Consider the following 66,438-nt stretch of genomic DNA (forward strand, 5'->3'; position numbering starts at 1 on the left):
TGTGTCGTGGTGTTTGTGTTGAATTCTAGACTTCGTCATGTTAAGGTGGTGCTTTGTAGTCCTATCGGATTACTTGTTGATGTGGTGTGATGTGCAGTGGTTGTGAGGTGGTTCAATTCCTGATTTTACTCTAGTGGTTAAGTGGTCTTGTTGAGCTGAAGTTGGAGAAAGTCTGTGACCACAACTTTGCATGTTCTTTAATTTTCATGATTGTGTAATAAATTAATTAACTTCAAATAATACGTTTCAGAGTGTGCGTGGATTGCACGTTCGTTGTTCCTGTGTTTGATGGCTTGGACTTCTGGACGAATGGCTTCAGTGGAAAAGGACGTCAAAGTGGAAATCGACGTTTCCTTGTTTGATTTTAAGAATATCTTTTAACTGTTGAATTCCTATTGGGAAATAATTTGCCTAGTTCCTTTCCTGTTTGAGCATGCGTATTAATAAAGATTTCGATTCGAGTATTAACGTGAGTTTTCTTGCAGATTAATAAAGACCTGATTTCTTTTTAAAGATGACTGATCGTACGTTATTGCTACTATATTTTCCTTTAAAGAAACACGGACGAGTAGACATACACACGAGTGTGCATCCAAACACGACTGTATATACAGCGGTGTGCATTCACACACGAGTGTGCATGTGTTTCTACGAGTTTTAACGGTAATATACTTGCAGAACAATAAAGACCTGATATGTTAAAAATTACTGATCGTCCCTTATTGCTACAATGTTCATAGCGAACACGTGTGGAGGCGAGTTTCAGTTGAAGCATCTCCATCACACAAGTTTACCCTTACCTGGCAGCATCGTGGCAGTCCGCTGGTCACACTCACTACGTCACACTCACGAGCTGTAGGAGCGGGGCTCTGTCTGCTCAGTGGCGCTGTTTTCATTCATTTAGCACCACGAGCGGGGAGTCTCATCCCTGTAGTTCCCTGTTGTGGTGGCGCATTCCTACCACGTTTCCCCTAAATTATTTGGACGACACAATATAAAAACAATTAGTTTGTTCCAATACATAATCATACACGAGTACACATATACACTCCCATGTACACACACCCACACACGAGTGGACATACACAGAAGTACAGATCCATGTACATACAAACAGTAGTATACTTGTATAGCGGGGTTTTGTCATTATTTTCACAGGTTAAGCTGACGATATGAATCTTAGATGCCCCGCTGCGTGGTCAACACATCTATGCTTCTATATAAGGAACAAAACAGTGAGACTTCCCAAATCTGGCTGTCGACTGATGAAGCTAGTTTAAATTACAGGCGAAACGTCGTACTCAGATTGTAAATGTTGTGGCTTGGCTCTCCAACACACCGGTGTGCTGTGCTAGTGACAAATATGCATGTTCTGTTTACGTGACAACCCTTACTAGTTGGCTTTGTCGAGTGGTGGCGGGTTTCAACTACACATTTGTATATTTAAGCGATCTTTCAGATGAATATTTAAAGTCCACTCATTTTCTAGAAGCACCCCGCTCAACACGATTGTCCTTAAATATATTTATAAAACAAAGTCAGTACAGTATAAACTTGCACATCTTATTCTAAATCAATCTCGAGATCACCAATTTTTGATATTTCAGACTGTATGTCGCTTCATAATCCTCTAAACTTGCAGCAGTTTAGAGGACATTGGGGGTGAATATTAGCAAATTAACACGAAGCACGGAATTATGCATGGAGATGCACATCCTTATTCAAACGGAAGTGTACAATTATGCAGTGAGATGTACATACGTATTATGTTGCTAGATATGCGGATTGTTAATGCAAAATTTTACAATTGAATGCAAAGTCCGTGATAGGCCAAGTCGAGAACAAAGGATTTGGATGCTAGAGCGAAGTTATAAGGGGCTTAAAATCAGACCTCAGGGTCATTTCGAGACGAATTTTGCTGAGGATATACGCTCGACTCCCCGCTCTGCAGATAACCCTTCTTCCACGAGACCCAGCCTGGCGAGCACGATTGCTTGGCGACTGGTTGGCGACTTTGCTTCGGGAGAGTTCGTGGCGATCTCTTCAGACGGGTTCCAGGGACATCGATACGCCGTGCATCAAAAAGTAAGTGTCTTTGTTAGTGGATAAACTGGTAATCGCGTGTGTAGTCCGACTTACGAGACGTTACTGTGTTCCAGTTAGACGTTGGTAAAAATTAAGCTTCTTGGTGATTTGAGCCAGACATCCACGCAGCTTTGAGGGTGCATTTTACTCTCAACAACACCCGCGACTGTCACTGAAGAATCAGTCACATGGAGCAGATAACCTTTACACAACGCCACACACACACGGGTGAGAAGCCATTCAATTGCTCTGTGTGTGGGAAGGCATTTTCACGGAAATCGCGTCTTCACAGTCACCAGAAAGCACACGCGGGCGTAAAACCGTTCAAGTGCTCTCTTTGTGGGAAGGCATTCTCAATTAAACAAAATCTTCACACTCACCATAACACACACACACGGGCGAAAAGCCATTCAATTGTTCTGTGTGTGGGAAGGCATTTTCACGGAAATAAAATCTTCACAGTCACCAGAAAATACTGTTATTAATTTTGTCGTGGTGTTTTGTGATTTCCGCGTCTTGAGTGTTGAGGTTTATTCTAGACTTCGTCACGTTAAGGTGGTGCTTTGTAGTCCTATCGGATTACTTGTTGATGTGGTGTGATGTGCAGTGGTTGTGAGGTGGTTCAATTCCGGATTTTACTCTAGTGGTTAAGTGGTCTTGTTGAGCTGGAGTTGGAGAAAGTCTGTGACCACAACTTTGCTCAATATTTTAAACATGTTCTTTAATTTTAATGATTGTGTAATAAATTAATTACCTTCAAATAATAAGTTTCAGAGTGTGCGTGGATTGCACGTTCGTTGTTCCTGTGTTTGATGGCTTGGACTTTTGGACGAATGGCTTCAGTGGAAAAGGACGTCAAAGGGGAAATCGACGTTTCCTTGTTTGATTTTAAGAATATCTTTTAACTGTTGAATTCCTATTGGGAAATAATTTGCCAAGTTCCTTTCCTGTTTGAGCCTGCGTATTAATAAAGATTTCGATACGAGTATTAACGTGAGTTTTCTTGCAGATTAATAAAGACCTGATTTGTTTTTAAAGATGACTGATCTACGTTATTGCTACCATAGTTTTCCTTTAAAAAACACGGGCGAGTAGACATACACACACGAGTGTGCATCCAAACACGACTGTATAAACAGCGTTGTACATTCACACACGAGTGTGCATGTGTTTCTACGAGTTTTAACGTTAATATACTTGCAGAACAATAAAGACCTGCTATGTTAAAGATGACTGATCGTCCCTTATTGCTACAATGTTTATAGCGAACACGTGTGGAGGCGAGTTTCAGGTGAAGCATCTCCATCACACAAGTTTACCCTTACCTGGCAGCATCGTGGCAGTCCGCTGGTCACACTCACTACGTCACACTCACGAGCTGTAGGGGCGGGGCTCTGTCTGCTCAGTGGCGCTGTTTTCATTCATTTAGCACCACGAGCGGGGAGTCTCGTCCCTGTAGTTTTCTGTTGTGGTGGCGCATTCCTACCACGTTGCCCCTAAATTCTTTGTCTGACGTACAAAGGGATTGCGTTCTACTACACGAACAAATGTGCGAACAAATTATTGTACATACCTATACACACACGTTCACGCATGTGCATATCCACATCAACGAGTGTAAATAAACACACGACTGGACATACACAGAAGTACAGATCCATGTACATACAAACAGTAGTATTTTTTTTTTCACGAGCCCCCTGTTGTTTGGTATTACCCAGCCACGAGTAAAGTTCGGAAAAAAGAATCCGCTACCTCATCCGAGGTGCAGGACGGTAACGCTGCGGTGGATGTGAGCATTGTCCTGGAGGGAAGGCTCGTAGCCACCACAGAGGCCCACGAGGTCTCTGGACGGGTGCGAGGCGCTGGTAACCTCTCCAAATTCAATGCAATAATCATTTTAAAAAACATCCAAAATATTAAACACATACATACGAGTTTAACATGTTGGATTTCGGGACCAACATCATCCATAATAGAGGTAGTAATCCCACGCTCCCCCCCCCCCCCACATTGTTCAAGTGCGCAGCTGCGTGGTCAACACATCTATGCTTCTATTTAAGGAACAAAACAGTGAGACTTCCCAAATCTGGCTGTCGACTGATGAAGCTAGTTTTAATTACGGACGAAACGTCGTACTCAGATTGTAAATGTTGTGGCTTGGCTCTCCAACACACCGGTGTGCTGTACTAGTGAAATATTTGCATTTTCTGTTTACGTGACAATCCTTACTAGTTGGCTTTGTCGGGTGGTGGCGGGTTTCAACGACACGTTTATATATTTAAGCGATCTAACCCAAAAAAACATTAATATGGACATGATAATAAACCACGCTTACATGCTAACCCATTCAGATCATTATTCAAATTTCATGGCAGAAATTTGAATATAAAACACTCGTTTTCTAGAAGCACCCCGCTCAACACGATTGTCCTTAAATATATTTATAAAACAAAATCAGTACAGTATAAACTTGCACATCTTATTCCAAATCAAGCTCGAGATCACCAATTTTGATACTTCAGACTGTATGTCGCTTTATAATCCTCTAAACTTGCAGCAGTTTAGAGGACATTGGGGGGTGAATATTTGCAAATTAACACGAAGCACGGAATTATGCATGGAGATGCACATTCTTATTCAAACGGAAGTGTACAATTATCCGTGAGATGTACATACGTATTATGTTGCTGGATAAGCGGATTGTTAACGTAAAAATTAACAATTTAATGCAAAGTCCATAATAGGCCAAGTTGTGAACAAAGGATTTGGATGCTAGAGCGAAGATATAAAGGGCTTAAAATCAGACCTCAAGGTCATTTCGAGAGGGATTTTGCTGAGCATAGAAGCTCGACTCCTCGCTCTGCAGATAACCCTTCTTCCACGAGACCCAGCCTGGCGAGCACGATTGCTTGGCGACTGGTTGGGGACTTTGCTTCGGGAGAGTTCGTGGCGATCTCTTCAGACGGGTTACAGGGACATCGATACGCCGTGCATCAACAAGTAAGTGTCTTTGTTAGTGGATAAACTGGTAATCGCGTGTGTAGTCCGACTTACAATGTCGCGGTTAGACGTTAGTGAGAGTTGCTTTTTGGCGATTTGAGCCAGACATCCACGCAGCTTAGAGGGTGCCTTTAACTCTCAACAACACCCGCGACTGTTACTCTGCTCTGAAGAATCAGTCACATGGAGCAGAAAAACTCTCCACATCGGCACGCACACACTGGCAAGAAGCGGTTCAATTGCTCTCTTTGTGGGAAGGCATTTTCACTGAAAAAAAATCTTCACACTCACCAGAACACACACACGGGCGAAAAGCCGTTCAATTGTTCTGTGTGTGGGAAGGCATTTGCAGATTCGTCAAATCGTAACCGTCACCAGAAAACACACACGGGCGAGAAGCCGTTCAATTGCTCTGTGTGTGGGAAGGCATTTGCAGATTCATCAACTCTTCGCAATCACCAGAAAACACACACGGACGAGAAGCCGTTCAATTGCTCTGTGTGCGGGAAGGTATTTGCACAGAAATCAACTCTGCACACTCACCAGAAAACACACACGGGCGAGAAGCCGTTCAATTGCTCTGTGTGTGGGAAGGCATTTTCACGAAAATAAAATCTTCACAGTCACCAGAAAATACTGTTATTAATTGTGTCGTGGTGTTTGTGTTGAATTCTAGACTTCGTCATGTTAAGGTGGTGCTTTGTAGTCCTATCGGATTACTTGTTGATGTGGTGTGATGTGCAGTGGTTGTGAGGTGGTTCAATTCCTGATTTTACTCTAGTGGTTAAGTGGTCTTGTTGAGCTGAAGTTGGAGAAAGTCTGTGACCACAACTTTGCATGTTCTTTAATTTTCATGATTGTGTAATAAATTAATTAACTTCAAATAATACGTTTCAGAGTGTGCGTGGATTGCACGTTCGTTGTTCCTGTGTTTGATGGCTTGGACTTCTGGACGAATGGCTTCAGTGGAAAAGGACGTCAAAGTGGAAATCGACGTTTCCTTGTTTGATTTTAAGAATATCTTTTAACTGTTGAATTCCTATTGGGAAATAATTTGCCTAGTTCCTTTCCTGTTTGAGCATGCGTATTAATAAAGATTTCGATTCGAGTATTAACGTGAGTTTTCTTGCAGATTAATAAAGACCTGATTTCTTTTTAAAGATGACTGATCGTACGTTATTGCTACTATATTTTCCTTTAAAGAAACACGGACGAGTAGACATACACACGAGTGTGCATCCAAACACGACTGTATATACAGCGGTGTGCATTCACACACGAGTGTGCATGTGTTTCTACGAGTTTTAACGGTAATATACTTGCAGAACAATAAAGACCTGATATGTTAAAAATTACTGATCGTCCCTTATTGCTACAATGTTCATAGCGAACACGTGTGGAGGCGAGTTTCAGTTGAAGCATCTCCATCACACAAGTTTACCCTTACCTGGCAGCATCGTGGCAGTCCGCTGGTCACACTCACTACGTCACACTCACGAGCTGTAGGAGCGGGGCTCTGTCTGCTCAGTGGCGCTGTTTTCATTCATTTAGCACCACGAGCGGGGAGTCTCATCCCTGTAGTTCCCTGTTGTGGTGGCGCATTCCTACCACGTTTCCCCTAAATTATTTGGACGACACAATATAAAAACAATTAGTTTGTTCCAATACATAATCATACACGAGTACACATATACACTCCCATGTACACACACCCACACACGAGTGGACATACACAGAAGTACAGATCCATGTACATACAAACAGTAGTATACTTGTATAGCGGGGTTTTGTCATTATTTTCACAGGTTAAGCTGACGATATGAATCTTAGATGCCCCGCTGCGTGGTCAACACATCTATGCTTCTATATAAGGAACAAAACAGTGAGACTTCCCAAATCTGGCTGTCGACTGATGAAGCTAGTTTAAATTACAGGCGAAACGTCGTACTCAGATTGTAAATGTTGTGGCTTGGCTCTCCAACACACCGGTGTGCTGTGCTAGTGACAAATATGCATGTTCTGTTTACGTGACAACCCTTACTAGTTGGCTTTGTCGAGTGGTGGCGGGTTTCAACTACACATTTGTATATTTAAGCGATCTTTCAGATGAATATTTAAAGTCCACTCATTTTCTAGAAGCACCCCGCTCAACACGATTGTCCTTAAATATATTTATAAAACAAAGTCAGTACAGTATAAACTTGCACATCTTATTCTAAATCAATCTCGAGATCACCAATTTTTGATATTTCAGACTGTATGTCGCTTCATAATCCTCTAAACTTGCAGCAGTTTAGAGGACATTGGGGGTGAATATTAGCAAATTAACACGAAGCACGGAATTATGCATGGAGATGCACATCCTTATTCAAACGGAAGTGTACAATTATGCAGTGAGATGTACATACGTATTATGTTGCTAGATATGCGGATTGTTAATGCAAAATTTTACAATTGAATGCAAAGTCCGTGATAGGCCAAGTCGAGAACAAAGGATTTGGATGCTAGAGCGAAGTTATAAGGGGCTTAAAATCAGACCTCAGGGTCATTTCGAGACGAATTTTGCTGAGGATATACGCTCGACTCCCCGCTCTGCAGATAACCCTTCTTCCACGAGACCCAGCCTGGCGAGCACGATTGCTTGGCGACTGGTTGGCGACTTTGCTTCGGGAGAGTTCGTGGCGATCTCTTCAGACGGGTTCCAGGGACATCGATACGCCGTGCATCAAAAAGTAAGTGTCTTTGTTAGTGGATAAACTGGTAATCGCGTGTGTAGTCCGACTTACGAGACGTTACTGTGTTCCAGTTAGACGTTGGTAAAAATTAAGCTTCTTGGTGATTTGAGCCAGACATCCACGCAGCTTTGAGGGTGCATTTTACTCTCAACAACACCCGCGACTGTCACTGAAGAATCAGTCACATGGAGCAGATAACCTTTACACAACGCCACACACACACGGATGAGAAGCCATTCAATTGCTCTGTGTGTGGGAAGGCATTTTCACGGAAATCGCGTCTTCACAGTCACCAGAAAGCACACGCGGGCGTAAAACCGTTCAAGTGCTCTCTTTGTGGGAAGGCATTCTCAATTAAACAAAATCTTCACACTCACCATAACACACACACACGGGCGAAAAGCCATTCAATTGTTCTGTGTGTGGGAAGGCATTTTCACGGAAATAAAATCTTCACAGTCACCAGAAAATACTGTTATTAATTTTGTCGTGGTGTTTTGTGATTTCCGCGTCTTGAGTGTTGAGGTTTATTCTAGACTTCGTCACGTTAAGGTGGTGCTTTGTAGTCCTATCGGATTACTTGTTGATGTGGTGTGATGTGCAGTGGTTGTGAGGTGGTTCAATTCCGGATTTTACTCTAGTGGTTAAGTGGTCTTGTTGAGCTGGAGTTGGAGAAAGTCTGTGACCACAACTTTGCTCAATATTTTAAACATGTTCTTTAATTTTAATGATTGTGTAATAAATTAATTACCTTCAAATAATAAGTTTCAGAGTGTGCGTGGATTGCACGTTCGTTGTTCCTGTGTTTGATGGCTTGGACTTTTGGACGAATGGCTTCAGTGGAAAAGGACGTCAAAGGGGAAATCGACGTTTCCTTGTTTGATTTTAAGAATATCTTTTAACTGTTGAATTCCTATTGGGAAATAATTTGCCAAGTTCCTTTCCTGTTTGAGCCTGCGTATTAATAAAGATTTCGATACGAGTATTAACGTGAGTTTTCTTGCAGATTAATAAAGACCTGATTTGTTTTTAAAGATGACTGATCTACGTTATTGCTACCATAGTTTTCCTTTAAAAAACACGGGCGAGTAGACATACACACACGAGTGTGCATCCAAACACGACTGTATAAACAGCGTTGTACATTCACACACGAGTGTGCATGTGTTTCTACGAGTTTTAACGTTAATATACTTGCAGAACAATAAAGACCTGCTATGTTAAAGATGACTGATCGTCCCTTATTGCTACAATGTTTATAGCGAACACGTGTGGAGGCGAGTTTCAGGTGAAGCATCTCCATCACACAAGTTTACCCTTACCTGGCAGCATCGTGGCAGTCCGCTGGTCACACTCACTACGTCACACTCACGAGCTGTAGGGGCGGGGCTCTGTCTGCTCAGTGGCGCTGTTTTCATTCATTTAGCACCACGAGCGGGGAGTCTCGTCCCTGTAGTTTTCTGTTGTGGTGGCGCATTCCTACCACGTTGCCCCTAAATTCTTTGTCTGACGTACAAAGGGATTGCGTTCTACTACACGAACAAATGTGCGAACAAATTATTGTACATACCTATACACACACGTTCACGCATGTGCATATCCACATCAACGAGTGTAAATAAACACACGACTGGACATACACAGAAGTACAGATCCATGTACATACAAACAGTAGTATTTTTTTTTTCACGAGCCCCCTGTTGTTTGGTATTACCCAGCCACGAGTAAAGTTCGGAAAAAAGAATCCGCTACCTCATCCGAGGTGCCGGACGGTAACGCTGCGGTGGATGTGAGCATTGTCCTGGAGGGAAGGCTCGTAGCCACCACAGAGGCCCACGAGGTCTCTGGACGGGTGCGAGGCGCTGGTAACCTCTCCAAATTCAATGCAATAATCATTTTAAAAAACATCCAAAATATTAAACACATACATGCAAATTCCATAATAGGCCAAGTCGAGAACAAAGAATTTGGATGCTAGAGCAGAATTATAAAGGGCTTAAAATCAGACCTCAAGGGCATTTCGAGAGGGATTTTGATGAGGATAGAGGCTCGACTCCATGCTCTGCAGATAACCCTTCTTCCACGACACCCAGCCTGGCGAGCACGATTGCTTGGCGACTGGTTGGCGACTTCGCTTCGGGAGAGTTCGTGGCGATCTCTTCAGACGGGTTACAGGGACATCGATATGCGGTGCATCAACAAGTAAGTGTCTTTGTTAGTGGATAAACTGGTAAACGCGTGTGTAGTCCGACTTAGGAGACGTTACTGTGTCTCAGTTAGACGTTGGTAAGAGTTTGCTTCTTGGCGATTTAAGCCAGACATCCACGCACCTTAGAGGTCGCCTTTAACTCTCAACAACACCCGCGACTGTTACTCTGCTCTGAAGAATCAGTCACATGGAGCGGAAAAACTCTCCACAGCGGCACGCACACACGGGCGAGAAGCGGTTCAATTGCTCTCTTTGTGGGAAGGCATTTGCAGATTCATCAAATCGTAACCGTCACCAGAAAACACACACGGGCGAAAAGCCATTCAATTGCTCTGTTTGTGAGAAGTCATTTTCACAGAAATCAAATCTTCACACTCACCAAAAAACACACTCGGGTGAGAAGCCATTCGATTGCTCTGTGTGTGGGAAGGCATTTTCACTGAAACAAAATCTTCACACTCACCAGAAAACACACTCAGGTGAGAAGCCATTCAGTTGCTCTGTGTGTGGGAAGGCATTTTCACAGAAATCAACTCTTCACAGTCACCAAAAAACACACACGGGTGAGAAGCCATTCCATTGCGCTGTGTGTGGGAAGTCATTTTCACAGAAATCAAATCTTCACACTCACCAGAAAACACACACGGGTGAGAATCCATTCAATTGTTCTGTGTGTGGGAAGGCATTTTCACAGAAATCAACTCTTAACAATCACCAGAAAACACACACGGACGAGAAGCTATTCAATTGTTCTCCGTTGGAGAGGACACGGTCATCACCCCGAAACAAGCATGAGAAGATCAGCAATGATAGGCAAGTGAAATCAAAAGGTGAAAAACAAAATGCTGCAATGAGTCCCGAAAAAAATGCATCTTTTGAACCTATGCAGGTGGATCCAGAGAGATGCGTGGATGTAGTGGATGTAATGAGTCCTGACGACAATTCCTACTTCGACCCCATGCAGTTGGATCCTGCGAGATGGCTGGATGTACTGAGCCCTGACGCCAATTATTTTTTCGACCCCATGCGGGTTGATAATGGCTGCTGGAGTGGCTGGATAATCAAAGTATTGAGTACTTCTGTTAAAGTCCTGGAATGTGCACGTTTGTGTCTCTGTTAGATCAATGTATTAGGTGCAATTGATTATATCAGTGATTTCCAGCACTACTCCAAGCTAGTGTAATTATTTTAACAAAACCGATTGATTGCTCTGTGTGTTGGAAGCATTTTCACGGTCATCAACACTTCACAGGCATCATCAAACAAAGAGTAAAAATGTTGTCATGAGTCCTAAACGAAATTCCTCTTTAGACCCCATGCAGTTGCATCCTGAGAGATGGATTGATGTAGTGGAGTGGCTGGAGAGTCATATTCGTGTCTCTTATATATTTTTTTCGGTGATTTCTAGGACTTCAAGCTAGAGTGCTGTTGTGAATGCTCTATAATGTGTTCAGATGAATGTCTTCCTTTTAAGTTCCAGAAGAGTTCACTGATTTCAGAATGACAACAATTTTATACTTCGATAGATACATAGCCTCGTCTCGTCGTTGGATCATCGGGGCTGTTAAATGTGTGCTGTTTATTGTAGAAGGTGGCATGTGTTGTCATCTTCTTACAACAATTTTAAACTATAGACGAATGGCTTCAAGCGAAAAGGACGTCAAAGGGGAAATCGACGTTTACGTGTTTGATTTTAAGAATATATTTTAACTGTTTGAGCATGCGTATTAATAAAGATTTCTATACGAGTTTTAACGTGAAATTTTTGCAGAATAATAAAGACCTGATTTGTTTTTAACGATGACTGATCGTACGTAATTGCTATCATATCTTTCCTTTCAAAAAAACAGGGACGAGAACACATACACACACGAGTGTGCATCCAAACACGACTGTATATACAGCGGTGTGCATTCACACACGAGTGTGCATGTGTTTCTACGAGTTTTAACGTTAATATACTTGCAGAACAATAAAGACCTGCTATGTTAAAGATTACTGATCGTCCCTTATTGCTACAATGTTCATAGCGAACACGTGTGGAGGCGAGTTTCAGGTGAAGCATCTCCATCACACAAGTTGACCCTTACCTGGCAGCATCGTGGCAGTTCGCTGGTCACACTCACTACGTCACACTCACGAGCTGTAGGGGCCGGGCTCTGTCTGCTCAGTGGCGCTGTTTTCATTCATTTAGCACCACGAGCGAGGAGTCTCATTCCTATCACATTGCCCCTAAATTCATTGTACGACACATAAAAATAATGTGTTTGTTCGAATATGCACAATCATACACGAGTACACATATACACTCCCATGTACACAGACCCACACACGAGTGGACATATACAGCACTGTCGAAACATACACGAATGTGCATACACACTGCTTCATACATACACACACGGGTGCACATGCATACAAGTGCGCATACACACACGAGTGTACATACACAGTAGTTGACGTACAAAGGGATTGCGTTCTACTACACGAACAAATGTGCGAACAAATGATTGTACATACCTGTACACACACATTCACGCATGTTCATATCCACATTAACGAGTGTAAATAAACACACGAGTGGACATACACAGAAGTACAGATCCATGTACATACAAACAGTAGAATACTTAGATAGCGGGGTCTTGTGATTATTTTCACAGGTTAAGCTGACGATATAAATGCCCCACAACACTGACGTACGTTACGCTAATTACAGAAAAGCGTGCGATTCAAATTCCTTCTCTGGTTCCACTCCAGACGCTTGGAATTATTAACAATATTAGGAATTTTGTCCTCATATTTAATGAGTGTATTGAAGCCATGGGTTTAGTTTATTTGCATGAAGTCTTTTTCAAGTTCATACTTCAATTTGCTTGCCATTGCTAGGGCACACTGGTTCGGATTATTCTTCCCATTTACGAAATCTCGCTAGAATCATTTTCTTCATGAACTTATTTGCATTCAATTGCTATTCACGGTACTAAAGCTCCTCATATCTAGCAACATAATTAAGCTCATGTGGCCATTGTGCTTAAGCCTCAGTATTTATATGCTGAATCATCGTTCGCTTCCGTTTGAATAGGGATGGGCATCTCCTTGAATAATTATGTGCATGTTGTTACTTTGCACATTTACAATGGCCTGTAAACTGTGATACATTTATCGGCTTTATCTGTAAAAATAAGTATACAATGTTGCAATGCTGATGGAGATCATCATCATCATGGCTTGGCTTCGCGAACGAAGATCTAGGAAGGACATCCACGTCTTCTGCAGGCACGCTGGTGGCTGTCGAGGCCTATGCGGGACAAGCAGGTCCTGCCACAACGGCTGCAAGTATAGGTCTGATCTGGGATGGGTGCTGAGGGATCACAGTTCTTCCTCCTTCTCCTTTGGTCCTCCATACGGGTCCTGCGGGTATCTTCGAAGAAGGAGGTGGCCTGGTGGACTGTGTGCCGCCAGGAGTTGTGATCAGCTGCTTGTGTTGCCCACTGACGGTGATCGATGCAGCAAGCAGTGAGGGACTTCTTCAGGGAGTCTTTGTATCGCTTTCGTAGTGCCCCTATGTCGCGATGGCCAGAGGACAGTTCCCCATAACGCACCATCTTAGGTAAGCGGTGGTTCTCCATCCTGGCGATGTGCCCTGCCCAACGAAGCTGTATCTTGAGGACCATAGCCTCGATGCTGATGACCTCCGCTGACTCGAGGACTTCAGTGTTGGCGACGAAGTCACTCCAGTGAATATTGAAGATTGTGCGGAGGCAGCGCTGATGGAAACGCTTGAGGTGACGACGGTACGTGACGCCATACAGGAGAGTGGTCAGTACAACAGCTTTGTAGACGTTGACCTTCACGTCTCTTTTAAGGTTGCTGTTGACGAAATCACGCATCCCAAGTAGTTGAACTGGTGGACAGCTTTCAGTTCTGTTTGTTCAATGAAGATGCCTGGTCGATGGTGCTCCTCATGGGGTGCGAGCTGATGAAAAACTTCAGTCTTCCTCAGGCTGAATTCAAGACCGAAGATCTGAGCTGTTTTTGCGAAACAGGACGTAATTCGCTGCATAGCTGCCTCTGTGTGAGCAAGGAGGGCGGCATCGTCAGCAAACAGCAGCTCCCTGATCAATTGCTCCATGGTCTTTGTGTGGGCCTGCAAACGCCTGAGGTTGAACACGCTCCCGTCGAGACGAAAACGGATGTATACGCCATCAGCGTCGTCGAGGTCCTCTGTGGCCTGCTGGAGCATCATGCCGAACAAAATGGTGAACTGCGTGGGAGCAAGAACACAGCCCTGTTTCACGAGGTGATCTTTAGCTATTGCGGGTACCAGTCTATTCAGCAGTACTCTTGCGAGGATTTTGCCGGCGACGAACAGAAGTGTTATGCCACGATAATTGGAACAGTTTTATTTCTCCCCTTTGTTCTTCTACAGGGTGATGATGACTGCATCTTTGAGGTCTCATACATAAACGCAGAAGTAGATATACACACACACACACATGAGTGAACATACACACATGAGTGTGCATGCGAATGAAAAACTTGATTTTTAAAAGTTATCTAATAGTTTGTTAACTGTACAATGCTTATATCACACAGATGTACACACACGAGCCAAAGACAAGTGAACATACACAGCAATGCAAATGCACACAGCCTTACAAACTATACCATTTCAGAGGCGTAGCTAGGGGGGGGCAGGGGGGTACACGTGTCCCCGGGCGCCAAGGTAAAGGGGCGCCAAAATGAGGCTTACAACGTTACATTATAACTTATTGCGGCGGGCGCGGCAGCCTGAAACTACTGCACAAATCTACACCTCAACCTAAAACTTCAATGGGACAAGATCGTATCAGCGATCTTGCTCTTCTTAGCGTTGAAAGAGAAACATTGGAAAAAACAGATTTTGATTACGTGATTGACCAGTTTGCGACAGTGAAATCAAGAAAAATGTATCTTTTGTAGACTATGTCAACCAGTCTACGACAGTGACTGAGTGAGCCATGTAATATAATTTCTTAAAACGTGCTTCTTTAAATACAATGTTTCATTTAAATTTAAATTGTTATTCCTTATTCGATGTAATAGGAAAATGTGAATAAACGGGGGGGGGGGGGGGGGGGCGCCAATTTTATAGTTTGTCCCTGGGCGCAAAATATCCGAGCTACGCCTCTGTACCATTTAATTGATTATTAAAAGTTGATGACAGCAATTGTACTCTTGATTTGAAGTTTTCGTGACTGCAGGAATCCATACTCTTTGGTTCTTTCGGCAAAGTCACGTATATATAAAAAATAATAAAATAAAATAACATATCACGACGTTAAGATCGCAACACAAGCGGTCGTCCTCAGGCATAAAAAATAATCCAGCTGGATAATTTTAATAATATATCATAACGAAACTTCGTGATATATAATTTTTTGTTTTATTTTAGTCTTTTTCTATCTACGTGACTTTACCAAAAGAACCAAAGAGAATAGCAATTGTAATCATTTTCGTGGATTGAATAGAACGAATCACCTTGGTTGTTTTGATGCACCCATATCAACACGAGTGTGTTTAAATATACTGAAAAAACAAGGTCAGACGGTAGAAACTTCCACCTCTTAGACCAAATCACCATTTTAATACTGGCAGTAGTTTGCAGAACATTGCAGGTTGAATATTAAAAAATCTATCTTTATTTGAAGCTGTCGTGACTGCAGGAATCAATACTCTTTGGTTCATTCGGTAAAGTTACGTAGGTACAAAATGACACAAATCACGACGTTTCGGGCGCAACACAAGCGTCCATCATCAGGTGGGAAAGCGTGGTCTGCTGCTGAGGCAGACTGTTTTAAAAGGTTCGAAATGGGTGTAGCTCAAGGGTCATAAAGAAGTGGCCGAAGATAGTGATGTTAATGTGAGAAATTAGCAAGTAAATGTAAGTTAGGTGAGCGGCCTCCTGAACGAGGGATTAGCATGATGTTGATGTGATAGATTAGCATGATGTTGATGTGAGAGATTAGCATGATGTTGATGTGATAGATTAGCATGATGTTGATGTGATAGATTAGCATGATGTTGATGTGATAGATTAGCATGATGTTGATATGAGAGATTAGCATGATGTTGATATGAGAGATTAGCATGATGTTGATGTGATAGATTAGCATGATGTTGATGTGAGAGATTAGCATGATGTTGATGTGATAGATTAGCATGTTGGTGATGTGATAGATTAGCATGATGTTGATGTGATAGATTAGCATGATGTTGATGTGAGGGATTAGCATGATGTTGATGTGAGAGATTAGCATGATGTTGATATGAGAGATTAGCATGATGTTGATGTGATAGATTAGCATGATGTTGATGTGATAGATTAGCATGATGTTGATGTGAGGGATTAGCATGATGTTGATGTGAGAGATTAGCATGATGTTGATGTGAGGGATTAGCATGATGTTGATGTGATAGATTAGCATGATGTTGATGTGATAGATTAGCATGATGTTGATGTGAGGGATTAGCATGATGTTGATGTGAGAGATTAGCATGATGTTGATGTGATAGATTAGCATGATGTTGATGTGAGAGATTAGCATGATGTTGATGTGATAGATTAGCATGATGTTGATGTGATAGATTAGCATGATGTTGATGTGAGAGATTAGCATGATGTTGATGTGATAGATTAGCATGATGTTGATGTGAGAGATTAGCATGATGTTGATATGAGAGATTAGCATGATGTTGATATGAGAGATTAGCATGATGTTGATGTGATAGATTAGCATGATGTTGATGTGAGAGATTAGCATGATGTTGATGTGATAGATTAGCATGATGTTGATGTGAGAGATTAGCATGATGTTGATATGAGAGATTAGCATGATGTTGATGTGAGAGATTAGCATGATGTTGATGTGAGAGATTAGTATGATGTTGATGTGAGAGATTAGCATGATGTTGATGTGAGAGATTAGCATGATGTTGATGTGAGAGATTAGCATGATGTTGATATGAGAGATTAGCATGATGTTGATATGAGAGATTAGCATGATGTTGATGTGAGAGATTAGCATGATGTTGATGTGATAGATTAGCATGATGTTGATGTGAGAGATTAGCATGATGTTGATGTGATAGATTAGCATGATGTTGATGTGAGAGATTAGCATGATGTTGATGTGATAGATTAGCATGATGTTGATGTGATAGATTAGCATGATGTTGATGTGAGAGATTAGCATGATGTTGATGTGAGAGATTAGCATGATGTTGATGTGAGAGATTAGCATGATGTTGATGTGAGGGATTAGCATGATGTTGATGTGATAGATTAGCATGATGTTGATATGAGAGATTAGCATGATGTTGATGTGATAGATTAGCATGATGTTGATGTGAGGGATTAGCATGATGTTGATGTGATAGATTAGCATGATGTTGATGTGAGGGATTAGCATGATGTTGATGTGAGAGATTAGCATGATGTTGATGTGAGGGATTAGCATGATGTTGATGTGAGGGATTAGCATGATGTTGATGTGAGAGATTAGCATGATGTTGATGTGATAGATTAGCATGATGTTGATGTGAGGGATTAGCATGATGTTGATGTGAGGGATTAGCATGATGTTGATGTGAGGGATTAGCATGATGTTGATGTGAGGGATTAACATGATGTTGATGTGAGAGATTAGCATGATGTTGATGTGATAGATTAGCATGATGTTGATGTGAGAGATTAGCATGATGTTGATGTGATAGATTAGCATGATGTTGATGTGAGAGATTAGCATGATGTTGATATGAGAGATTAGCATGATGTTGATGTGAGAGATTAGCATGATGTTGATGTGAGAGATTAGTATGATGTTGATGTGAGAGATTAGCATGATGTTGATGTGAGAGATTAGCATGATGTTGATGTGAGAGATTAGCATGATGTTGATATGAGAGATTAGCATGATGTTGATATGAGAGATTAGCATGATGTTGATGTGAGAGATTAGCATGATGTTGATGTGATAGATTAGCATGATGTTGATGTGAGAGATTAGCATGATGTTGATGTGATAGATTAGCATGATGTTGATGTGAGAGATTAGCATGATGTTGATGTGATAGATTAGCATGATGTTGATGTGATAGATTAGCATGATGTTGATGTGAGAGATTAGCATGATGTTGATGTGAGAGATTAGCATGATGTTGATGTGAGAGATTAGCATGATGTTGATGTGATAGATTAGCATGATGTTGATATGAGAGATTAGCATGATGTTGATGTGATAGATTAGCATGATGTTGATGTGAGGGATTAGCATGATGTTGATGTGATAGATTAGCATGATGTTGATGTGAGGGATTAGCATGATGTTGATGTGAGAGATTAGCATGATGTTGATGTGAGGGATTAGCATGATGTTGATGTGAGGGATTAGCATGATGTTGATGTGAGAGATTAGCATGATGTTGATGTGATAGATTAGCATGATGTTGATGTGAGGGATTAGCATGATGTTGATGTGAGGGATTAGCATGATGTTGATGTGAGGGATTAGCATGATGTTGATGTGAGGGATTAACATGATGTTGATGTGAGAGATTAGCATGATGTTGATGTGAGGGATTAGCATGATGTTGATGTGAGGGATTAGCATGATGTTGATGTGAGAGATTAGCATGATGTTGATGTGATAGATTAGCATGATGTTGATGTGAGAGATTAGCATGATGTTGATGTGATAGATTAGCATGATTTTGATGTGAGAGATTAGCATGATGTTGATGTGAGGGATTAGCATGATGTTGATGTGAGAGATTAGCATGATGTTGATGTGATAGATTAGCATGATGTTGATGTGAGGGATTAGCATGATGTTGATGTGAGGGATTAGCACGTGAGCATGAGAGATCTAAGAGAGAGGCATAGAGAGACGCAGAGAGTCGAAATAACAGCTGACATAGGCAGGTTGGATGGAAACATCACAGTCAGTTAAGACTTTTCCTGGTTAATAACGTCCTTCCAACGATTGCTCAGTTTGTACCCATCCTCTCGGTTAATACCGCGTTTTTTAAATCTTTGGTTCTTTCGGTAAAGTCACGTATAAAGAGGAAATAATGAATAAAATACTAGCATACGACGTTTCGATTGCAACACGAGCAATCATCGCCGGGTGTAAATGAAAGAGAAAACAAAACTGGTATACTTAGAAATACAATGCAATACAACACGGAGAGTCGGCTAACACAACAGTCAACACCCTACCTGGTTGATGACGCTCTTGCAGAGAATGCTAAATCTGAAGTGAAGTGTGAAATGTGAAAGTCACAGACGCGAAGACGCGCGGAGTGAACCGTGACGGACTGACAGCCACGGGATGGCTGAGACAGCCTCGACGTTTGTATTCGCAGTGCGGCGTTGTATGACGTCACGTGCCGCGCTCGTCTTGTTTCAAATTACAAATGACGTCACGGGGTACATGACGTCATCGGCGAATGAGTGACGTCACGCGACGCGGGGGTGGGGGGGGGACAAAAAGGGCGGGAAATTCGCAGCCGCAATGGCGGCGCACGGAGGGGAGAGGGAGCCCTGAGGAGACGGCGGTGAGAGCGACTCCCTCGCCTCCGTCAGCGCGATCAGTCCACCGCCTCACGACCCCTCTCTGTCTGCCTCTCTCTCTCTCTCTGCGTGCGAGTCTGTGTAAGGGTTCACGACCTGTATCCCACCTGGAGGAATCCGATGAGCCGTGAAGCTCTTTGTCGCACCCCCAGTGACCCGTTCTTCCGCTGCGGTGGTGGCCGCCTACCCAGCAGCCCGCTCCAGCCGCAGTGGCCGAGTCTCTGCTCGCCGCAGGCAGGGACAGCAACTTGGCGAGCAGCTGCGGTTGGCTTCGTCCCCCTCCTCCTCCTGCTGCTGCTGCTGAGGGGAAACACGTTCACGACTCGTCTCCTTGGTTCTTTCGGTAAAGTCACGTAGAAGGGATGTAATAAAATAATAAAAATAAAACATAATAAAATATTATATTATTTTATTATGTTTTGTTTTTATTAATAATTAAAATAAAACATAATAAAATATTATATTATTTTATTATGTTTTGTTTTTATTAATAATAAAAATAAAACATAATAAAATAATATTTTATGATGTTTTGTTTTTATTAATAATAAAAATAAAACAGAATATTATATTATTTTATTATGTTTTGTTTTTATTATTTTATTACATCCCTTCTACGTGACTTTACTGAAAGAACCAAGAAGATGAATCCCTGCAGTCACGAAAGCTTTAAATCGAAGTTCACGACTGCCGCTGCTGCCGCTGCTGCTGCTGCGATGGCTGCTGTGGGAACGCGGCGCTCCAAACCTCCTCCCCAGAGACGCGGACGGCTGCTGAGCAGGAGACGAACTCTGCCCTCCGTGGCCCCGCGGTCGCAGTCAACTTTCGCCTTGAACGCAATCGGTGGGAGTGTGTGGGCAGAGCCGTCAACCCCTGAGCAGCGCCCCACCTCATCGCGGGCCCGTTGGGACCCACAAAGTCCCAGCAGATGGGAGGAACACTAACACATATTATAACTAGTACAACTACTACTGTTACTACCACACTAGTATAACTAGTACAACTACTACTGTTACTACCACACCGTAGTGTTATAAGTAGTGTAACTACTACTGTTACTACCATACCGTAGTAGTATTATAACTAGTATAACTACTACTGTTACTACCACACCATAGTGTTATAAGTAGTGTAACTACTACTGTTACTACCATACCGTAGTAGTATTATAACTAGTATAACTACTACTGTTACTACCACACTAGTAGTATTATAACTAGTATAACTACTACTGTTACTACCATACCGTAGTGTTATAACTAGTACAACTACTACTGTTACTACCACTGTAGTGTTATAACTAGTACAACTACTACTGTTACTACCACACTAGTATAACTAGTATAACTACTACTGTTACTACCACATCGTAGTGTTATAACTAGTATAACTAATACTGTTACTACCACATTGTAGTGTTATAACTAGTACAACTACTACTGTTACTACCACACTAGTATAACTAGTACAACTACTACTGTTACTACCACATTGGTATAACTAGTATAACTACTACTGTTACTACCACACCGTAGTGTTATAACTAGTACAACTACTACTGTTACTACCACATTAGTATAACTAGTACAACTACTACTGTTACTACCACATCGTAGTGTTATAACTAGTATAACTAATACTGTTACTACCACACTGTAGTGTTATAACTAGTACAACTACTACTGTTACTACCACACCATAGTGTTATTATAACTACTATAACTACTGTTACTACCACACGAGTAGTATTATAACTAGTATAACTACCACTATTACTACCACACCATAGTGTTATTATACCTAGTATAACTACTACTGTTACTACCACATCGTAGTGTTATAACTAGTATAACTACTACTGTTACTACCACACTAGTGTTATTATAACTAGTATAACTACTACTGTTACTACCATACCGTAGTAGTATTATAACTAGTATAACTACTACTGTTACTACCACACTAGTAGTATTATAACTAGTATAACTACTACTGTTATTACCATACCGTAGTAGTATTATAACTAGTATAACTACTACTGTTACTACCACACTAGTAGTATTATAACTAGTATAACTACTGCTGTTACTACCACACCGTAGTGTTATTACAACTAGTATAACTACTGTTACTACCACACCGTAGTGTTATTACAACTAGTATAACTACTATTACTACCACACCGTAGTGTTATTACAACTAGTATAACTACCACTATTACTACCACACCGTAGTGTTATTATAACTAGTATAACTACTACTGTTACTACCACATCGTAGTGTTATAACTAGTATATCTACTACTGTTACTACCAGACCGTAGTGTTATTATAACTAGTATAGCTACTGTTAGTACCACACTGTAGTGTTATAACTAGTATAACTACTATTGTTACTACCACATCGTAGTGTTATAACTAGTATACCTACTACTGTTACCACCACACCGTAGTGTTATAACTAGTATAACTACTGTTACTACCACACTGTAGTATTATTATAACTAGTATAACTACTACTGTTACTACCACACTAGTATTATAACTAGTATAACTACTACTGTTACTACCACACTAGTGTTATAACTAGTATAACTACTACTGTTACTACCACACTAGTGTTATAACTAGTATAACTACTGCTGTTACTGCCATACCGTAGTATTATAACTAGTATAACTACTGCTGTTACTAACACCGCAGTGCTATTATTACTACTGTTAGTACAGCACTACCGTTTAGCCGCATCACACGTGTACACTCACGTATATACTCGTACACACGTGTACGCTCAACAACAACAGCCGCCATACCCCACTAAGTGGCGGTGACGTCACCAAGGTGCCAGGCTAGGTGCACTTGAGGCCACGTGAAGTGTCGAAGGTTCACTGACACGAGGTCACGGGACATACCCAGATGCCATGGGTTGACTGAGATGCCTGGTGGATGCACCAGCTGTGTCCTTTACTGAGCCAACTTGCTGCATTTTAGCCACCCAACACTTCGTTCATTGTTGTGAGCGCCGCTCCTCTGCCCTGAGTTGTTTTTGGAGTGCGACTGCCTCCAACTGCCCAGTAGCGTCTTTGACAAGCCTCCTCCATAGAGGTCGATCTTGACACCGCTGGTACCGATCTTCAGCAAGTCCACTCAGCTCCACATCCGTACTGCATCAGTCCATCTCTACTCCAGCCCGCTTCTTGCACCTTTTAACCTCTCTTACTGGACAAACAGAAACAGCTTGGGCATGAGGTGGTTTGGCATGAGGGCTACATGACCTAGTGAATGCAGCGTTGCCTGCTGGAGGAGCTCATTGATGGGACTGTCGCGGTCTTTCACGGATTTGTGAGCTCCTCACACAATCCATCCTGGTTAAACCAAGGATGGATCGTAAGCAGGCCAGCCTAAATCTCACCAGCGCCACTAAGTGGCGGTGACGTCACCACGACGCTTGTGCCAGGCTATGTGCACCTTGAGGCCACACACACGTGCACACTCGCACACATGTACACACGGAAAGACAAAGGTCTTGTAGCCTACACAGAATATTAGGTCAAGTGCGCACCTATCAAGGAGGGCACTGAACACAAGGGAGGTGGTGTGACCAGCGCCATGGCCGGCTGCCTTCGTCTCCCCCGTGCTGACGTTCACTACACGCCACACCAGGTTCTCGTATTCATCTGAATCTAAGTTGGTAAATTTGTAAATGCCCAACTATTATAAGCCAGGTGGTCACGAGAAGCGCACAGGGAGATGGTAATCGGTTCTGATGTTTGCTGTCGCCATTCTTAACCGCGAGTTTGACTCCAACTTGGCTCGCCGGGTCAGTAGCGAGGTGCGCTATCCGCTACGTGATGCCGCATCAGTTTCTGTAACAGTTGCCGCTACTGCTTGTACCCGTCGCCCTCATCATCGTCCTCCCCGCCGTCGTTGTTACCGTGCAGAGACCCGGCATCCCGTCTGGCGGCCGCCCACAGCGGACGTCCCCTTACTTCCAGACCCTCGCCGTGGCCGACTCGCAGCGCCAGCGCCCCGAGCCGGCCTCCCTGAGCTCGCAGGAGGATCTCGAGCTTATTACAGTTGGCCAACTCGGAATTGGAGCTGGGGCAAACGTCTCCAAGTCAGCAGCCTCTCACCACCGGTGTGACGGTTCAGAACTGGTTTTTACTGCATTGCACACAATACCCGCTTGACCACTTGATGTCCGATCACGGCCACGATGCACCACTCCGCTACTGCTTATGCAATCATCTGGCTCGACCACCTCTATCCAATCAGAGCAGTCTACATCGGCCGCTTGAACTGCCACCCATGTGCCCACCTCTTCCTGCCTGTCGATTGCCTTCAACCCTTATGGCTTTGAATACACCACACAATTTCATTGGCTCTGAGAGAGTAAGCAGGCCTGGGCTTTGTGCTTAGATGGGAGACTCCCTGGGAATACCGAGTGTTGTGGGCTTAGGCCACAAGGTGACTAGTCGAAGGCGTGCATCGATGGATTCTTGATTCCATCTATCCTTGTCATTGAGGTGCATCCTCGTCGTATTCATGACGTTCTACTTGGTACCGTTTACTCCCACATGCACCACTCAATGCAATTGGCCAAACATTCCAATGTAGCAGGAGCCTCCTGATAATGTCTTGAGACTCAGTAAGGCTCTCCTGCTTGGTTTACACCACGCGAACGACTGCGGCTGTTGATCGCGCAGCTCCCACCGCGACGATCCCCTCCACGCTGTCCGTGGCTCCCCCTCTCACCGCAGCCTTGCCCAACCGCAAGGTGAGCTGTGCGACTGCTGCCAGTAGTTGGTCAGCCATCCCATCACCTCGCTCCACCCCTCCATGATTTGTAGCTGCTGTCGGTCGCCCCCCCCCCCCCCCCCCCCCCTCGTTGCCACGCAGCTTCCTCTTCACCTACGGGGTTGTTGACCGGGACCCCGCCTCCCGGGGCTGACTGAAGGCGGGTCTCCCCCTCGTCCTCTCCTTCGTCAAAGGTCGTCTCAGGTGGGTTCTTCCCTCGGTTATACCGTGACATGATGGTACCCCACTTCTGACACCAGTTGTAATGACCCCAGGAGACACGTTTCTTGTCGGTGATCTTCATTGAAGGCACGAACACTTGACAGGCGAAGACCCCGAGTTCAGCAGCCTCTCGTTTTCAACATGTTTTATCCTATGCGTGGCCATCCCTTAAACCGTGACCACGCCCCCTCTCTAGAACCTTCTCGATGGCTCTTGGTCCCTGATCCACACCTGCTCCCTTCTGTCACTTGGCCACAGCCTTATTCTCGATCCTTCTCGTAGACCGCAGATCGTTCACCCTGTTCATTAACCTGTCATTACACCCTGTGACCGCTAGTCTCCTGTACTGTCTTTACACATGCATCCATCCACCCAATCACAAAAAAACTAACTTACCAACTCAATCATCCACTCACTGATCTATTCACTCACGCACCAACTCACTCAGAAAAATCACTGACCAACCCACTCATTCAATTTCTCACCTACTCACCCATTCATGCACAGATGTACCCACTCACCCACTCCCTCACCCACTCATACTCACGCAGCCACTCGCTCAACCACTCACTCACACTCTCTCATCCACCCATCATCACTCATTCACCCATTTATCTACTCAATAATTAACTCACAGACTCACTCACTCACAAACGCACGCAAAAAAAACCAACACGCACACGCACACGAACACGTAAACACACATACAAAAACAAAGACCCCCCGTATAGCCTTAACAGATTGTTGGGGGCAAGTGCTGTTCATGAGCACCTACAGTATGAATACCAGCACAAAACACGAGAGGGTGGGTGGCCAGCACCACGCACGGCCGCCTTGGTCTCACTAGTGGCCATGTTTTCATACCATTCTAGGTACTCATTTGAGACTACACTACACACTCACTCGCACAAACTCACACACACACACTCTCACAAACTCTCGCAAACTTTCTCACACTCAATGACTCATTCAAATTTACACAAGCTCACTCTCACAAACTCACACACAAAGACATACATTCCGTGTATGGGATTTACCGTATAGCCTGAAGAAACTGTATGGGTAAGTGCTGTTAGAAATCACCTAGGGTTCAGTGTTACTCACTGACGCTCCCGTAGAGTCCAGTGTTCCTCACTGACACTCCAATATGGTTCGGTGTTACTTACTGACGCTCCCATATAGTTCAGTGTGACTCACTGGAGCTCCCATAGGTTTCAGAATTACTCACACAAACATCCATACTCAGAGACCCATAGATTCCAACAGACATCCATAGACTCCAACACACACACACTAGACTCATACAGAGACCCATAGCCTCACACAGAGATACAGAGATCCATACATTCAAAGAGACCCAAAAACTCACACCGAAATCCATAGATTCGTACAGAGGCCAATAAGAATAAAAAAAAAAGTATTTATTTTATACTGAAGGAATCTAACGAGAAATAAAGATCTTTTTCACAGATGAACAGTCAGGCGGGTAAAAATGTAACAACAAAAATAGAATACAAAACACGACAGGAGAGGTAAACAAATTATTTACAAATATACAAATGAAACTAAACAATTTTTTTTATCTTACCACGGCTAAACCTCGAAACACCTAACCCTCTAAACCTATAACCCTCTAAACCCATAACCTTCTAAACCATAAAACTCTACCCTTAACCCTCTCATCCTCAAAACCGTAACTTTCTAAAACTCTCAATCCCTAACCTAAATCCCAAACCATCAAAACCCCAACTCTCTGAAACACCTAACCTTCTCTAAACCCGTATTACCCTAAAATACTAACCCTCTCAACATCTAACTCTTTAAACCCTCTAAACACCTAACTCTCTAATCCCCTTAATAAAGGGTTTTGGGGGTAAGTTCATGTAAATGTCAATGCGTCATTACACCCACCACCACCCGACAGCCAATTAGTACATTTTATCACGTGACCAAAAAATGCCAATTTGTTTCTACTTTAGAACACCGCTGTGTTGGAGACTAACAAAAAAAAAACCCTTTTATTACAGATAATATTAAGTGTAGGTGTTAAACCCTCTCATCCCTGGCCCTCTAACCCCTTAACCCTTGAAAATCCTCAAATCCATAACCTTCTAAATCCCTAATTCCCTAAACACCCCGAAATATCTAAACTCATAAACCAATAACCTTATAAACGACTAAACTCCTAAACCTCTAACAATCGAAATCCATAAACCCTCGACACCTCTAAACACCTAACTTTCTAAACCCCCTAACCATCTAAACCCCTCACCATCTAAAACACGAACCCTCAAAACACCTAACCCTCTAACCCTCTAAACCCCTTTACCCTTAAAACTCTAACCCTCTAAACCCCTAACCCGCTAAACCCCGAACCCTCTAAACCCCTAACTATTTCAACCCCTAACCTTCTAAACCTTTAAAAAGCAACCCTCTAAACACCTAACCATCCAAACCCCTAACCTCAAACTCTAACCTTCTAAAATGCTAAATCCCCAACCTTCTAAATCCCATCTAAACTCCAATCCTCTAAGCCAGAGGTCCCCAACCTCCGGGCCACGGACCGGTATCAGTCTGTGGCATGTTAGGAACTGGGCAGCACAGCAAGTGAGCGGTGGGCGAGCGAGCGAAGCTTCATCTGTATTTACAGCCGCTCAACGCTCGCATTACTGTCTGAGCTCCGCCTCCTGTCAGATCAGCGGCGGCATTAGCTTATCATAGGAGCGCGAACCCTACTGTAAACTGCGCATGCGAGGGATCGAGGTTGCACACTCCTTATGAGAAGTCGGAATCCGACACTTGTTTTTGTCCGCGCATGGCCCGCCCACTTCCGTCTGCGCCTCTTTCCCGCACTGCGCAGTTTTGGTAAGCTCACAAGCGAACCCTAGCCAAAATGAGTAAAAAACAAACATCGCTGCAGAGCTTCTTTGAAAAGGGAGAAAGACCCAATGGTGACCCCCCCGCCCCCCCTCCAGTCCGTGAAAAAATTGTCTTCCACGAAACCAGTCCCTGGTACCAAAAAGGTTGAGGACCGCTCCTCTTAACCACTCACCCTCTAAACCCCAAAACCACTAAAACCATAACCCTTTACAACCCTAACCCTCTTATACCATAATAAAGGTTTGTTGGGTTAGATTGTGTAAATATAAATGTGTCGTTAAACCCGCCACCATCCGACAATTAGTGAATCTTTATTTGAAGCTTTCATGACTGCAGGAATCCACACTCTTTGGTTCTTTCGGTAAAGTCACGTAGTTAGAAATAAAATAAATCACGACGTTTCGATCGCAACACAAGCGGTCGTCATCAGGCAAAGGAGTCAGCCTCTAAAGGCAAACTGTTTATAAGGGTTTGGAATGGGCCTAGCCCAAGTGTATCAACAGCACCGGGAGCATGGGTGGTGCACAAGTGCCAATGCAGCAACAATGCCAATGTCGCAACAATGCCAATGCAGCAACAATGCCAATGCAGCAACAATGCCAATGCAGCAGCAATGTGAATGTAGCAGCAATGCTAATGCAGCAACAATGCCAATGCAGTGGGTGAGAGAGCTGCCGTGGCAAGAGGTTATATAGGTAAGAAAGGGGGAGAGGAGCAAGGGGGGAGAGAGAGAGAGGGGGGGAGTAGGAAGATGGGGGTGGCGTGAGCGCTAAGGGGATAGAGGACGTGAAGCCTGTGGGGGGGGGGGGGGGGGGGGAAGTGGGCGGGGATTCAAGTGGGAGGCTGGGAACGCTGGGGATGCAGGGGGAAATTAACATGGAAAAATAGACCAGTACCCGGCAGATATGGAACAACCATAAACAATTAAGGTTTTACCTGGTTAATAACATCCTTCCAATGATTGCTAAATTTGTATCCATCTTCTCGGTTGAAGTTATGTCTATATTTATAAATCTGTATGGCTTCATGAACAAACCTTTGGTAGTAGCCCGAAGGTTTGCAGAGTACCTTGGTTTCGGAAAATAACAATATCATGCGAGCCCACAACGTGAAAACAAGGGTCAGCCACGGCAGAGGTATTGGTTCTGCCGTGTTTCATATCTCTCTTGTGTTCGCGAATACGGTCCGAGACATGTCGTTTCGTTTCCTCAATGTAGCTGCTACCGCAGGTACAAGTCAGTTTGTAGACTCCAGATGGGATTAGATCATGGATTAAGAAGGTACTCCACTTCGGCCAATCGTTTCCACTATCAACTCACCTACCTACAAACTGGCCCGTTTTCTGTCTGATACCTTGCTTTCATTCATTGGCAAGACTACCTTAGCAGTACGTAACAGCTCACTTGGTCTCTCTAATAAAGGGCATTTCACTGTCCCCAGATTATTTACTCGTCAGCTTTGATGTAGTTTCTCTGTTGTTCAAGGTTCCTGTACCTGACACTTTAGCAATAATTGAAGATTTAGTCCAACATGGACTGAATCTTGATGTACCTACTGTGGTTAGGCACTGCCTTACCAACACTTACTTCACCTGGAATGGTACTTTCTACAAACAAAATGAAGGTACCCCCATGGGTTCTTCCTCATCACCAGTGATAGCGAATGTTTTCCTGGAGAAATTTGAAACAAATGCCATCCAGACATCCACCCTACGCCCTTCCTTGTGGAAGAGATATGTAGATGACACTTTCGTCATTTGGCCACATGGCCTGCCATCATTGAACCAATTTCTCAACCACATCAATTCCATACACCCATCCATCAAATTCACCATGGCAGTGGAGAAGGATGGTAAGCTACCATTCCTGTATGTTTTGTTTGAGAAGAGACCTGACAGCTCGTTGGGACACTGTCTATAGGAAAGCCACCCACACATATTCCTTTCTGAAACCTGATTCCCACCACCATCCGGCACAGAATAATTCCCTCATCAAAACACTACACCATAGGGCCCACTGCATTTCCGACCAACACCACCTAGCCAGTGAACTGGAACACGTACACCAGGCCCTCAAGATTAATGGGTACTCGGACCGCATTATTCGCAAAGCTGTTTCTCCAACCATGGAGAAACAACCCCCTGAGAAGCCAATCAAAACCATCACGTTACCATACATAGCAGGTGTTACCAAAAAGATTTCCAAAATCTTAAAACAAACACAAGATCCAGGTCCAATTCAATACAGTACACAAAATCCGTGATCTAATCCCATCTGGAGTTTACAAACTGATTTGTACCTGCGGTAGCAGTTACATTGGGGAAACGAAACAACATGTCTCGGACCGTGTTCATGAACACAAGGCAGATCTGAAACACGTCAGAACCAATACCTCTGCCGTGGCTGAACATTGTTATAATGCTGTGGGCTCGCATGATATTGTTTCTTCCGAGATCAAGGTACTCCTGCAAACCTTCGGGCTACTATCAAAGGTTTGTTCATGAAGCCATCCAGATATATAAACATAGATATAACTTCAACCGAGAAGATGGATACAAATTGAGCAATTATTGGAAGGATGCTATTAACCAGGTAAAACCTTAATTGTTCATGATTGTTCTATTATATCTGCCGGGTACTGGTCTATTTTTCCGAGTTATTTCCCCCCGCATCCCCAGCGTTCCCAGCCTCCCACTTGCAGCCCCACCCACTTCCTTCCCAGCTTCACGTCCTCTCTCCCCTTAGCGCTCATGCAGCACCCCTTCATCCCCGTACCCCCCCCCCTCTCTCTCTCTCCCCTTGCTCCTCTCCTCTTTCTTACTTACGTAACATATTGCCACAGCAGCTCTCTCACCCACTGCATTGGCATTGTTGCTGCATTGGCATTGTTGCTACATTGGCATTGTTACTGCATGGATATTGTTGCTGCATGAGCATTATTGCTGCATGGGCATTGTTGCTGCATTGGCACTCGTGCACCGCCCATGCTCCTGGTGCTGTTGATACACTTGGGCTACGCCCATCCCCAAACCCTTATAAACTGTCTGTGTTTAGAGGCTGACTCCTTTGCCTGATGACGACTGCTTGTGTTGCGATCAAAAGTTGTGATTTCTTTTATTTTATTTCTAATTATGTGACTTTACCAAAAAACCAAATACCAATTAGTAAAGTTTGTCACATGAACAAAAAGTGCCAATTCGTTTCTCCTTTAGCACACCGGTGTGTTGGAGACTAACCCAAAAAAACCTTTATTATGGATAATATTAGTTGTGAAAGTCTAGGTGTTAAATCCTCTACACTCCTAACCCCTAAACCTCATGAGCCTATAAATCTCTAACCCTCAAAACCTCTAAACTTCGAAAACCCAAATCTCCTAAACCCCAAACATCTAAACCCCTAAACTTATTACCTTCTAAAATCCAAACCCTCCAAACCCATAAACATATAACAATCAAAACCCATAAACTCTCTAAACTTCTTAAACACCTAACTCTCTAAACTCATAATCTTCTAAACCCTAACCCAATGAACTCCTAACCCTCTAAACCCCTCACCCTCTAAGCACCTATACCATAAAACCCTAAACCTCTGAACCCCTAAACTAAACCCCTAAAAACCCCCAAAACTCTAAAACCTATAACCTTCTAAACTTCTAACCCTCTAAACCACTAAACTTCTACATATCGAAACCCATAAAGCCTTTAAACCTTTAAACACCTAACTATCTAAATCTCTTAACCCATAATATTCTAAACCCTTACCTTCTAAAACCCTAACCCTTTGAACCCCTAACCCTTGAAGTCCCTAAACCCCTAAAACAATAGCCATCTAAACACCTAACCCTCTAAACCCCTTACCCTTTACAACCCTCCCTCTAAACCCTTAAACCCATCGTCATCTAAACCTGTCAACCCATAAACTCTTAGTCCAATAAATATCGAACCCTCTAAACTTCCAACCCTCTAAACCCATCACCCTCTAAACCCCTAAATCCCTATACCCCTAAACCCCTAACCCTCTTAAACCACTAACCCTCTGTGTGGAGTATGTTGGGTAGTGGGTATCACGCTGTGGGTGGGTGCAGGGTGTGTGTGGTGGGTGCAGGGTGTGGGTGGTGGGTGCAGGGTGTGGGTGGTGGGTGGAGGGTATCACAGGGTGGGTGGGTGCAGGGTGTGTGTGGTTGGTGCAGGGTGTGGGTGGTGGGTGGAGGGTATCACAGACTGGGTGGGTGCAAGGTGTGTGTGGTGGGTGCAGGGTGGTGGGTGTGGGTGGAGGGTATCACGGACTGGGTGGGTGCAGGTGTGGTGGGTGCAGGGTGAGTGTGGTGGGTGCAGGGTGAGTGTGGTGGGTGCAGGGTGAGTGTGGTGGGTGCAGGTGTGTGTGGTGGGTGCAGGGTGAGTGTGGTGGGTGCAGGGTGAGTGTGGTGGGTGCAGGGTGAGTGTGGTGGGTGCAGGGTGAGTGTGGTGGGGTGCAGGGTGAGTGTGGTGGGTGCAGGGTGAGTGTGGTGGGTGCAGTGGTGAGTGTGGTGGGTGCAGGGTGAGTGTGGTGGGTGCAGGGTGAGTGTGGTGGGTGCAGGGTGAGTGTGGTGGGTGCAGGGTGAGTGTGGTGGGGGCAGGGTGAGTGTGGTGGGTGCAGGGTGAGTGTGGTGGGTGCAGGGTGAGTGTGGTGGGTGCAGGGTGAGTGTGGTGGGTGCAGGGTGAGTGTGGTGGGTGCAGGGTGAGTGTGGTGGGTGCAGGGTGAGTGTGGTGGGTGCAGGGTGAGTGTGGTGGGTGCAGGGTGAGTGTGGTGGGTGCAGGGTGAGTGTGGTGGGTGCAGGGTGAGTGTGGTGGGTGCAGGGTGAGTGTGGTGGGTGCAGGGTGAGTGTGGTGGGTGCAGGGTGAGTGTGGTGGGTGCAGGGTGAGTGTGGTGGGTGCAGGGTGAGTGTGGTGGGTGCAGGTGAGTGTGGTGGGTGCAGGGTGAGTGTGTGGGTGCAGGGTGAGTGTGGTGGGTGCAGGGTGAGTGTGGTGGGTGCAGGGTGAGTGTGGTGGGTGCAGGGTGAGTGTGGTGGGTGCAGGGTGAGTGTGGTGGGTGCAGGGTGAGTGTGGTGGGTGCAGGGTGAGTGTGGTGGGTGCAGGGTGAGTGTGGTGGGTGCAGGGTGAGTGTGGTGGGTGCAGGGTGAGTTGGTGGGTGCAGGGTGAGTGTGGTGGGTGCAGGGTGAGTGTGGTGGGTGCAGGGTGAGTGTGGTGGGTGCAGGGTGAGTGTGGTGGGTGCAGGGTGAGTGTGGTGGGTGCAGGTGTGAGTGTGGTGGGTGCAATGGTGAGTGTGGTGGGGCAGGGTGAGTGTGGTGGTGGCATGGTGGTGGGTGGGTGCAGGGTGAGTGGGTGGGTGCAGGGTGACTGTGTGGGTGCAGGGTGAGTGTGGTGGGTGCAGGAGTGAGTGTGGTGGGCGCAGGGTGGTGAGTTTGGTGGGTGCAGGGTGAGTGTGGTGGGTGCAGGTGAGTTTGTGGTGGGTGCGGGGGTTGTGAGTGGGGCAGGGTGAGTGTGGTGGGTGCAGGCGTGAGTGTGGTGGGTGCAGGGGAGTGTGGTGGGTGCAGGGTGAGTGTGGTGGGTGCAGGGTGAGTGTGGTGGGTGCGGGGTATCACGGACTGGGTGGGGTGCAGGGTGTGGGTGGTGGGTGGAGGATATCACAGGGTGGGTGGGTGCAGGGTGTGGGTGGTGGGTGGAGGGTATTACAGGGTGGGTGGGTGCAGGGTGAGTGTTGTGAGTGTGGTGAGTGTGGTAAAAGTGATCAGGGTTCACACTGATCCACCACCTCCACCACCCCTACTGTGCAGTGGACCGGCCACCACAAAGCAGCACACGTCGGAGGAGTGAGCGGATGGCTCTCCCTATGCGGGCCAGGCTCCCTTGCTTCCTCTTCTCCTGCTGCACCACCAACTCCTCTACCAGAGTCTCCTCCTGTACCACCAACTCCTCCACCAGGGTCTCCTGTACCACCAACTCCTCCACCAGCGTCTCCTCAAGTACCACAAACTCCTCCACAGGGTCTCCTGTACCACCAACTCCTCCACCAAGGTCTCCTCCTGTACCACCAACTCCTCCACCAAGGTCTCCTCCTGTACCACCAACTCCTCCACCAAGGTCTCCTCAAGTACCACCAACTCCTCCACCAAGGTCTCCTCCTGTACCACCAACTCCTCCACCAGGGTCTCCTGTACCACCAACTCCTCCACCAAGGTCTCCTCCTGTACCACCAACTCCTCTACCAGAGTCTTTTGTACCACCAACTCCTCCACCAGGGTCTCCTCCTGTACCACCAACTCCTCCACCAAGGTCTCCTCAAGTACCACCAACTCCTCCACCAAGGTCTCCTCCTGTACCACCAACTCCTCTACCAGGGTCTCCTCGAGTACCACCAGCTCCTCCACGAGAGTCTCCTCCTCTTGCACCACCAGCTCCTCCACCATGGTCTCTTCCTCCACAACCTTCAACTTCTCTTTAGAGGCCTGGGCGAGCAAGGAGGATGGGCGCTGTGCCGGCTCCATTCTGTGAAGAAATGCGCACGACACCGTTCCAACTTCCTGCTTCAGGAGAGATCAGTCCCCCCCCTCCCCCCCATTGTCCATGGGTGGACTAAGTGTGTGCCGCAGAAGATTAACCCAGCTAATTAACAGTGCCGCAATAATGCAGCATACCTTTGCCCACCGTGAGTCTGGTTACGAAATGGGCATTAGTCTGGCGGTGTCTCAGTGGATGCAGGGCAACTTGGGAAAGATATTGCCGCTTCATTATCTGTCCTCACCCAAAAACCAATTATGGAAAAATAAATCCGTATATAACCGAATCTACACATTCTCTTTGGCTGGAACTCACAGCCAGAGAGGAGCTGGGATTGAGTCCCATACAGGGGCCACTTTCTCTGTGTGGAATGTGGAGTGTGTTCTACCAACCACCCTACCCTGCCTGCCCCCCCCCCCTGCATGGGTTTCCAGAATCAGAATCTTTCTTTAAACTGGATGAAGAGGAGTCTGATGAGCTATGAAGCTCTTCTTTCACAGATGTCCAGTCAAGTCACAGGGTCAGCAGGTTATAACAACAAACAAAACAAAAGGAGTCCAAAGTATACTAAAAAAATAAAGCGTATAAATACAAATGGCATAAGTAAATTAAATCCTGTCAGTTGTTCAACACTAAATGCAAGCTTGGGCAATGCAGCGAAACAGCAACAAAAACAGCCTCACAACACACCAAGATAACACAATCCTTCAATAAAATTGCACATTAAAATTTCACTTCCATTCCTCTGGGTTTGGCAACTGAACCCTCACAAACACGCGGTGCAACCAGTGTTGGATGGACATCTCCACCAGTGTTGTAAATTGAAACTCCAAATCACTCAATTGGGATCGCACAGCAGCAGCAGCAGTACATTTGTTCTGTACTGCAAAAAACTTGGCAGGACCCTCCTGAAAAAAGTATTGAGACTGAGTGAGGCTATTGCTGGCTAAATAAGCGTAGAGGTAGTAGCAATAAAGATAAATAGATATTAAACACACACAGGAGCAGAGTCGTCCCCCGGGTACGGTGTACGGGGGGTGACCACCCCGGGCCCTGCGCTTTGGGGGGCCCTGCGCTTCGATGTCACGGTGTCAGACGTAATACTTCCGTTTAACACGTAGGCTATCGCTCCGGATTGGCTCACAAGTGATGACATCACATTTATCGCTTTATTTTAGACTGAAAGAGGAGGATTCCTTTGTTATTCGTAAGCCCACACCGTGTAACTTGCCCCAGGCCCCGCACCCCCCTATAGACTGCCTTGACCACTGGACAAGCAGAGGGTGGCTTACCGTCGCTCAGCAGCTCCAGAGTGCTTCACACTGCCAGGAGCAGCAACGGTGGTGGTGGTGGCTTTGCTGGCCGTGGTGGTGCTGGTGGCCGCGGTCCGGAGCCAGTTATGAGCCAGCGCCTGCACTGGCGTCATACGACAATTCGGATCCCATCTGTTGAGAGATGCACGGGGGACACACGCGGCCACGTGGTGAGAGAGGCATGGTGAGAGCTTTGATGTTCCTTCCCTTCTCCCACGAGGTCCAGGAATGCACAGCAGCAGCGGAAGCCACAGTAGCAGTGGCAGTCCTCTGATGACCAGCAGCGGCTTGGACAGACCTCCTACTCCTCCACAGAGGGCTAACTCCACAGAGGGCCAGTGGTACCGCTTATTGGCAGGTCCACTCAGCTCCACATCTTCCTGGTGATCGGTGGAGAGCGGTCGCCGATCAATTGGAGGGGGGGAATCCTCGTGGAGAGGGGGGGGGAGTGGTGGGTGGTTCTTACCGCAAACAGGAGCTGATGAATTCGACAAACTCCGGGTCATCGCTTTTGAGCACCCTGTGAAGTGGGAAGCTCCCCGGAACCCTTTTCTTGCCTGGGCAGAACATCTTCCCCCGATGGTCTGCAGGAGCCATGCACAGCGGAAGAGACGAAGTCACCAACCACCACATCGCCCATCTACCCACTTAATGACCGATTCATCAACCCACTCATCCACCTACCCACCCATACACTCTTCCACCTCCCCAATCGCTCACTCACCTATCCACCTACCCACTCACCCACCCACTCATCTACCCACCCACCCTCTCGCTGACCCACTCACCCAACCACTCACCCATTCGCCCAATTACCCAACAACCTACTCGCCTACTCACCCACATACCCATCCACTTGCCCACACACCCATTTACCCACCCACATACCCAAGTAATGTAAAATACAAAGACGCCCCCTCCAAACAAAATAACAACAGCCTGAGGCCACTCCCTAAAACTGAATCCGGTCTGTCATTCACCCCACGCTTCAACTCACCAAAGAACTGCGTTCTGTCGGGTGCTCCATTCACCATGTACCTCGGAGGCATCCCCAGAATCTGCACATGGTTGACATGAAGACAAAGGTCACCCGTATAGCTTCGGCACACTGTCGGGACAAGTGCTGTTAGATCGAGTAGCAAAATTAGCAGCGTTTGTTGAGGGCCAGCACTGTGGCACAGAGAGACAGGAGTGGTGGCTGATTTCAGCCGCATCATCTCTACATAACAAAAAGGCTCAGTCCCTTTAACACGCACCTTTACATCATCCGCACCTAGTTTACACAACAAAGGCTCATTCCTAACAGCGTGCTTCAGCCGCACCGAACCTCACAAAAATAATATTCAGGGACTACCTTGGCTCCTCCCACCCTCAACCAGTATATATACAAGGACTGTTTCTTGGAATTTCTCTCACTTGATACAGCTATCGTGCTGTGAATGTTCCACCTGATGACGGAAGCTTGTGTTGCCTCCGAAACGTCGTGATTTTTATTTTATTTTTACTTTCATTATTTTTTTATTTTTTACCTACGTGATTACCGAAAAAACCTATGAATGTGAATCCTTGCAGTCACGAAAGCTTCAAATCTAGAATTAACCCTGGTACTTTACACACTCCACCAGGTACTCATTTGAGGCTGACTCGAACTAGAGGAGGCCCAGGACCAGTTCAGACAATCGTCACTGGTGTTGCCCATGAGCTGGAATCAAACTCAGTTTCTAGCACAGCAGGCTGACTGCTACACTACCACTCCCCCACACATACAAAACACACACGTGTACAGGCAACATACGACGGCCGTTATTCACAGATCACCAAGTGGCCACCCTCCCTCCTGCCACCCCATAGCCCACGACTCCAAGGAGAGAGAGGGGGATCACGAGCGGACAGACGCCGTGTGGGAAATACCTCTATGCAGCGCGGGAGGTGATCTTCGTGGCTGTTGGACCGGAATAATTCCCTGCCCGTCGCCAACTCAGCCACCGTGCAGCCCAGCGCCCACATATCCACTCCACATGTCAAGCTATAGCCCAGCAACAGCTCCGGAGCCAAGTATTCTAGGGTGCCACCAACATTCATAGCTGTACAAAAATCACAAGGACAACAAACATATGTGCGTGTTTACACACTGTGTCTTAAACAGCATATCGTCATGCACATAAACAGTCACATGTACAGGCACTCAGATACTCACACACAGACACACTCAGACAGACACTGACATATGGACACTCACACGGACACAGAGAGACCCATGCATAAAGACAGCCATACAGACACCCACACGCAGACACTCACACACCCAGGTGAGGTCACTCACGTTGACTTTCCACGAAAAAGCTCGTGCCAAAGTCCGTGATCCTCACGGTGCCAGTCACGGTGTCTTTGACGAGAACATTTTCCTGGAGGAGGGGTAGAATGAATTCAAACTCAGAGGTTATGCCGATATCATTCAGCCAGCAGTGGATCAATCACATACCACGACACACGCTAAACAGGGGTACTAGATGAGGCATAGCGCTGTCGACAAGCGTCAGTCAAGAGCAATATTCGCTGTTTTATGACAGCTGTCACTGGGCGGTGCCCCTTTCAAATGTGTCAAAATTAAATTTCGATTTAAAGCTTTCGTGACTGCAGGGATTCATCTTCTTGGTTCTTTCGGTAAAGTCATCACGTAGAAGGGAAGTAATAAAATAATAAAAATTAAACAATAAAACAATTCTCATGACGTTTCGGCCACAACGCAAGCAGCCGTCCTCAGGTGACCTGGTTTTCACCTCAGGACGGCTGCTTGCGTTGTCGCCGAAACCTGGTTTTCACCTGAGGACGGCTGCTTGCGTTGTGGCCGAAACGTCGTGAGAATTGTTTTATTATGTTTTATTTTTATTATTTTATTCCCTTCTACGTGACTTTACCGAACGAACCAAGAAGATGCGTCGAAAATGTAGATGTGAGTAGAGGCGTGTCCCGTTCAAAGCACTCTCAGGCACCATCAGATTAAAGGGGGGTGGCTCTATTGACAACCGATTGCCGTTGCTCCAACAGGAGAGCTGCATGGAGCTCACAGCTGGATGAGTGCCCGTTAACGAGTTACAGACAAAAAGCCACGCACAAGAGAGTGCACGGATTCCGTGACGCTTTCCACTGCACCTTTGTCTTTGGACGTTTTCAATTTGCAGATTGGAATTCGATAACGAGCAGTTGTCAGGCCAAAATGCACATTTCGCACGTTTTAAAAAAAAGTTCTGTTTGACTCCGTTTCGTGTCTCCCAGGGTTTGGGGCAACTCTGATCAACGTTGCCGGTTTTCTCTCTGGTGAGTCCCCAAGAGCGACACGACTCTACACGATAGTTTAATTCATACCAGATCACATTCACCAGAGGAGCATGGCCCTGCCTCCTTCCAGTGAGATGGGCAGAGCTAACATATCGACCCTGTGACCAACATGGCCGGTTTTCTCTGTGGAACAAGTCCCCAATAAAGATACACCTCTGCACCAAAGTGAAAGCTGAACGCTGTGTCCACTCACAGGCTTGATGTCCGCGTGGACGATTTTCCTGGAATTGATGTGGCGCAATAACTTGAGGATGCCCCTGGTGTAGGTTTTCACCATCGCCATGTCCAGCCGCCGGAGCCCCGCATTTCTAATCACTTCATGAAGGCTCTCCCTGTGAGAGAGGCAGAAGCAGCAACAAAAACACAGCATCAGTACCATCCGCTACAATGCTGCACTGATTCTGATAACGATAATCATGTTCATATTGTACGTTCATGTGCCAATATTAAGAGTTATAGTGTGGGTTGAGGTAGTCAATTTGCCCATAAACCAAATCAGTTGGCATATCTGCCCACTTGACAACTTGATTTTATTGGCTTTGTTGCCGGGTGGTCGAGGGTTATCCATTGGGAGAAGATAAAAACTCCACACAGAACAGAAGCTCGGGATTTTCGCCGAGAGGCACAAGCATCACCACTGCCATGCAGCCACCCTGCTGATTGAGTGGAGGCGTGGGTTGGTGAAAGTGGCAGGGCTAATGGAGAAAAGACAAGTGGCCTCCAATGCACCCGTGGCACATGGCAGCTCCACAGGATTACAATGCATGGGTGGTGGCGTGGGCATCTCAACATTAACAGCTTACTCTTTGGTTCTTTCGGTAAAGTCACGTATAAAGATAAAATAATAAATTAAATAATAGCATACAACGTTTCGATTGCAACACAAGCAATCATCATCAGGTATAAATGAAATGAAATAGCAACAAAAATCTAACCAGAAAACTATAGACAGACATATAAGCAGACAGATATCACCAAGATACATATGTCTGTCTAGTTTTCTGGTTCGATTTTAGTTGCTATTTCATTTATACCTGATGATGATTGCTTGTGTTGCAATCGAAACGTCGTATGCTGTTATTTAATTTATTATTTTATCTTTATACGTGGCTTTACCGAAAGAACCAAAGAGTAATTCCTGCAGTCACGAAAGCTCCAAAATTAAGAATTAACAGCTTGCTGCGGTGGCGAGATGACATCTCCCCCGCCTGGTATGGAGGAGGTCCTAGGTTTGATCCCGACCGTGATGCCTGTACATTTGGAGTTTGCATGTTCTCCCCGTGGGTACGTGGATTTTTCTGTGGGTCCACTCGTTTTCTCCTCCACATTTATAATCAAAATGCTACTTTTCGATTTAAAGCTTTTGTGACTGCAGGGATTCATCTTCTTGGTTCTTTCGGTAAAGTCACGTAGAATGGAAATAATAAAATAATAAAAATAAAACATAATAAAATAATTCTCACGACGTTTCGGCCACAACGCAAGCAGCCGTCCTCAGGTGAAGAACAGGTCTGTCGGGGAGACAGAGTCTGTCTACGTGACTTTACCGAAATAACCAGGAACAAAAATGCTACTTTGTTAAGCTTTTATTTGTGGTCTGGTCGCTTCTAAAAAATAACGAAAGTTTGTTAAGTTAGTTAACCACGTTATTGGCGGAGGGGGGGGGGGGGCATGCAGTACATACTTCAACAGCTCCATGACGATACAGTAGTGTCCTCTGAAATGAAATATGTTCAGGACTTTGATGACGTTGAAATCTTCATCACTGCCCTCGTCCTGAAGTTCCAGAGCTATCTGGAGCTCCATCTTCTGGTATGTTTCTTGCTTGGAGCTGCACAGAGGAAGTCCACAAATGAAGAGCCTACATTTTCTTTAGGGATATCCAGAGCCAAATTCTACTCACAATAAAATAATTCAATATGAATTCACCAGGTCTAACAGCACCAGGGGTTCCAGTAGCACACTCGACTATCATTGGTGAGGAGCTCCCACAGAGGGAGCAGGAGCCGACGTAGGGCACCCAATAGGATTTGGAAGTGAAGAACCATTCAAATCGGATTGGTCATTTGAGAAATCTAAATGCAAACGCATGTTAACACAACGCATTCTCACTTCAATATGCCTCTTCCATTCGGGCACACTTTTCGCATAACGCGGAATGTGCCCGTAATAACACGAACGCGCCCATTGCAACACGGAACGCTTCTCATAACGTAAAACACGCCTGTTAAAGCACGGAACCCGCCCGTTATAACACGATCTGTGAGTAGTCGACAACAAACTACTTTCTTGAGCTGCAATGATACATTACTCGCAATGATAAAGTAACGTGACGGCATACCCTCAGTTATTTGTCTCGTCATCTCAAGGTGTATGAGTGCATTGTATCTCGCCAAACATTATTATTACATTATTTATGGGGAAATTACTTTCGCTCAATACTTTTTTGCTGAACGCGGAACTTTTCAGGAATGTATCTACAGCATTAAATGAGGAATTCCCGTAATGTGCAGGTAATCTTTCAGCAATGGGATGTTTTGCCCCAATATTAGTTTACACTGTGTGTGTGTATTTTAAGCTTTAGGAAGGAAAAATCTGAGAACCCAGAAGGAACTGATGCAGAACAGGGGTAGAACATGCAAACTCCATACAGCAGAGCACCCGAATCAGGAGTCGAACCCAGGCCCCCCTTCTCGCTTTGATGTACGAGTGTCACCGCTGCATCGCACGGCTGCCCATGGCAACGGACTTAACAACAATATCGGCCTCGTGACGGTGCGGCTCTGAAGTCTTACCTCGATGGTGACACCAGGATCTTGATGGCCACCAGGATGTTCCTTTTGTGATCAAGGCACTGGATCACCTGGCCTTGACCTCCTTCTCCAATCTTCTTCAGCACCTCATAGCGATAGCGGAGGTGCTCATGCCGGAACTGCACAAAAGGTACAATCGTTTAGAGTGAATATAATTAAAATCACAAAGTTTAAGAAGCGAGAATGTATATTCTTTGGAATATGCAAATTCCTTTGTCAAGGCGCTCTTCCCCCTCCAACCCAGATTAAATATACGCTGCCAAGCCTGGTGGTGTTTCATTCAGACGCTGTCTTTCTGACAGACCTGTTCTTCACCTGAGAACGGCTGTTTGCGTTGTAGCCGAAACGTCGTGAGAATTATTTTATTATGTTTTATTTTTATTATTTTATTATTTCCCTTCTACGTGACTTTACCGACAGAACCAAGAAGATCTTTCGGTAAAGTCACGTACATAGATTGAAAGAAAATAACAAAAAACAATCACGGGTTGCCGGGTGAAAATGATCATGTTAATGACAGTTTAGTATGTTAATGGGATATTGCAGAGCCACAACCGAGGGGTCGGCACTCAAAGTGGCTGTGTTAGTGTGAAAGCGCAAGTTTGAAATGGGCAAAAAGCACAACTATCATCAGAAGGTGGTAGGATGGGAAGATCACAGCCAGTTATGACTTAAACTGGTTGATAATGTCCTTCCAATGATTACTCAGTTTGCACCCATCTTCTCGGTTTAAATTGTGTCTGTGTCGATTAAAATGGATGGCTTCATGAATGAATCTTTGTTGATAGCCAGTGGGCTTGCAAAGTACCTTCGTCTTAGAGAAATACATTTCATGTGAGCCCACCGCATTAAAACAATGATCAGCCACGGCTGAGGTATTGGTCCTACAGTGTTTCAGATTCTACCTAGTTTCGGATTTGACTTATGTTCACGAACATCAGGCAGATCTGAAACTGTCGGGTTTGCTGTCCACCACTTGCATTAATATTGGCTGCTGACATTTGGGCAATGCCCATTTCAAACCCTAATAAACAGTTTGCCTTTGGAAGCAAACCCCCCTTTTCCTGAAGTCGACCGATTTTGTTGCGATTGAAACGTTGTAGTTTTAGTTTTTTGTTATTTTCTTTGAACCTATCTACGTGACTTTACCGAAAGACCCAAAAAATATTAATTCCTGCAGTCACGAAAGCTTTAAGTCAAGATTTAAGTGAGAATGTAATTTTCTAATATATTTTCTGTAATGATTACGTTTTTTTAAATCTGTCATTGTGGAATGTTCTGATGTCTGCTGGCTCAGTCACCCTTCAAAATAGAGCTTCTTAGCTCAATGGGATTTACTCGCAATAAAAAATTCTGATTCTGAAGTACATTGGTGTGTGTGATAGCCCTGGTTGGTACTTCAGGTGCAATAACAAGAAGCCACAAACCACGCTACCGATGGGCCCTGTGACTGCCCCCACAGCTGGTGTTTTGTTGCGAGCCTCACCAGAATGTAATTTCGTTCGTAGTCGTCGTATCCATCATTGTTGAATCCCTGAGATTTGTTGAAAAGTGCAAAGTACCACACTTCCTGCATGGCTGCGAGTTCTAGCTTCTCACGGTTGGTCAAGTGAGGGCCAAAGAGAGCCAGGATTTCTGCAGACATGAGAATAACAACATCTGTGTGATCGCAAACTTGAGCAATTTGTAGGAAATATTACAGGATTGGGATGTTTTGGCCAATACCAGTTATGTCTGTATGTATGTTGAACTTCTTTTGCACCGTACGTAGGCAATGGTGCCAAATGGATACGCGGGGGAAGGAAAATTATTCTAAACATGAAAAGTTCTAAAGAAAGTAGTTTTCAATCTAGATGATTTAAAAGTGTATAGCTCCAGTGGCTTCCTAATATCGGAAGTGCATCTGAAAGCGTGTGATGTGCTGAGGCCAGAGCACACATAATCACCCCCATGCAACATGGCCACCATGATGCAGTCCCCCATGCAACATGGCTACCATTAAGTTCCGCATGCAACACTGCCAACATGAAGTCCCCCATGCAACATGGCTACCTAGATATCACCCATGCATCATGGCCGCTATGAAATCTCCAATGCATCACGGCCACTGACATCCACCATGCAACATGGCCGCTATGAAATCTCCAATGCATCACGGCCACTGTGACATCCACCATGCAACATGGCCGCTATGAAATCTCCAATGCATCACGGTCACTGTGACATCCACAATGTAACATGGCCGCTATGACATCTCCAATGCATCACGGCCACTGTGACATTCACCATGCATCATGGCCGCTATGAAATCTCCAATGCATCACGGCCACTGTGACACTGACCATGTAACATGGCCGCTATGAAATCTCCAATGCATCACGGTCACTGTGACATGCACCATGTAACATGGCCGCTATGAAATCTCCAATGCATCACGACCACTGTGACATCCACCATGCAACATGGCCACTATGAAATCTCCAATGCATCACGACCACTGTGACATCCACCATGTATCATGGCCGCTATGAAATCTCCAATGCATCACGGTCACTGTGACATCCACCATGTAACATGGCCGCTATGACATCTCCAATGCATCACGGCCACTGTGACATGCACCATGCATCATGGCCGCTATGAAATCTCCAATGCATCACGGCCACTGTGACATCCACCATGTAACATGGCCGCTATGAAATCTCCAATGCATCACGGTCACTGTGACATGCACCATGTAACATGGCCGCTATGAAATCTCCAATGCATCACGGTCACTGTGACATGCACCATGTAACATGGCCGCTATGAAATCTCCAATGCATCACGGTCACTGTGACATCCACCATGCAACATGGCCGATATGAAATCTCCAATGCATCACGGTCACTGTGACATCCACCATGCAGCATGGCCGCTATGAAATCTCCAATGCATCACGGTCACTGTGACATCCACCATGCAGCATGGCCGCTATGAAATCTCCAATGCATCACGGCCACTGTGACATCCACCATGCAACATGGCCGCTATGAAATCTCCAATGCATCACGGCCACTGTGACATCCACCATGCATCATGGCCGCTATGAAATCTCCAATGCATCACGGTCACTGTGACATCCACCATGCAACATGGCCGCTATGAAATCTCCAATGCATCACGGTCACTGTGACATCCACCATGCATCATGGCCATTGTGATGTTCCACCATTCACCATGGCCCTCTGTGACGTCCCTCATTACTGTCCTTACCTTGCGGTGATTTGCTGCAGATGGAGGCGTTGCCCTCTGAGGACAGCGCACTCCACGTGGTGCAAGATTCGCCCTTACTCCTCGCCTCTCCACCTCGGCTCATCTACACACACACAAAGACAAAGGTCCACCACGTAAACTTTAGCAAGATGTTGGGGAAAGCGCAGGAGGCGAGCACTGAGCCAGGATCTCTGAGATCCCGGGCTCCACAATCAGGAGGGTCCTGCCAAGATGTTGTGTCAGTTCTCAGCGTTGGGATATTTGGTCAATATCTGATGTCACACTTGGATTTACAATGAGACACGTGTGGCATCCTTCAAACTGATAAGAGAAGTGGGGCTGGGCCAGGACATGCCACGGCCAGGAGGAACAACGATGGCCGATGGTCAAGAAGAATAACGGAGCTGCAGCCAAGTATCGGAGCACGTTTGAGAGGACAGCTTCCAGAAAGATGGAGCGACAAAATCGGTGCTTGGTGGATTATGCCATTGCAGGATCATGAGGGGTAGCAGGAACTCAGGGAAGGAGGCCTTCATCCAGTAGTGGATAATAAAAGTACTGTAGATTATTCACGTGTAGACAGGCAGGTACACAGACAGGATCTCGGGGGAGATACTCTGATAGATGCACACACACTCAGGCAGGCAAGTAGATGTACACTCAGGTATATGGATAGGCGACAGGTAGCCTCACGCAGAGTGGAGAGCACACGTCCATCAATACTTCACCACACGAGTCGAAGAGCCACACGTACCTCCATGGTAGCAACTTGCAGAGCAGGGTGCAAAGATCTCACAGCGTCTCTCGCACAGTCCGGGTCTCTGCGTGCGGAGCAGGAGACGAAGGCGAGGATCACAAAGAGTCGAGAGGGCGTGAGGGCTCCCAGATCTCAACATGAGTCACAACGCGGGCTTACATCCTCACCATGAACCCACATTGTCAACACAGACTCACATCATCACCACTCACAACACGAAATACAAAAACAACAACAACCGACATTCGCCACTAAGTAGGGGTGATGACACCACGGCACCTGTGCCGGGCCAGGTGCACTTTTAGTCCACGTGAAGTGTCGAAGGCTGACAAGACGTCACGGGATAGACCCAGGTTCCAAAGGTTGGCTGAGATGACTGGTAGATACACCAGCTGTATCCCCAACTGTGCCAACTTGTTGAATTTTATCCGCTACTCGTTGTGAGCGTCACTCCTCTGTCCTCAGTTGTTGTTGGAAGGCGACTGCCTCCTACTGCCCGGTAGGATCCTTCACGAGCTTCCTCGTGAAGGATGCTATCCACACCACTGATACCAGTCTTCTGCAAGTCCACTCAGCTCCACATCCTCCCATACAGCATCAGTCCATATTTTGACAGCCCATGTCGTGCCCGTTTAGCCCCCTTTATGCAACCAAAATAAACTGCTTGGGTATGCGGTCTACAAGACCCAGCCAATGCAGCCTTGCCTGCCGGACGAACTTACTGGTGGGAATGTCTCCAGATCTTTCAAGCATTTGTGAGCCCCTCACACAATCCAGCCTGGTTAAACCCAGGATGGATCGTACAATCAACAACACCACCATCACCAACAATACCACCAACACCACCACCACCACCACCACCAACAAGACTATCACCACCATCAACACCATAACCAAAAACATCACCAATACCACCCCCATCAACATCACCTCCATCAACACCACTAACATCACCACAACCAACACCACCACCAAGACCACCAACACGACCACCAATAACACCACAATCAACAACACCACCGTCAACACCACGAACACCAACAATACCACCACCATCAACACCACCAACACCAACACCACCACCAAGACCACCAACACAACAACCACCAACACCACAATCAACAACACCACCATCAACACCACCATCAACATCACCAACACCACCACCAACACCACCACCAACACCATCACAAACACACCAACACGACCACCACAACCACCAACAACACCACCATCACAAACAACACCACCAAGACCACCACCAACAACACCACCAACTCCACCAATACCACCACCATCAACACCACCAATACCACCACCATCAACACCAACAACACCACCACCACTAACAACAAAGATAAAGATCCCCCTTATAGCTGCATTAGACTGTTGGGGCAAGTGCTGTTAGCCAGCAGTACCTATGAAGGGCAGAACGGCACACGAGGGGGTGGGTGGCCAGCACCACGCCCGGCCGCCTTTGTGTTTACACACACACAGACTCACACACACACAGACTCACACACACACAGACTCACACACACAGACTCACACACACACAGACTCACACTCACACAGACTCACACACACGCAGACTCACACACACGCAGACTCACACACACGCAGACTCACACACACGCAGACTCACACACACACAGACTCACACACACACAGACTCACACACACACACAGACTCACACACAGACTCACACACACACAGGCTCACACACACACAGACTCACACACACACAGACTCACACACACACAGACTCACACACACACACAGACTCACACACACACAGACTCACACACACACACAGATTCACACACACACAGACTCACACAACACTCACACACACACAGACTCACCCCACACAGACTCACACACACACAGACACACACACACACAGACTCACACACACACAGACTCACACACACACAGACTCACACACACACAGACTCACACACACACAGACTCACACACACACAGACTCACACACACACAGACTCACACCATTTCTCACCTTCGCCAGATGCTCCCCCCGACTCTCTAACGGACAAACTGCCTGAGGGAGACACGAGGGGGCGGTACCAAGTGACCACGCCCACTATGACGTCGCAGACCTAAGCTCCTCCCCCCACCGGAGCCCCTCCCCCCATGCCCAACCCCTCGCCCCGCCCCTTCACCCAGATTGTGGCTGATGGGATGAGTTACATTTAGTTGTTTGTGTCTCTGGAGGGGCGGATTTGTTGTCGTGGCAGAAATGGCCTCGACTAGAGGCCGCGATGTGGAGTGTTTGGTCTACTCTTCCACGCTGGGCGTGCCCGCACTTTACCCCGATACACATGCGGGGCGTGAGCTCACTGGGCTTGCAATGCAGAGGTGCAGGTTCGAGTCCATTTCACACTCAGCCACTCGGCCACTCACTCAGTCACTCACCCACCCACTCAGCCAGCCACTCAGCCACTCACTCACCCACTCACTCACCCACTCAGCCACTTACTCACCCACAGAGGGATACAGACCATTTATGCAGTGGTATTGTAGTATCTGCGTCAATGTTTGTGTTGTTTGGTTATGGTGGTGGTTGTAGTGGTTATGGTGGTGGTTATGGTGGTGGTTATGGTGGTAGTTATGGTGGTGGTGGTTGTGATGGTGGTGGTGGTTGTGATGATCATGGCTTTAGTTTTGGTTGTATAGGTGGTTGTAGTGGTGGTGGAGGTTACAGGTGTGGTGTAGATGGTTATGTTGGTTGTCATGGTAGTTGTGGCTCTGGTTGTGGTGCTTGTGGTGGTTTAGGTTGTGGTTATAATTGTGGTTGTGTAATTTGTGGTTATATGTGCGGCTGTGGTGTTTGGTTATATTTGTTATAATTGTGTAGGTTGTGGTTGTAGTGGTCATAGTTGTGGTGTAGGTGGTTACGATGGTTGTTATGGTAGTTGTGTTATTTTGAACTTCAATCGCACTCTACCCAGCCGACCGTGCTAATTGGAGGTATGATTATCGTTGCAGTTATTTTATGGTTTTAGTTGTGGTGGTGATTGTGGTTGGTGCAGGTGCTGGGATGAAGGATGCGTTCCGTGTCCTCTGCCCATGCGGCTCCAACAACGATTGCTCCAGCCAGCACTGCCGCCCCTGTGGTCACATGACCTTGCCTCCCAGCATACCTTGCAGTCGTCATTGATTCTGGGCCATCTTTACCTCCTGCATCTCTATAGGAGCTCTCGCTTCCTCCACACACTCTCCTCCTACCTCTGCTCGCTCTCCCCGTGTCTCCATCCCCCCTCTTCTTTCTGGATGGTCCAGGTTCAGGGGTCAGGAGTTGACTGGCTGCACTCTGACCTTTGACCTTGGCTGTCACCCGAGTGGGATTATCTAACAGCAGTCAACCCATAGTATCAGGATCTGTCCCGTGACCTCCTCCTATACCTAGCCTGGAACAGCAGTCAACCTGTGGCACCCAGATCTGTCCTGTGACCTCCTCCTGCGGCACCTAGCCTGGCACAGCAGTAAACCCATGGCACCTGGGTCTGTCCCATGACCTCCTCATCCTGCAACTAGCATGGCACGTAAGTAAACCCATGGCACCTGGTTTGTTGTGATGACATTACCGCCACGTAGTGGCGAATTGCGGCCATTGTCGTTGTGAGTTTGTGGGCTTGTGTGTGAGTAATGGTGATTGAGTGTGTGACTATCATGTCGTGTGCGTGTGAGTTGGATGGTAGGGGTGTGTTTATGAGGGTGAGTGTGTGTGGGTGTGTGAGTATCATGGTGAGTATGTGAGTGATGGTATGTGACAGTGTGAGTTTGATGGTGATTCTATCATGGTGAGTGCAAGCAATACTGTGAGCTTGACTTATTTCCCCCCCCCTCCCTTTACCCACTCTTCCTCCCTCTCCCTGCCCTCCCCTCACTCTCCCCCAACCCTCTACTTCCCTGCCTCTATCCCTCTCGGCGTGGCCGAGTGGTTACTTCTAAAGAATTATGGAACTCTTTATCCCTCTCCTTTCTCCTGTAACTACCTCGCCTGTTATACAGGAGATCGTGGGTTTGATCCCTACCCTCACATCTGCTATATATTTCGAGTTTGCATGTCTCTCTCTCCCCGTGGTCGCGTTCAGAGTGTTTGGTTTCTATAAATGTCGACGTGATGATAGGCCACTTCGTTGACCTATCATTTGTGGCATTTTCCCGTCTGAAGAAGAGCTGTGTAGCACGGTGGGCATTACCTGGAAAAATTTAAATAGTTTAGTTTCCTCTTTTCCTCCTCCCTTCCTCCCTCTCCACACCCACCCCCCCCAGCACAACAACAAGAAGCAGGAGGAGGATGGTTTGTTTCCCAAGCCGAGCACTTCCGGGTCCACCTTCATGATCCTCCCCGCCCCCACCCCCGGGGCAGAGGCCCCGGGGGTGGGGGCGGGGAGATCCCCTTGAACAGGGTTACGGTACCCCACCCACATACATACGGGGTTGCGGTGCCCCCACTACACATACGCACAGGGGTACGGTACCCCCCACTCACATGCCAGGCTATGTGCACCACACAGAGACCCAAAGACTCGCACATAGATCCATAGACTCGCATAGACCCATTGACTCACACAGAAACCAATTAACTCAAACAAAGACCCGTCGAAACACGGACAATATATTTACACAAAGACCCATAGACTCATACAGACTCATCCACTTGTGCACCCACCCACTCAACGACTCACAGGCTTACTCGCTCACCCAATCTCTCACCTACTCAGCCACTCACTCAGAAACTCACTCAAGAACTCGCTCACCCATTTACCCACCCATTTGCTCACCCACTCGTGCATCCACTCACAGAATCACTCGTAAACTCGCTCACTCACACGCTCAGAAACTGACTCACAAAAGAATTCACCCACTCACTCGTGCACTCACTCGCCCACTTACCCATGCATGCACAGATTCACCCACTTACTTACTCGTTCACAGACTCCCTCTCTGATAGACTCGCTCATAGACTCACTTGCTCACAGACTCAATCACTCACAGACTCACTTAGAAGCTCTCACCCACTAACTTATTCATAAACTCACTCAACTACCGACCCCACTTACTTAAAAACTACTTCACTTATCCGCACCCACTCGCTGACCTACTTATTCATCCACTCGCTCAGCCACTCACTGACCAACTCACTCACAGACTCAGTCGCTCACTCATCCACTCACTCCGAAACTCATTCATCCACCTACCACTCAATAATTTCATTCATTCACTCATCCACTCACTCAACCACTCACTCATTCAACAACCCACTCACTCACCCACTCACTTGGAGACTCTCTCACCCACTCACTCACCTACTCGCCCAGTCTATTAGCCACTCATTCAGAAACTCACTCACCTACTCACTCACCCACAATCGATCAATCACTCATATACTAAATCACCCACCCACACACACACTCACCCACTCTTCCACTCACTTAAGAACCCACTCCCTCAACCACCAACTTAGAATATCACTCCTCCACTCACCTACCCATTTACTCACCCACTCGCTCACCCACTCATTCAACAACTTTCTCACTCGTGGACTCACTTGCTTATCTACTCACTCATCCATTCACTCATCCACTCGCTCATCCACTCACTCACCCACTCGCTCACCCACTCGCTCACCTACTCGCTCACCCACTCGCTCACCCACTCGCTCACCCACTCACTCACAGACTGACTCAGAAACTCACTCATCCAAGCATTCACTCACTGACTCACTCACCCATTCATTTAACCATTCACTCACAGACTCACTCAGACGCACGAAGAAGCTCACTAACCCACTAACCGATTCAGAAACTCAGTCAACCACCAAATCACCTACTCAAAAACTCCTTTACTCATCCGCACTCACTCACTAACCTATCTACTCATTTACTCAATCAGCCACACTTACTCACTAACTCGCTCACTCATGCACTCAGAAAATCACTCATTCACTCACTTAGAAACTCCTACAATCACTGACCCACTCGCTCAAAAACTCACTCATCTACTCGCTCACTTTCTTATTTACTCACCCACTCCCTCACCAATTCACTCGTTTCCCCACTCATTCCTTCAGTCACTCACTCATTCAGCAACTCGGTCAATCATTATCTAATTCAATCACTCACCCATTCACTCGGAGACTCACTCGCTCACTCATCCTCCACTCACTCACCCACTAACCCACTCAGAAACTCATTCAGCTACTCACTCACCACTCATTTACCCACTCATCCACTCATTGAATAAATCACCTACTCGCCCACTTTCCTAACCACTCAATCAGAAACTCATTCACCTACTCACCCACACACTCACTCACCCACTTAAACTCGGGAGTGGGTGGTTTTAGAGTTCAGTGTTAATCATTGGGACTCCCATAGGGTTCAGTGTTGCTCACTGGGTCTCCCATAGGGTTGAGTGTTAATAAATGGGTCTCCCATAGAGTTCAGTGTTAATCATTGAGGCTCCCATCGGATTCAGTGTTAATCACTGGGTCTCCCATAGGGTTCAGTGTTAATCACTGAGGCTCCCATCGGGTTCAGTGTTAATCACTGGGGCACCCATAGGGTTCATTGTTAATCACTGGGCCACCCATAGGGTTCGGTGTAATCACTGGGGCTTCCATAGAGTTCTGTGTTAATCATTGGGGCTCCCTTAGGGTTAATGTTAATAACTGGGACTTCCATAGGGTTCAGTGTTAATCACTGGGGCTCCCATGGTGTTGAGTGTTAATCACTTGGTCTCCCATAGAGTTGAGTGTTAATCACTTATAGATTCGAAGCTTTCGTGACTGCAAGGATTCATACTTTTAGTTCTTTCGGTAAAGTCACGTAGGTAAAAAATGAAATTAAAATTTTTACCTACATGACTTTACCGAAAGTACTAAGAGTATGTTAATCATTTGGTCTCCCATAGGGTTCAGTGTTAATCACTGGGGCTCCCTTGGGGTTAATGTTACTCACTCCCATAGAGTTCGTTGTTAATTATAGATTTGAAGTTTTCGTGACTGCAAGGGTCCATATTCTTTGTTTTTTTCGGTAAAGTCACGTAGGTTACAAAATAAAATAAAAATAAATTAAATCACGACGTTTCGGAGGCAACACAAGCTTCCGTCTTCAGGTGGCACCGTCACAGCAGTAATTTTGCTGACGGTGCCACTTGAAGACGGAAGCTTGTGTTGCCTCCGAAACGTCGTGATTTCGTTGTTAATCACTGGGGCTCCCATAGGATTCAATGTTACACACTGAGTCTCCCATAGGGTTCAGTGTTAATCGTTGGGTCTCCCAAAGGGTTCATTGTTAATCACAGACCCATAGATTCCTAAAAACCTAACCCTATAAACACCTAAGCCTCTATACCCCTAACCCTCGAAACTCCTATACTCCGAAAACTATAACCCTCAAATCCCCTTCACCCTTAACACCCTAACCTTTTAATCCCTTAACCCTTAAACCCCTCACCCTCTAAACCCTTCACCCATTAAACCCCTCACCCTCTAAACCCCTATGCCTCTAAATCCAACCCCCTAACCCTTTGAACCCCTAACTTTCTCCAATCCCATAATAAAGGTTTTTTTTTGCGGTAAGATCGTGTGAATATAAAGTGTCTTAAAACCCATCACCACACCGATACAGCCAATTAATAAAGTTTGTCACGTGAACAAAAAGTGCCAATTAGTTTCTACTTTAGCACATCGGTGTGTTGGAGACTAACCCAAATTAACCTTTATTATGAATAACCCCTCAACCCCATAACTCCCCCTGCGCCACCCCCCATGTCCCCCCTCACCCCCCTCACCTCCCCCAGCTGCTACTTCCGTTAAGGCCGGGGCAAGTGGAGGCGGCGCTGTGCATTGTGGGTGGCGAGAGGCTGATTTGGATTCCCTCTCACGGCCACCATTGGTGGTTCGCGAGCTTCTGAAGTGGCGGCTCGCTGGCTGGGCCTCCTCTACGTCGACTCAGCCAGAAGAATGTAAGAACCAAGCGCGGTGTGGACACATCAGCAGTGGCGCTGGTGGGGGGGAGACAAAGGAGTCACCTGGCCTACAAGGTGCCTCCTTTGTCTCCCTCCTCTCTCTCCCCGTGTCTCCCTCCTCTCTCTTCCCGTGTCTCACTCCTCTCTCTCCCCGTGACTCCATCCTCTCTCCCCGTGTCTCCCTCCTCTCTCTCCCCGTGTCTCCCTCCTCTCTCTCCCCGTGTCTCCCTCCTCTCTCTCCCCGTGTCTCCCTCCTCTCTCTCCCCGTGTCTCACTCCTCTCTCTCCCCATGTCTCACTCCTCTCTCTCCCCGTGTCTCCCTCCTCTATCTCCCCGTGTCTCCCTCCTCTCTCTCCCCGTGTTTCCCTCATCTCTCTCTCCCCGTGTCTCCCTCCTCTCTCTCTCTCTCCCCGTCTCTCCCTCCTCTCTCTCCCTCCTCTCTCTCCCCGTGTCTCCCTCCTCTCTCTCCCCATGTCTCCATGTCCCCTTCTCTCTAGGTGGTGCAGGTTCAGGAGTTTACTGGCTGCACTCCGACCTTTGGCCTTGGCTGTCGCCCAAGTGGGATTGTCGCACAGCAGTCAAACCCATAGCATCAGTATCTGTCCCATGACCTCCTCCTGCACCTAGCCTGGCACAGCAGTCAACCCATGACACCTGGCTCTGTCTCGTGACCTCCTGCACATAGCCTGGCACAGCAGTCAACCCATGGCACCTGGGTTGTTGTGATATCACCATTATGTAGTGGAAAATTACGGCTGTTGTCGTTGTGAGTTTATAGGTTTGTGTGAGTAATGGTGCGTGTGTGACTTTAATGACGTGTGTGAGAGTAGGATGGTAGGGGTGTGTGAGTGTCATGGTGAGTGTGGGTGTGTGAGTATTATGGTGAGTGTGGGTGTGTGAGTATTATGGTGAGTGTGTGGGTGTGTTAGATGGCTGGCAATGTTGGTGGGTGGTGATGATGATGCAAGCCTTGTGCTCGAGAATGGCACACTGAAACTAATATCATGTAGCTACTTCTGAGTACCCTTCAAGTGCTGTCTGGTCCACATTGTAAAGGGCAGGACTTTCCCACCTGCTCTTTATTTAAGAGCAACGTTGGTCACAACAATGTTATTACTTCTTACAGCTGGAATTTATCCTAAGTACATGGAGAACCACATTGCAGCCATGTGATAGTTGATGTTGTGCAGTGAATGATGACCGGGCTGAGACCATTAACTCGCTCGACTTGAGAATCTGCTTTGATCACAGGTGACTGCCTGGATTCAATCCCAGGTACTCCGTGGTGCCAATTCAGTGCTATGACCGCAAGGTCCATGGGCCACCTCTAAACACCCCCACGTTAAAGACATAAGCAGCAACCTGTTTAGTGAGCAGCAGCATTCTTTAAATATTTTTCCAAAGCAATTGGGATTGTGGAGCAGTGGCACAGTCCTGCATTTTCTTTCTCTTTAATCCACCAAATGCAACTTGCCGCTCGATTGTGGCGCACCCATTTTTACACTTGTTTCAACTGCTGTGGCAGATGGTGGAGCAGAGGGGCAGTGGAGCAGATTGGCAGTGGAGCAGGACAGTAAAGCAGAGCGCAGTGGAGAAGTGGGGCAATAGAGCAGAGGAGCAATGGAGCAATGAGGCAGTGGAGCAAAGGAGCAGTGGGGCATTGGAGCAGTGGATCAGTGGGGCAGATGAGGGGTGGATTTGTCGTGAAGAAGGCGAATCATCTGAATATGTGCTCTGAAGAAGAACCATTTCCCAAAACGTCTCTTTTTATCTATGTCCTTGTCCCGCCGCACACACAGCCGGGACACGGCACACACGAGCCAAGGCACATTTAACCAACCCAGGCAGCACTCGCAAGCAATGCAACATTACGTTGTGTCCTCATGAGTTGATTTCACAAAGTTTATAGTAACAACAACAACAAAAATATTGATCCTAATTCTTAACCGGGTGGCCTTAAGACTTGGCACGTGCAGGTTTTGTTCATTGTCTGCACCAGACCCCTGCAGCCGTCTCTTTCTGGGTCAGCTGCCCCTTACATGTCCTGGAAACCATGGCAAGGTCATCGCATGAGGACCGCCTGGATGAAAACCAGCATGGAAGGGGCCCAGTGTGGGGCCGGCTATGCTAATGGAATAGTCCCATGTGTGTGTGTGTGATGTGAGGTGTCCTGGAAGCAGTCATTCTCCGCTGCAGTACTGGCATCTGCTGCTCAGTTTCATCCCCCAGCTGTGGTCCCAGTGGCACCGTGGGTCGTGTGGTGATAGCAGTCACGGTTGGCGCCGATCCGCGGCCACCACCCCTACTGGGCGGTGTACCTGCCTCCACAAAGTAGCATGTGGCGGAGGAGTGAGGTGAACGCTCTCGCCATGCGAGCGAGGCCCCCTCGCTTCCTCTTCTTTTCGTGCATCTCCACCTGCACCTCCTCCATCTTCTCCTCTGTCTCATCCTCCATCCCCTCTTCTCCTCCTCCACTAGCACCATCTCTTCTTCCTCCATCTTCTCCTCACCCTCCTGCACCACCATCTCCTCCACCCTCTTCTCTTCCTCCTCCACCACCACCATTGTTTCCGCTTTGTCCATCGTCTCCATCTCCTCCACCACGACCATCTGTTCATCCTTTGTTGTCTCCTTGTCCTCCATCTCCGTATTGTCTTTATCCTCTCCCTCCGTGCTCTCCTCCATTGTCGCCATCACAATCTCGTCCTCCTTTGCCTTCTCTTCCTCCGTCTCTACTTCATTCTCCATCTCCTTCACCTCTTCCTTCGTCTCCTTCTGCACAACCTCTGACTTCGCTTCAAAGGCCTGGACGAGTGGGGAGGAGGGCTGCTTTGGCTCAGATCTGTGAAGAGACAAACACGACACCGTTCCACCTTCCTGCTACGGCAGACATCGCCATCTCCCATGGTCCGTGGGTGTAATGCGTGGCGCATTAATTCAAGCTTAATACAAACAGCAATAACGACATGGCCAGTGAGTGTGCTTAGCATTGGCGCTGTCATTCTCATGGGGCAAGGCTATCCTTGAGATTGATTCAGCTGTGTCTCACACAGACTGTTGTAGTTTCACAGTAGTGAGTGGCCTTGCTGTGTCAATTTAGCTGAATCATTTGTAGTGACATTTATCTTTCTATGTGTATTCTAATTGATCCCTTGGACATAATGGCCTACGCATTTAAACTGACATCGGTGGAGATCATGAACGTCCACTGTGATGGAATGGGTGTGTATCTTTGTGGTTAATGCAGCGGCAGTAATAGCCAGGGCAGGAAGCAAGATCTGAACTGTAAGTGGTGAGCGATGAGTGCGCGATCCTTTGGCTGCTTCAACCCATCCACGATTTCGATAAAAGATCCGACAGTGATTTGAGGTCGACAGAGCCGCCTCCCTTGACGTCGAAGGCATCTCAGAGTGCATTGAGCGCAATGAGCCACTCACATCTCTCATCTCAACGCATTTGAAATTGGACACCCCTCCCAGTGGTCGCTGTGTCTGTGCATTACAAGGCAACTTGTCAACTGGCCTGGAAACAGGCATGAGATTGCGAAATTATCACTGTGGATGGAGGGTTAAATGGTGAAATATGGCCGCATCGTTATCTGGTCTCACCCAGAAACCAATTATGGAAAGTAAATCTGTCCACAGTATAGCGCAATGTACACGTGGGGTTTGCAGTGTCTGTATATTTTGTGAGTGCGGCAGGGCTGGAGCACCTGTGCCTCACAGCAAAAGGGACCTGGGTTTGATTTCCACGTTGGGCCACGTTATCTGTGTGGAATGTGGTGCCCCCTGTTCTAGGAAGATTCAGCAGCTTTCTCCCTGTAACTGAACCCACACAATCAATGCAAATCGCTCCATTTGGATCACAAACAGCAGAAACTTTGTTACCAACTGCGAGCAAACTTGACAGGACCCTCCTGAAAAAAGTATTGAGACTTAGTGAGGCTCATCCTGCCTAAACAAGCATGATAATAAATGAAAATAAACACACAGGACACATGCAAGAGTGGTTTACCGTGAATCAGCGGCTCCAGCGTTTACTTTTTCTTCTTGGAAGCCCTCTTCTCCAAAGCTCGGAGCAATCGGGCCCTGCACAGGAGTGGCGGTGGTGGTGGCGGCGGAGGTGGTATTGGTGGTGGTGCTGCTGGTGGTAGCGGTCTGGAGGCAGTGTTGCTCGATCTTGGCGAGGCGCTGCTCCTCGAGGCGCTTCTGCATGAGACGTTTCTCCTCGACAAGCTTCACCTTGCCAAGGCGCCTCTCAAGATGCTTCTTCTTGAAACGCTTCAGCTCTATGAGACGCTTCACCTCAGAGGCGATTGTCTTCCTTGACCCGCCTCTCCTCTATGAGGTGCTTCTCTTCCTCCACCCGCCTCTCCTCTGAGGCGCTTCTCCATGAGGCGCTTGTCTTCTTTGACCCGCTTAGCTTCTATGAGGCGCTTCTCCTCATCGACATACTTCACAATGGCGAGGCGCTTCACCTCAGCAAGGTACTTTACCCTGGCAAGACGCTTCTCTTCCAGATGCTTCTCCTTGAGATGCTTCACGTCGCGAAGGCGCTTTTCCTCCATGAAGCGCGTTTCCTCAAGGAGGCGCTTTTCCATGACGCGTTTCATGTCATTGAGGATCTTGTTTCTAAGGCACTTCTGCTCCGTGAGGTGCTTCAGCTTGGCGAGGCGCTTCACCTCAATGGGGCGCTTCTCTTCCATGATGCGCTCCTCCACAAAGCGCTTCTCCTTGAGATGCTCCTCCTGGAGACGCTTCACTTCTGCGAGGTACTTCACTCTGGAGAGACGCTTCTCCTCACGGAGCCGCTTCTCCTCCATGAATCGCTTCTCCATGGAGCGCTTCTCCTCAATGACGCACTTCTCCATGAGGCAGTTCTTGAGGAGATTGTCTGGAAGGCATTTCTCCTCTGGGATGTGCGTCACCCTGGCAAGGCGCTTCATCTCAATGAGGCGGTCCTCTTCCATGGTGCGTTTCTCCTTCGCAAGGTGCCTGTTCTCCTGGAGACGCTTCACCCCGCTGAAGTTCTTCACCTCCCCAATGCTCCTCTGTTCACGAAGAAAAGCACAGGACCATTCAGACATGCACACGCAGGACAAAATTCATACTCCCAGGCACACAAACATGGACGGGCACGTACACGAACAAAAATGCATACTCGCACATCTATGTACGAATGCAAACATGAACATTTACTCATGCAAACATGCTAGAACACGTGAATATACACCACCTATTGTTATAAAAAATACATGTTACATCATATATTCTCACAAGTTCCATAAACGTACTTAAGGCTGTGATAGTCTGCGACGAGTTCATGGCCATTGTTGGCAACAATCATTACGGGCAAAAAAATGTCCACAATGTTCGATTGTAAAGATCTGGAAGCCCATAATCTAGACAAATTTTACTGCAGCATCGATAGTAGGCAACTGGAATGGCAACTTCCAATCAGCTCACAGACAGAATTCATGAGATTGCATAATATCATTCTGTCTTCATTGGCAAAATAAATGGCAACTTGAAGTGCCTGCACGAGTGGGATATGGCAGCACGTGATGGTGGAGAGATGGAGTGATGGTGTCGGGAGATGGTGTTGTGATATGGAGGTGAAATTGTGGAATGTTCTGGAGAGATGGTGTCTTGTGATGGTGTTGACGCATTATGAGGCTCTATGATGAAGGTGACGTGGAGAGATGGTTTGGTGATGTTTTGGTGCAATGGTGTGGTGAAATGGTGTGCTAGTGTGGAGTGAATATGGTGTGTTTGACCCCCATATATCCCATAGCCACCTTTGGGGAGCGATGCTCGTAGCTTTGGCCTGGGAAAGGGTCCACTTCATCCATAATGTCCCCCCACGTGGTCGACTGGAGCCACGACTCCCAGTCTATGGAGAACAGAAAATGCATTCAAAGGACCAGTAATGAATTAGAGAACGAAGCACATGAAGAATCACAGAACTAATTCTGACGTCCGTCATTACCTCTTACCACACAATAGGACCGGCTATTGAGAAATATTCATCACATGGCAGTAAAACTTTACGCGTCATATTTTTGTAAGCATGTTGAGATCATCAATTTCATAAACTTGAGACCCCCATACTCTTAGGTTTTTTTCGGTAAAGTCACGCTTGCTGTATTAAGTAAATGACTTTTACTTGATACAGCAAGCGTGCTGTGACGGTTCCACCTGAAGACGGAAGCTTGTGTTGCCTCCGAAACGTGATTTTTATTTTACTTTTATTAATTTAAATTTTATTTTTTTACCTACGTGACTTTACCGAAAAAACCTAAGAGTATGAATCCTTGCAGTCACGAAAGCTTCAAATCTAGAATTGAGACCCCCATTTAAACAAATATGGCTGAAACTCAGATCTGGAACGAGACAAATTATTTTACTTTAAGGAATTTAATAGTTAAAAATTATTCTCAATTAAACAAGTAAAGGTCGATTTATCATTCTTCATTGACATCCTTATCGATTGAAGCTATTCATCCTGAAGTGAAAGCCATCAAACACAGGAACAACGAAAGTGAAATCCACGTACATCCTGAAACCGATCATCTGCAGTAGTTTTTATTAAACAATGAGGAAAATTATTTTGTTTTTGAGCAAAGTTATGATCACAGGGTAATCTGCAGAGCGAGGAGTCGAGCGTCTATCCTCAGTGAAATCCCTCTCGAAATGGTCTTGAGGTCTGATTTTAAGCCCCTTATAATTCCCCTCTAGCATACAAATCCTTTGTTCTCGACTTGGCCTATCATGGACTTTGCATTCAAATGTTAATTTTTACATTTACAATCCGCATATATAGCAACATAGCTTAGCTAATCTTGCCATTATAATTTAACCTTAATACATATACATATCTCACTGAATAATTGTATGCTTCCGTTTAAATAAAGATTTTCATCTCCATGCATAATTCCGTGCTTTGTGTTAATTTGCTAATATTCACCCGACAATGTCCTCTAAAATGATGCAAGTTTGAGGATTTAACATCGAAGTATCAAAATGGTGATGTCCAGTTGGATTTGGACTAAGAGGTGCAAATGTATGCCGTACTGACTTTGTTTTATAAAAAAAATATTTAAGTACTTGTGTTGATGAGCGCGTCAGAACAATCAAGGTGATTTGTTTAATTTAATCCACGAAAATTATTACGATTGCTGTCATACACTTTTAATGAAAATCGAAATGGTATCGCTTGTAAGCGTGTGTATATACACTGCTGTGTATGTACACTTGTCTTTGACTCGTGTGTGTACAGGTGTTTGTTGGAAGCATTGTACATATAACGAACGCTCAGATAACTTTAAGAAATAAAAATTGTAGTCATCTGCAAAAAAATTAACGTTAATATTGCTATGCATACACAATCGCGTGTGTATGTACACTGCATTGTATGTCTGTATGTACACCTTTGTATATGCACACTCGTGTGTGGTTGCACACTGCTGTATATATATAGTGGTGCTTGGATGCACACTCGTGTGTGCATGTCTACTCGTCCGTGTTTTTTTAAGGAAAGATATGGTAGCAATAACGTACGATCAGTCATCTTTAAAAACAAATCAGGTTTTTATTAATCTGCAAAGATATTTTTTATTAATCTGCAAAGATATTTACGTTAAAACTCGTATCGAAATCTTTATTAATATTCGTTTGGTCAAACAGTTAAGGAACGAGACAAATTATTTTATTTTCAGGAATATAATAGTTTAAAATCTTCTCAAAATAAAACACGCAAATGTGGATATATCGTTCCCCATTGACATCCTTATCGAAGGCATCAAACACAGGAACAACGAACCTGAAATCCACGTACATCCTGAAATCTATAATCTGCAGTAGTTTTTATTAAACAATTAAAATAAAGTTATGATCACAGTTATTCTCCAACTTTAGCTCAACAAGACCACTTAGCCACGAGAGTAAATTCAGGAATTGGACCACCTCACAACCACTGCGCTTCACACCACATCAACAAGTAATCCGATAGGACTACAAGGCACCACTTTAACGTGACGAAGTCTAGAATGAACTTCAACACGCAAGTAGCTGTGAGACGATCACAACACATGGCACCTTCTACCATAAACACCACACATTAAATAGTACCGATGATACAACCACCAGACAGCATCGCATCTATCGAAATATAAAATTGTTGTCATCCTGAAATAAGTGAACACTTTTAGAACTTTAAAGGAAGACTTTTTTTCCGAACACATTATAGAGCATTCACAACATCACTCTAGCTTGGAGCACTGGAAATCACGCAAATAATAACTTGTACCTCATTGATTGATCTAACAGAGACACAAACATGCACATTACAGGACTTAAAAAGTTAACAGAAGTACTCAATACATTGACTCTCCAGCCATCATCATCATCACCAACCATCAAAATCACTATCCATCACCATTATAAACACCCATTATCATCAACCACCTATCAACACCATGACCCATCATCACCACCCCTCATCACCACAGATTATCATCGTAACCCATCATCATCAGCACCGATCGTCATCTTTACCCATCAGCACAACCCATCATCATCAGCAACAACCATTATAATCACCATCCATCACATTCATCACCATCATGAACCATCGTCACCCATCATCACCACCTACCCATTATTATCACCACCCATCATAAATTAACACGTAAACAGCTACAAACATAGATATGTAAACTGACACAAACATAACAGACACACAAATAAACAATCTCTTTAACGACTTAATAATAACAAAGTCAATATTACCCGTGCCAGGCTAGGTGCACACAGACAAATCCATTGCACAATAATTTACATGTAACTCAAATTCACACTTAGTACTACCACCTCGCTCACTTAAACATAACTACATAGATTAAGAAAACCATGAATTTAATAGTAAATAAACCAATAAGATTGTGTTTATACGCTTGCAATTTAATGAATGAAATACAAGTTCATAATTCAAATTATACAAAAATTAACCCGTAAAAACAAAGTTTTTCACTATAAATCCTTTATATGCGTGTTTAATGGGCCACAACCCAGCCCACATTGGTCTTTGAAACGGGCGGCGAGAGTCCTCTCGTCATCTGGCTTGAGATGGCTGCCACCTATGGGTCAGATGATTGCCTGCCACCATTAAGCAATTGGTAATTAAATATACTTTTTTTTACCTAAAAAGTGTAAAATTTTGGAAAGAAAATTTCACGAATATAAAATGTCACACACAACGAGTCTGTGTGCAAATGTCAGCTCGATTGTATCACGGGAAGTGGGTTAAAAATCGACCGAAAGATTTGCACGGTCGTAAGCGCGCAAGCAAGCAAGCAATGTGAACTTTTAATATGAAGCCTGAGGCCGAGGTGTATGGCAGGCCTAACGGCCAGGCCTCCCTCTGTCCTCTTCGCAGGAATGGCGACATCAAAGAGCACAAAGCAAGGGGGCAAATGTTTAATTTCTGTAGCGTAATTTAGACTAATTAGAGACTACAAACACTATGTACACGATGTACACACAGCTACACAACGCGCACACACACTCGCCACACTTTCTCGACAAAACACGAACTGCACTCTCTCACTCACTCTGCCACTCACTCTGCCACCCTCTCTCTTTCTCATTAACTCACTGTCTCTCACTAACTCACTGTCTCTCACTCACTCACTGTCTCACACTAACTCACTGTCTCTCACTAACTCTCACTAACTCACTGTCTCATTCTATCACACTCACTGACTCACTCTGCCACACTCAAGCTCTAACGCACTCAATCTCACACCCACTTATTCACTCACACCCACTCACTCAATCTCTCACCCACTCAATCTCTCACCCACTCACTCAATCTCTCACCCACTCACCCATTCACTCACCCATGCACTCACCCCACTCACCCACCCACTCACCCACTCACCCACCCACTCACCCACTCACTCACCCACTCACTCAATCTTCTCACCCACTCACTCCGTCTCTCACCAATCGCTAATCGCTCACCCACTCACCCATTCACTCACCCACCCACTCACCCATTCACTCAATCACTCACCCACTCACTCAATCTCTCAACCACTCACCCATTCACTCAATCACTCACCCACTCACCACTCACCCATTCACTCAATCACTCACACCACTCACCCACTCACTCAATCTCTCACCCACTCACTCACTCAATCACTCACCCATCACCATTCCATCACCCTCGCTGTGTAGACCACGGAGTCTGAAGTCGAACCCAGGACCTGCTGTTTCCGGTCCCGCGCACAACCAGCACTGCACCACGTGATGCGCCAGCCGGGCTCGTGGGGGGCGGAGCCTCGCGCTAGTGACGTCACCTCTGTTTACGTCACAGCCACGCCTCCACCCACAGTGGGAGAGGAATGCACACGAGGGAGCAGCAGAAGAAGGCCTTTTGAGAGCGAATCCTCAACGAGGTGAGCGACCCTGTTGACGATGAATGTGGTTTTCTTTTATTTACATTTTTGACCACAAGCTTCATTATTTTTTTATGTTTATATGTAGATTTTCTGCAATCAAATTAGAACTGTTAAATAGGTTACTTGGCATGCCCTGAAATGTTGCTGTTACTGTCGTGTTTAGACCCCAGGCGAGTCAGAATTTAAGACGAGCATAACTAACCCGTTTAAATATCATAAAATATGAATAACATATCTACAATTTGAATCTTTCGTGACTGCAAGGATTCATACTCTTAGGTTTTTTCGGTAAAGTCACATAGGTGATTTATATATTATTATTATGTTATTATTTTATTTCTATTATTAATTATATTCTTGGTTCTTTCGGTAAAGTCACGTAGAAGGGAAGTAATAAAATAATAAAAATAAACATAATAAAATAAAATAATTCTCACGACGTTTCGGCTACAACGCAAGCAGCCGTCTTCAGGTGAAGAATGAGACAATGCCAAGTTATTGCCAAGTTATTGTCTCATTTCTTCACCTGAAGACGGCTGCCTTGCGTTGTAGCCGAAACGCCTTGAGATTATTTTTATTTTATTATGTTTTATTATTATTATTTTATTACTTCCCTTATACGTGACTTTACCGAAAGAACCAAGAAGATGAATCCCTGCAGTCACGAAAGCTTTAAATCGAAAATTAATTATATATTATTTTATTATTATTTATTTTTACCTACGTGACTTTACCAAACAAACCTAAGAGTACAATTATTATGTTCTGATTGCTGGTACAATTGTGTCCTACATTATATGTACTGAATTTTATTCAACATTTTGGGAGGAGTCTGCCTTAAGTTCAGACCCTAGCCACTGCCATAGTTGCCTCCAATCTGTGATGTCACAGCCACATGGGTGGTACCTCTGACATCAAGTGACCTACGACGTCATGCTCGGGTTATAACAAATTATTTAGGTATGGTCATATGACCCTAATGACCTACAAGGCATATGGGTCTTTAATCAAGCAGTCGATTAATACAAATGGACTGTACCTGAACATGCAGTCTAGATTAGAGGTGAAATATAATTGTTAAGTCTGGTGATTATGTTTAATGAAATAGGCAGTTGGAATAAACATGTTCGTGTGGGTGGATGAGTGAGTGATCGGGCGCACATGAGTGGGCAAACAAGCGAGTGAGTGGGCTTTTAAAGCAACAGTCACGATAGTCTTCTTGGTTCTTTCGGTAAAGTTACGTAGAAGGGAAATAATGAAAATAAAACATAATAAAATACAATTCTCACAACGTTTCGGCCACAACGCAAGCAGCCGTCCTCAGGTGAAGAACAGGGCTGTCGAAAAGACAGCGTCTGAATGAACACCACCAAGCTTGGCAGCGTATATTTAAGCTGGGTTAGAGGGGGAAGGGCGCCTTGACAAAGATATTTGCATATCAACAGAATTTTAGCATATTTATGGAAAATGTAGATATGGGATTAGTCACTACTTGTGAAATGCGTAGGAGGTGGGGGGTGGGGGGTATCAAAGTCATATTATGCCCGTGCATTATGTAGGATTAGCAGCAACAACAAAAAAGTCCCGATAGTGTTTTAGATTTAAAGCTTTCGTGACTGCAAGGATTCATACTCTTAGGTTTTTTTCGGTAAAGTGACGTAGGAAAAAATAAATAATAAACATAATATAAATTATAATAGAAATAAAATATGAAATCACGACGTTTCGGAGGCAACACAAGCTTCCTTCATCAGGTGTAAAAAAGCACAGCAAAATAACTACAGTAATTACAGTTATTAACTACAGTTATTTTGCTGTGCCTTTACACCTGATGAAGGAAGCTTGTATTGCCTCCAAAACGTCGTGATTTATTCTTTTATTTCTATTATTATTTATATAATTTTTATTATTTATTTTTATTATTTATCTATTTTTACCTACCTGACTTTACCGAAAAAAAACCTAAGAGTATAGTCACGATAGTGATTGGATTGGTACAATGAGTGGTCAAATATGTATTAATTAAGAGGATGAGTGATTCAAAAGTTTGCTAAATCTGAGCATTGTTCCAACCTCCCCAGGCCATCCAACTTCAAACAAAATCTACTCCTTCCCAACAACATGGACAGACAATCACGTGGGCTGAGATCTTGGATGACTATGAGGGTAAGTCCCAGATACCTGCATCACATGGATTATATGCGGAGGAGGAGGCTCCTTGATAAATTAGTTTTCGTAGACATGGCTTGGTGGTAATGGGAAGACGTAATGATCGAGTGTGGCAAATAGGATGGGTTTAGATTTGAGTTTCTGCCATCTTCGTTCATACTCGGTTCTCAAGCTTAGGTAATTTACGGTCTCAAAATGCCGACAAAAACATGACTTGTAAAGTTTGAATGCCGTGTGAGACTAT

At 45.7% G+C, this 66,438-nt stretch overlaps 1 protein-coding gene and 2 long non-coding RNA genes across 3 annotated transcripts; 2 read left to right on the forward strand and 1 right to left on the reverse strand.

Moving 5' to 3' along the window:
• Nucleotides 1-20,382: 20,382 nt before the first annotated feature.
• LOC133340111 (uncharacterized) lies at nt 20,383-24,651 on the forward strand. The gene is made up of 3 exons (XR_009754836.1): nt 20,383-20,491; nt 23,589-23,785; nt 24,547-24,651. It is a non-coding gene; the product is annotated as an uncharacterized LOC133340111 (long non-coding RNA).
• Nucleotides 24,652-33,785: 9,134 nt separating this feature from the next.
• LOC133340112 (dual specificity tyrosine-phosphorylation-regulated kinase 2-like) lies at nt 33,786-47,081 on the reverse strand. The gene is made up of 13 exons (XM_061548170.1): nt 46,977-47,081; nt 45,556-45,622; nt 44,802-44,904; nt 43,033-43,181; nt 41,529-41,665; nt 40,418-40,564; nt 38,927-39,065; nt 37,718-37,799; nt 37,306-37,478; nt 36,392-36,452; nt 35,861-35,978; nt 33,911-34,069; nt 33,786-33,795 (listed from the first exon to the last, which is right to left on the reverse strand). The coding sequence occupies exons 2-13, from the start codon at nt 45,559-45,561 to the stop codon at nt 33,786-33,788; spliced, it is 1,284 nt and encodes a 427-aa protein (XP_061404154.1). The 5' UTR covers nt 45,562-45,622; nt 46,977-47,081.
• A 2,888-nt stretch (nt 47,082-49,969) lies between these two features.
• Nucleotides 49,970-55,055, forward strand: LOC133340110 (uncharacterized). The gene is made up of 3 exons (XR_009754835.1): nt 49,970-50,001; nt 53,393-53,557; nt 54,058-55,055. It is a non-coding gene; the product is annotated as an uncharacterized LOC133340110 (long non-coding RNA).
• Nucleotides 55,056-66,438: the final 11,383 nt, after the last annotated feature.

The sequence above is a fragment of the Lethenteron reissneri genome, unplaced genomic scaffold (genome assembly GCF_015708825.2).
Source record: "Lethenteron reissneri isolate LAM-NWPU_2019-01 unplaced genomic scaffold, ASM1570882v1 scaffold_76, whole genome shotgun sequence".
Classification (NCBI taxonomy): Eukaryota; Metazoa; Chordata; class Hyperoartia; order Petromyzontiformes; family Petromyzontidae; genus Lethenteron; species Lethenteron reissneri.

Coding starts and splice junctions, on each gene's coding strand:
- LOC133340112 (XM_061548170.1), bottom strand. Junction 43,182..44,801: donor CTGCAGCAAATCACCGCAAG/GTAAGGACAGTA, acceptor TCATGTCTGCAG/AAATCCTGGCTCTCTTTGGC. Junction 35,979..36,391: donor CGACAGAACGCAGTTCTTTG/GTGAGTTGAAGC, acceptor TGGCTCCTGCAG/ACCATCGGGGGAAGATGTTC.